The sequence below is a fragment of the Choloepus didactylus genome, chromosome 2, assembly GCF_015220235.1.
Source record: "Choloepus didactylus isolate mChoDid1 chromosome 2, mChoDid1.pri, whole genome shotgun sequence".
Classification (NCBI taxonomy): Eukaryota; Metazoa; Chordata; class Mammalia; order Pilosa; family Megalonychidae; genus Choloepus; species Choloepus didactylus.
In genome coordinates, this window is record NC_051308.1 from 40,938,953 (window position 1) to 41,011,041 (window position 72,089).

The 72,089-nt window shown below is 36.4% G+C and overlaps 1 pseudogene; it reads left to right on the forward strand.

Annotated features, from left to right (window-relative positions):
- Positions 1-9,435: 9,435 nt before the first annotated feature.
- On the forward strand, positions 9,436-48,550 carry LOC119511454 (annotated as a pseudogene).
- Positions 48,551-72,089: the final 23,539 nt, after the last annotated feature.

The following is a 72,089-nucleotide window of genomic DNA, read 5'->3' on the forward strand; positions in this document are numbered from 1 at the left end:
CAGATCAGTCTGATTCTCAGGACCATATTCCTTCTCCTACAATATACCATTCGTGGGGAACCTCTGCTCTGTGGAAAACAAAGTGTGTTTTGAAGAATGGCAAAAAACAAAGCTGAAATTGACTTGTTCTTAGAATTTGCTAAAGGCCTTATATGGTATTTTGTACTATAAGACAAGTGAAAATTACTGAGAATTCTTACACACTTACACAGGGGAATGACACTCTGAAAGTGTTAATTTAGGGAATTTAATCTGAATGGATAGAAAGAGATGAGTTTGAAACAAGGAGATCATTTAGCAGTCACTCTAAGGACCCTGAATTAGGTAAATGCAAATGAGGTAGGAAGGAATAGGAACCAGGGACTGACCCAAATTTAAGAATGGGAGAGTTATGGGGTCATCATAAGGGAAAGTCAAGAGGGACATCGAGACTTAATAGTGCTGGCCATTCTCTTTTGCCACATTTATTAGAGATTTCCAACCCCAAAACAGAAACACACACACACACCCACACAAATAATTGCTGTCTTGTATTTGCTTCTATATATCTGTATTTTGTCATTTTTTTTCCTTCAAAACAAACATGAATTATCATGAGATTAAAAAGAGAAAACTACTGGCCACTTTCTTCAAATGAAATAGTTAAAAGGATTTAAAATACACCAAGAATAGAAACTGAGAGACTTAACTTGTTAAAAAATCCGTGGGATAAAAAGATGAATAAAGAAGAATTTTCTGAGAGTTGTAAAACAATGAATTTGACTGAATAGGGTTATATTATATCTTTTCTGGGAGTAACTGAAATTATAATAGACATACCTCTGTAAATTAGAAATAACAGAAGTACTTGCCTCTTTCCATATCCCTAAAACACTACAAGACTAAGTGGCACACTGCATGTGAAATTGAGTTAGGTGTTTTCAGAGAAAGATTTATTGAAGTGCATTTCAAAAGAAAAGAATATGGTCTAAATGGAATAAAGATAAACCTTATTATTTCCTTATACCTATCATCATGATTTCTCTATATTCGAATACAATTTTCATGGTATTAGAATGAAATACATTCTAATGAAGCTGAACCACCCTGTCTTCTTTCAATTTCTTGCAAAGTGTTTGGGATATAGTAGGTACTCATTAAAGATTTACTGAGTGAATGAGTATGTCCTTGAACATGAATGTGGTTAGGTCTTGGGCACATTGACTCCCTCTATTCTCTTTTGCTCCATGCTCTCTCATCACCCTCCTACGGGTGTGATGTCCCCACTGCCTGGAATGCCATTCCTGCTCTTCTTCAATTGCTTGTCTTTCAGATTCTACTCAAATGTCACTTCTTCTGTGATGACTTCCTGCCTCTTGCCCTCCCCTCAGCCCAGTAATATTCCTTCACCTGTTTATACATCCGACACAATCCTCACCATTCTGTACCATAATTGTGTGTTTTTCTCTCTGTCTTGCCTAGATTACTGTGAATGCCTTGGAGGAGAGGTAGTGTTTATTTTTGCATCCCTGGTGCCTTGTACAATGCCACAAAGCAGGCGCTCAATAAATAAGTGCAATGAATTAACAGATTTTCATAAAGTGATTGATGCAATGGAGTTTTCTTGCTGAAGAATTAATAATATTGAATTATTTTTGGAAGGGCAACCCATTTTGACTTCTTATATACCAGATAGTAAAATATAAATATTCTTGAAAAAGAAAATAAACATTTAAATATCTAAAAGATAATTTCTACCACTGGCTTATTCTGGATTCTCAGAAAATTTGGAAATTTTAGTATGAAAGTTCTCATAGGTCCACAGAGTTCCTTTCTTTCTATCTTCTTTTATAAATCTCCTCCCTCACCATTGATGGATCATAAGAAAAGTAATTTTAAAAATTTGGAAAGGGATATTTTCTGCTAAAAATAATCATTATATTCACAGCAAATGCCCCCAAATATAAGATAATTCAAGCCCATTCTTCCCATGATTATGCTTATATACAAATTCCAGAGGATAAAAAGTCACAATCCAGAAAAAAATCAGCATCAACTAAAACAAAAACAAATAAGCTTCAAGTACGTGAAAATTTCAGGAAAAGTGGTGGATAGTGATGATGTTTTCCCTAAGATCATTTTGAACCATTGATATATTTGAACATGTGGTTCCAGTCGCCATGTTTTCCCATCTAAGCCTAGACCAGCCTAAGAAAGGGCAACACTCTGAAGCGGAAAGAGAACCAACTTTATAGGCAGATATTCCTGGATTTGAATTGATGCTCCACTATTTTAAAGTCATGAGTTCTTGGATAATTCACTTCATTCATCTTTCTGGTTCCCACTTTCCCCATCTGTCCAAATCAGATGATGCCTCCTCTTTGCACCCCTATCCTTAGTAAATACTCATATGCATGCTCTCACTTTCTGACACCTAAATCTCTTTTTAAAATATGCAGAAATCTCCTTGTATCTATTACTTCACATGGAGCCTTTCTTTTTTTAACCTTCCTTTCAGATTTCCAAAGCCTAATGAACACAATTTGCGGTACATATCACTGAGATGCAATAACCTATTACAGTGTTTGCCCACCCTAATAGATTGAAGCTCAAGTTGGCTGCCTCCAACTGGTTATCTGTTGAAACGCTTTATCCTTTTATAAGGGTGAATCCAGAGTGCACTGAGTAATGCATAATAAAATTAATTTGAGGGGAAAGAAACCAAGTTTAAAGAAAAAAAAAAAAAAAAAAGAAAAGAGGACACAGATAAGCAGAGTAAAATAATCTCCAATGACTTCATTGTGAAGTATTGACTTTTACCAAATAACTGCATTGTAGTTTTATCTTTCCAACCAAGATTGTGTTAAAGCTCTAAAATTAAATCTCTTGTGAAAATTATCTGGAATTTCTCAGCAAGTTTTAAAGGGGTTTTATTTTTTCATTGGAGGTCATGCCTCAAGAATTTGAAGGAATTCCGCCTGGAAAGTAATAATCAGTGGAAACTGGCAGTCAAAGCTAATTTATATTACTCTTCCAGATAAAAATTCCTTCCGTCTTAGACCTGCATTTCAAAAAAAAAAGATTATTATCACTCTGGAGAGAATACATCAGTGTAGAAAAAAGAAAGAATGACCTCAAGGATGTCTTTACTGCCTCTGTGCAGTCCCAAGTCTGATACTCTTAAAGACTCCTTTTTTAATCCTCTGTTTTGAAATGTTTTGAGGGTATTTAAAGCAGGAGGATGTCAGAGTCATGCTTACAAAGAACTCTTAAAATGATATGCCCTAATTTTCCTGCTGTGGGAGCCATGACACATCTTGTGTGGTGGGAAGGAGGAGGACAGGAGGAGGAAATATGGGATGGGGGGGAGGTGTTTAGCAACTAGACTAAGAGCAGGAAGATGTTTTTCATAATATAGCAATATATTCTCATTCCATTAGTGACTAGAGGGACTGGTTGCTCCCAAATCAGACCCTTTGCCCCTCCTTTAATTGTGTTTGTATTTTCATATGCATGAGACATTAACAAGGAAGGATGCTTAGTGGAAAAGCTTTGGCTATTTTTAATTATAAGGCAGACCTAAATTTGAACCTCGGGTCCTCCATTTATTAGCTTTTCCATTAAGTTACCTAATCTCTCTGAGTCTCAGTCTCCTTATCCATAAAATAAGCTTGATAATAGCATCTTCATTTAGTTGTTAGGAGGAATCAAACAGATGTTTTATGTAAATCATTCAGCACAGTTTTAGTTAATACCAAATAAAAGTTTATTGAAAAAACAAATGAGTAAATAAATGTTAGCTCCCTTTACCCGCTTCTTCCCATACAGAGAATCTGGGAAATGTCAACTCCAAAATGGATAACTTGGTTCTATTTAAGGATCCAATCAATTATATACAAAAGCACCATATTTGGTGATTCTGAATGTTTTTATGTGATGTTAGATGCTATGAGAGCATCTCTAAAACACTAGATTAATTTAAGCAGCAAAACCTTGTTCTAGGTCTTGGCTTGTGATTCAAATATCAACATATGCATAGCTAAATTTCAAACTGAAGCCACCATTGATTTTTGGATGAAGACCAACTGAAAGTCCACAAGAGAGATATGTCAAAGCAAAACATGAGCAACAAAAGAAAAAACAGATAAATGGCACGTCATCAAAATTTAAAACATCTGTGCATCAAAGGACTTAACTAAGAAAGTAAAAAAAAGCCTACAGAATGGAAGAAAATATTGGAAGCCATATATCTGATAAGGATTTAATATCCAGAATATTTAAAGAACTTCTACAACTTAACAACAAAAAGACAAACAGACCCAATAAAAAAATGGGCAAAAGAACTAGAATAGACATTTCTCCAAAGAAGATATACAAATGGCCAATAAGAACAGGAAAAGATGTTTAACATCATTAGCCATTAGGGAAATGCAAATGAAAACATGAGATACCATCTCACACCCACTGGAATGACTACTATTAAAAAGAAAAGAAAAATAACAAGTGTAGGAGAGGATGTGGAGAAATAGGAACACCTGTTCATTGTTGGTAGGGATGTAAAATAATGCAGCCACTGTGGAGAAAGTGTAGTGATTCCTCAGAAAGTGTAGAATTACCATCACCCAGCAATTCCCCTTCTAGCTATATTCCCAAAAGAATTGAAAACAGACTTGAACAGACATTGCACACTAATGTTCAAGGCAGCATTGTTCAGGTTGCCAAAAGGTGGAAACAATCCAAGTATCCATCAATAGAAGAATGGATAAAAAAATGTGGTATAGACATACAATGGAATATTATTTGGCCATAAAAAAGAATGAAGTTCTGATGCATGCTACAACCTGAATGAACCCTGAAGATATCACGAGGGGTAAAATAAGTCAGACACAAAAGGACAAATATTGTATGATCCCACTTGTAATAAATAAGCAGAATACGCACATTCATAAAGTCAGAAACAAGAATACAGTTTACCATGGGCTGAGTAGGGGAAAGGAACAGGGAGCTAATGTTTAACTGGTATGGAGTTTCTGTTTGGGATGATGGAGAAGTTTTGGTAATAGTTGATGGGGATGGAGGCATAACTTTGTGTACGTAATTAACGCCACTGAATTGTATATTTGAAAATGAGAAAAAGGGAAATTTTAGGTTGCCTATAAGCTATCCCCCCCACAAAAAAAAACCCCCATAAAACTGTACAACACAATGAGTGAACCCTAATGTAAATAGAACATTAAAGTTTATAGCATAATTATAATAACATTGTTTCATGAATCATCACAAAGTACACCACCAATGCAAAGTGTTAATAATAAGGAAAATTGAGTGTAAAAGGGGGTTATGTGGGAACTCTGTGTGTTCTGCATGATGTTTCTGTAAACCTACAATGGCTCTAATAAAAAACAATTTAAAAAAAGAGCTGTTAAATCATGATCCACATTTCTAGAACAAGCATTCAGAAGCACTATCCATTTCTCAAGATATGAGAGTACAATTAGGAGCCTAAAATAACTTTTAAGGGCCATTTTTTATTTGCAGGATTTCAGTCTGAGACTGCCAAAAACATATACCGTATCAACAAAACCAACAGGCCTGACTTTTCTATCATACCAGATACGTGTAATGGGTCAAGCCCTACAAACTTCAGGCATTAAAGGGAACAAAGCTGAACAGAAGGAAGTGTTCTATTTACTAAGAATTCAGTCACTTATTGAAATATTTCAACAGCTGAACTGCCATCTGCTAACATCGTATATGCAATCCCAAAAAGCATACATTTGGGATGAGGCCATTGTTAATTCTAAATGGTTTTCAGTGGATAGGTAATTCTTTAACAGTAGAAACAGAAGACAGAATTGCTTCCAATTGTGAGCTCATTCCTAAGGTCACTACTGAAAGCTGAAAGAGAAACAGGTCCAAGATAAACATCAGTTTGGACTATAAAGCATTTCTCTCTGAGGGTTCCCAGGTTTATATGAAGGAATCCCACCTCAGACAAGAAAAAATCTAACTTATTAGTGGCTATTAGTGGGCACATCTAGTGTCTGCCTGATTCATTCCCAACCTCAAATCCATTTTCCAAAGACCCTGGCTTAAGGACCACGTGAACCCAGAGTTCTCCTGACTCATTGCACTTTAGTTGCTCTAGAGGGGTAAAAAAATAGAATTATAAACTATCTGTAGGAACAGTCACTAACATGGTTGGCCAAAAAAGTGCAGTAGGAGAGCCAAAAAGTTTAATTTGTTGTAACCTATGATTTCTTGGTAAATATTAACTAATGTTGGAAGTATGCATGGATTTACTTCCTTAGGCTGTTTGAACCTTTTAAATCATAATTTTTTAAAACAGAAAAAATTAAACAAGACCTTACAAAAGTGACTTATAAAAGAAGGGTGTTTGTTTTGCTCCCCTCACTTCCTCCAAGCTACCCATCTTCAGAATGATGTTTTCTTTCATGAGCTTGTCCCCTCCACTTATGTGCCTGGTAGATAGACAATTCCATCTGAAGGTGTCTCAAAGACCCTGAGCAAACTTTGGTTAAGTGCCCAGGCAAACTAACCATTGTGCATTGAGGCACTTCCTTTCCTTATCTTTGCCTCAGTCATGCCTGTCAACTGGACATCCAGCCACATCAGGAATGAGGATCTGACCATTTGACCCAGGGAGTCACGGTTGGGATATAAACTAGAATCCTGTTTGTGCTCCAGCCACAAAAGTCATCTTCCTGGTCCAGCCAGCAGAAGCTCAGTTGGTCTGGGAACAGCTGTTTGTAAGGGCTGGACTGGTTCTTTATGATTGGTTCATTTATTTACTCATATATTTCCAGAATGCCAGATTCTACCTCCATTTCCTCCTATGGACCTAGAACTACTTCAGAATTAGAAATTTTCACCATGTATATGTTAATTTATATAATTTTCAGATATTAATTTACAACCAGCTGTGTGCAGATTGGGGAAAAACAAGAGAAAAGGTAATTTTAAATGCAAGAAAGTCTACTTGGTATATGGCAGAAAATGAGTAGTCAATGTGGTTGAAGCTTAGCATTCATTCACTGGGGAAAGATGGTATCAACTGGAGTTGGAGGGTAGGGGAAGACCTGAAAAGACTCATTGCAAAGAGCTTCCCAATGCCATAGTAAGGTTATCCTGTAAGCAAAAGAGAATTAAAGGAAGTACATGATCAGATTTGTGATGTAGATGTAGAATGATTTATAATATAGAGTGATAATGTCAGCTGCAGTTTGGAGAACTAGAACAGAGGACAGATCAGTGGCAAAGATGCCATTAGAGTTGGCCCTGAATTAATGCAGTGGCCAATGAGTTGAAGAGAAGGGAATGTATTAGGGAACTTAAGGGAGATAAAATCAACATTCCTCATACCTCTTTTAGAATAGACATATTTTCTGGTAATGAATGTTGCTTAAATAAAAGGTCTCAAAGCTTGAGACTGGGAATGTCTTTTAAATGCTGAATTTGTAACTATGGCAAGGGGATTTGTCTTGTATCTCTTTTTGGTCATGCATGACTTCAGACTAAACCCAAAACATATCAAATCAAGCAAGTTCACAGTGATGAAAGTTCTGTGTGTGAGGAGGTAGGAGGGCAGTACAAAGATGAAAAAGATAGTCTCTACCTTAGAGACTTTATAGACTAGGTCATTGGTTCTCAACAGTTATGTGTTGTGAACAATTGTGAGGTGAACCATAATTAAATTTAAAAAATGACAATCCAAGACAGACTACGATAATTTCCTAGTAGCAGCCATGATATGTTATACTGATAGTTAATATTCTTTGTGCTCTTTCTTTGAGTCATACTTTGCATGGATTATCCCACTAATCCTCAGGGGGAAAAATAGGTACTATTTTCTCCACACTTACAAAATGAGCCACAGGAGTATAGGCAAGTTAAGAAACTTACCTACAATCACACAGCTATAAGCAGAGGGTCAGTTTGATCTCAGGAGGTCTGTACTGGATGCTGTGGTGCGCTGCCCAGAGGAAGGAAGGCACTCATTGTGGAGTCCGGCTCCTAGCCAAAATCCTATGTGTGATTTTTCAGGCCTGTGAATTGCCATAGGCAATTATAAAAGTTTTATCTGGAAGGCCTAACATGGGAAATCTGCCTCCACACACATACTTGGTATGCAGCCAATGCACTGTAGTCTCTTAAGGCAGTTACTATCAAGGACTCAAGTCCCCCTAGCTAGTCATGCTCTTACCCCATCTACATTCCTAATTGGAGGTCTTCCCCAGGCACCTCTGCAGAGACCTCTTTATCTGGACAAAGAAGGAGAGATCTTGAAGATACTTTTCTCTGCTCTGACTCAGAAGTAAAGTGCTTTTCCACTCCTAGCCTCCCCCCCTCATCTCCAACCCCCACTATCACCCCTCCCCCAATGTCCATAAAACTACAGGATCATTTTGTTCATGGTTCTTTCAGCACTGAGATGGCCCCATGTCTTCACTCATCCATCTGACCCTCATGCGGCAGAAATATTCTGTGGGGGAAAACTGAACAGAGGGAAGCTGGCACTTATTCTCTGGGTTAACCCCTTGCTTAACCATCTCATAAGTGATTAAAGACTTTAGTATTTCCATTTTTACTTTGATTGTTTTAATCAGGAACCTTCCATAACTGGCAGCTCAACTCAGCTCAGCTGAGCTATTTGACACCCTTTCTCCCCAGTGCCCATAAGGAGTAGTCACTGATAATTGTTCCCAGGCTCTTTAGGAATCATTCTTGGCTGAAAGAAGTTGCCTCACCCAAGGTTTAGCTTGGGGCTTTGGGTGGGGTGCAAGTGCCCCAATTGGGAAACTGAAAGGTCACCTTAGCTCTGGAGTACCTCCAAAGCTTCCAAGAGGATTAACTAAGGCCTCTGTGACAACTGCATTGTAATCCAATTTCTCCTTCTGCATAAATTTGCTTCCTTCCATCCCCCAAAGATATTGATCCTAAGAGCACCTTCCAATAAACCTACTGCACACTAATCTCCATCCATAATCTGCACCCCAGAACCTGAGTGTGAGATTTGTCTTAGTAACTAAGCCATTATGTTATAGAAGAGCCAGCTCAAAGAATTTGAACCAGACCTGAAGGAAATGGTAGGCTTTAGGACAAAGATTAGGTGTTTCAGGCATGGAATACTGGAAAGAAAAGAAAGTACATTTGGGGAACAATGACTGGATGAGTCTGGCAAGAGCAGAGGGTTCTTATAGCTTTCAGAGGCAGAGGGTTGTACTCAGGCTGCTTCTTGGATGCCAGCTCTTCATGTTGCCCTCTTCTCACTGAAGAAAATATTGATATGATATAAATAACATTTTAAGAAATTAAGTCAGGCATCTATGAACAGGATCAAATGGATAGGGAAGGGTAGATGTGAGCATTTCATATTAAAAATTCACAAGGATTCTTGACTAATTGAATAAGGGAAGCCAGAGAAAAGTAAGCATCATGGAGATTAAAAAGCTTCAAGTCTGGGTGAATGGGAGAAAGGCAGCTGCCTTTGCAGAGCAGTATTGCCCTGCTTGGGACATCTTCATGGTAGAGAGAAATGACATAGATGGTGTTCCGGTTTGCTAATGCTGCCATTATGCAAAATACCAGAAATGGATTGGCTTTTATAAAGGGGATTTCTTAGGTCACAAATATACAGTTCTAAGGCCATAAAAGTGTCCAAACTGAAGCAGCAACAAGAAAATACCTCCTCTGAAGAAAAGCCAATGGCATATAAAACACTTCTGTTGGCTGGGAAGGCACTTGACTAGCATCTGCTTGTCCATTGGTCCTGGATTCTGGTTTCAAAATGGCTTTCTCCAAAATGTCTCTGGGTTTCTGACTCTCTTTGCTTTTCTCTCTCAGCTCCTGTGCATTCGTTCTTGTTCTCCCAGGGTATGTCTCTCTATGTGTCTGGGGTTCCTCTCTCAGCTTCTCTGGGGCAAACTCTGGGCTTCATCTCTTAGCTTAGCATCTCCAAACATCTTTCTGTCTGCATCTCCAAGCATCTGGGTCTCTGTCAGCTCTTAGCTTCTCCTAGGGGCAAACTCTGGATTACATCTCTTAGCATCTCTCCAAAATGTCTCTCTCAGCTTCTCTGAGCCCATTATTTTCATGAGCTCTCTTAAAGGAATCCAGTGGTCTAACTAAGACCCACCCAAAATGGGCAGAGTCACATCTCCATGGAAATAATTTAATCAAAAGTCTCACCCACAGTTGGGTGAGTCACGTCTCCTTGGAAACACCCAGTCAAAAGGTTCCATCCAAGAAGATTGGATTAAAAGTTTATGGCTCTTTTGGGGTTCATAACAGTTTCAAACTGGCATAGATAGCATAGTTTGAGGATATCTCCCTCCTATCAAATGGTTCATCAAAACTCTCCTCTTTTGTTAAATGTTACCCGAATAGCATTCTCTAATCAATCCTCCCATTTCAATGGTAGTCTTAAGGAGAAGATGATGAGACAATACTGGAGCTACTTTAAGGATAATCAGCAGATTGGGCACTTTTCAGAAATCATTACCATGGAGCTCATAGCTCTGTGCTAGGTATAGGAAGCAAGAAGGCAAACTAGGCTTACAGACAAGGCAGAGAAGGCATGCCTCTTGCAATACCAGCTGAGTTTTCATCTTCTGAATGTCTTTTCTCTACTTTAAACCTTAGATTCTTAATAACCTCAGATTCTACATTTGGAATTCAAGCTGCTTCTGTAGATATTCACTTTATTCTGGATATATTGTGCATCAAAATACCTAAGCTATTAGTTTCTATATATGCACATGTTTAGTGGCCTGGTCATAATCAGTTACTAATCACTTGGTGAAATCAAGTAGGAAAGACATTATACAACAACACTCTTTTGTGTTTTGTAATCGGCCTTCAAAAGACAATTTCTTTCTGGCTTTCAGCCATAGGAAACAAGATGTTTTATTTCAATGCGAATTTCCTGATTCCATATTTAAATAAATAACATAAAATGTGACAGATGAGAAAAACAATGACTCCTATGAAATGATTGCACTAAATGGCCAAATTGGGGGATGGGAGAGAGTAGAAGAAAGAGAGGCTATATTTTCAACTGTGAGCCAGAGGTGCAATAATTTAAATTATAAGTTCATTTAACTGGATTCTTTTTTTCTGGTCTCTTTTATATTATCTTATAATAGACCCATTGTTTGAAAAGAATGCCCTAGACTTCTATTTTTTCTTTCTCCCTTGCCCTCTTTTTCTTGTTCTTCTTTTTCTTTAATTTTCAGCTTTTGTGTAGTTTGCTGAGACCAGAAATGTCAAAATTCTGTGGAGAACAGCTGTTCTCATTTCTGGCTCATCTGCTGAGGAAGAGGTCAGATCTCTTAAAGGAGCTGTGTCCTGTAATCTGCTCCACCCCAGATGTAAACTAGGAGACTTACTGTGTAGTAAGAGAATGAAATGGTCAGAAGCAATGGACCTGAACTTCTCTCATCACTAATTCTTCCATGTAGAAATTATTTTGGACCCACAAGCTCCAAGGTGGCAGAGCTCTCAAGAGGTTCTCATATGGTAGGCCCACTGTTTCAGTTAGCTAGAGCTGCCATTATGCAAAATAGCAGAAATGGATTGACTTTTATAAAGGGGTTTATTTGTTAACAAATTCACAGTCCTGAGGTCATAAAAGTGTCCAAACTAAGGCATCAGCAAGATGATACCTTCACTGAAGGAAGGACAATGGCATCCAGAACACCTCTGCTAAATGGCAAGGCACAAGGCTGGCATCTGCTGGTTCTTTGTTCCTGGGATGTGTTTCAAAATGTCTCTGGGCTTGTCTCTCTTAGCTTCTTCAGCTCCTGTGCATCTAAGTGTCTGGGTTCCTCTCTTAGCTTCACCAGAGCAAACTCTGGGGTTCATCTCTTAGCTTAGCATCTCCTAGTGTCCTTTTGTTGGCATCTCCAAGCATCTCTAAGCATCAGCATGTGTCTGGGTTGGCTACTAGCATCTGTCGGCTCCCCAGTGTCTCTTAAAGGACTCCAGTAATCTAATTAAGACACACCCAGAATGGGCAGGGCCACACATCCATGGAAGTAATTTGATCAGAGTTATAACCCACAGTTGATTGAGTCACATCTCCATGGAAACACTCAACCAGAAGTTCCAACCTAATCAAGACAAATACATTGGACCCCACAGATTGCATTAAAGAATATGCCTTTTGGGGGGGACATAATATATCAAAACTGGCACAACCACTAAAATATTAACATATCATTAACAATCCAGGCCTTTTTGTTGGTGTCAGAAATCATTACTATCATAGCTATTATTTACAAGGAGATTGGTAGTCTCTCACTCCAGGAAGCCTTCTCTGAAACCTCAGCTACCCAGTTAGGTCAATAGTCCTTCTTTTGATGGCCAGGAACCATTGTCTCCCCCTTTCCCCCAAAACACAAACTATAAAACAGATAGTTTTATAATAAACACCTTTTGGGGATTGAATCATGTACCCTACAAAAGATATACGCAAATCTTATTCTACATTTTGGTGGGTGTGAACCCATTTGTAAATTGGACCTATTGAAGTTGCTAATATAGCCAAGGTGTGACCAAATTGAATCTTAGTGGTTCTTAATCTATATGACTGGATGACTGAGAAAGAGAGAAAATCCAGACCCGTCAGTAATAAGAAGTCAGTAGAAGCTAGAAGTCAGAAAAAGCCAGAGAGGACAGAGAGATTGCCATCACCAGAACACTACAACCAGGGGACAAAGCATGGTCTAGCCAATATCTTGACTTTGGACATCTAGCCTTCAAAACCTTGAAACATTAAATGCTTGTTGTTTAAAGCCAACCCATTGTGTGGTATTTGTCATAGCAGCCCTGACAAACCAAGAGTTTTTGGTACCAGAAACTCAGGTACTACTATTGCAAATACCTAAAAATGTGGAAGTGGCTTTGGGTAATAAGTAGAGGCTGGAAAAATTTTTGAAGTTTTGACAGAAAAAGCCTAAACTTCCTTGAAGATACTGCTGATAGAGATATGAACATTTAGTGGTGATCATGGTGAGGGCTTAGAAATAAGTGATAACTGTAAAGAAAGTTCCTATGATCGTACAGAATATATATATATCATCATGAACAGAAGGTTGGTAGAAACATGGATGTTAAAGGTGTTTCTGGTGATGGCTTAGAATGAAATGATGAATGTGTTATTGAAAACTGGAGGAAAGGCCATCCTTGTTATAAAGTGGCAGAGAACTTTGCAAATTGTATTCTGATGTTGGATGGAAGATAAACTTGTAAGTAATGAATTTAGATATTTATCTGAAGAGATTCCCAAGCTAAATTTGGAAAGTGTGGCCTGGTTTCTGCTTTCTGCTTATAGTAAAATGAGAGAAGAAAGGGATAAACTGAGTTCTGAACTGCTAAGCACAAAGGAACCGACAATTTAGGAAATTCTCACCCAATCCAGAATGCATGCTTTGAGACAAGGGCCAGAAGCAGCTCTATTGGCCTCACTGAGCTTCGGGAAGTAGGGACCTAGATAATGATGCCAGGCTCTGAGAGGGTGTAGTGGAACCACTTTTGCTAGGAAGATTAGGTGTGAGGCTCAAGGACCCAGTTAGTCATCTAAGAAGTCAGGATTGTCAGTACATCTATATAGGAAGGATCTGGATTGTTTTATCTGGTTCCTTGAACCCCCTTGAACTGCATGTAAAACCTACAAGGTTTTTGAGAATTTTTTATGAGCTGAAACACTGCCAGACTGAACTAAGGGGACAGAGACAGGATGGAATGGAGGAAAAATGACTTCAGGAGCATAACCATGGAAGCTGAGGTCTGAGCAGAAAAGATCTCCTCAGGCCAAGAGAGAAGGGCTTGAATCCTTTTCTTTGGATAGGGTAGGGTTTCTGTACCATACTTGGAGGGGGCAGGCCTCCCACCCAGTACTTAGAGGGTGTGGACCTTCTTCCCTGATAGGGGAGAGTATGGCTGTCACTGCAGTGCTTGAAGAGGGTAAAGCCTATGTTCCAGTGTTCAGAGAGAGCATGGCTGCTTCCCCAGTGCTCACAGGGGGTGGGACTGTCACTTCAGCAGGCTCAGAAAGCAAAGCATTGATCCACAGATGACTGTCAGACCTTGGAATCTAGTGAAGTTTGCCCTGTTGGGTTTCAGACTTGCATGGGACCTGTGACCCTGTTTTCCTTCCAATTTCTCCCTTCTCCAGTGGAAATGTCTATCCTGTACCTGTCTCACCATTGTGTTTTGGAAACCAAAACTTGTTTTCTAGATTTCACAGGTCCACAGATGAAAGGAAATTTTTCCCCAGGAATGACAACCTTCATAACGGATTCTGATGAAACTTTGGACTTATAGTTATTACTGAACTAACTTAAGGCTTTTGGGATGTTGGGATGGATGAATGTATTTACCAGGTGGGAAGAGCATGTCGTTTTGGAATCCGGATAGGAGACTTTTGTGGATTGAGTCATGTATAGCAGCCCTGGCAAACCCCTAAAAAGATCCCCTGCCCAGTAAATTAGGAGCAAAGGATGCATCTTATTCTACTTTGTAGCCACAGCAACTGGCACAGCATGCAGCACATCTAAAGTACGAAAGTGTTCAGTGAGTATCCTAAGGATGAAATCAGTTTTTAAATCTAGCTAGGTACAGCTAGAAGAGAGTAGAAGAGGCGTGAAAGGCAGGATGGGCTGGGGAAATGAAGAAGGCAAAGGCATTTCAGTCCCAGATTGAGAAATAGACTCTGAGAGAACAGTGCCCTGCAGGCTTCAGGTGCGTCAGCAGGGGAGGGTAGCGTCAGTGCCAAAAGATTGCTCAGGCAGGTACAGAGGTTGCTTGCACTTAGCTTTTCCTAACCCCCCTTGCTTCCCAGGTAGTGTTGGCAGGACTCAACAATTTCTATCTGTTCCCAACAGGGCACATGAGAGTTGCTGAGAATCTGAGATTACCATAAGGGTAACAGTTGGTGCAAAAGTGCCCTGTCATCAAAAACTTCAGGGCAGACTATCTGGGCAGGGAACCAACTTAAAGTCACACCCAGACTTGAGATTCCCACTCCCATGAGAGGTGTAGAAAGTTCAGCAGTGAGGACCAGCAGATTCTAATTAGTCCCAGACTTCAGGCAGAGAGCAGAGCACAAGGTGGTGTCAGGAGAGACAAGGATGTGATGCAGTATGAGAGGAGCAATAGGACATACAAGAGTCTGTGTGTGGATCACAGCGGCCGCCTGCCCTACACTCACCCTGGTACCTTCTTATAATGGTGCAAGGATAATGGAAAGAAATTTAATCATGAGTGCCTGAGATATTTAAAAGGAATATTTCAATTATTGCATTCAACTCTAACAAGTTCTGGGGGGAAACCTTTTTCTCCTTTATTTCCCACCTTTGCTACTAGTAGTTAGAACATTTTGATAAGAATGGAAGCATTTGGGGGCAAAATAGAGAAGCTGTATTTTCTTTGCACATCAGAGTGTTGTATGAGGAAATTTGTGAGGCTGTGACAGGTCATTTTAATTTATAAACTAGGTATACAGATAAAAAATACTTGACTTAACTTGGAACCTAAATATAGAGTTAAGGGGCTGGAGAATAATTCTTATCTTTGGGAGGAAGTGAGATGAATTAATGACTTATGACTGTAATCACTGCCACCTCCAACCCCCAAAGGGCCAGGAGACATGGCAAAACCTGGATATTGGGGATGAGATGGCTTTAATGGTTAACCCATGGAAGCATAGTAAGTATGCTTTACTTTTGTTGTATGCTTTACTTTACTATTGTTGTTGTTGTTGTTATTACTGTTGGAGAAGAATCATGAGGGAAGCCAAATGATAGATTTTTCCAGGTGAACAAGGAATAGTAGAAGATTCTGATAATTTATTATAAATATGCAAAGATTATTTGGTATTTTCCTTTTTCTTGTTTATTGTTTTATTCTAACACCAAACACCACTGTATTAATTATATAGTAGTTCAGTTACTTAGTACTTCCTAGATGCCAAGTACTATTTTAAGCTATGGTTAGCTCATCTTTTGGGACCAGCTGTAGGTGGGGGTGGTGTGAGTGGTCACCTCAGATGTGGGTTTGGGCTCTGGGGAAGTTTATATCCCAGGTCTGGAAAGCTGTTCAGTAACTAGGCCAAAGGTCAGTGTTGAGGCAAGTGGCTCAGCTGAAGTCAGATAGATGCCAAAGCAGCACCCAGAAATTTTGATAGTTATGACATAGGCTATATTAATTCCCCAAATTATCAATAAGAAATCTGAGAGAGAAAGACATTAAGCAACTTGATTGAGGTTTTATAGCCAGAAAGTAGTGGATGTGTGATTTGATCCCAGATTTTCTGCTACCAGGGACTATGTGCTTAACTCCCATGCCATTCTGTCCTGAGAATAGAGCAAATTCAACAAAACTTTGTGAGTGCCTACTACATGCAAGGTGCAATGGGAATACAAAGAAAACACCTGTAGAGATGGGTCACAGGTAGGATGTAAGCGCTAGAAGCACACGCTCTTGAAGGAGAAACAAAATGCACCTATGAATGACCCTGCACATTAGAGACAAAGTCATGTCCTGTTATGTTATTGTATTTTTTGGAGCATGAGAACAAAGACATTACACCTGAGCATTCTGATGAGCAAGAGTGCCAAGGTGACTTGTTATTTCTCCTAGACCAGCATCTCTCAATCATTTGACATTAGAAAGGCAGAATCAACCCTCCGGACCTTCCTGCTCACTTGTAACTCTCTCTGAGCCAGAGGAGTTGTCTGTGCATAGAGGATTTTGGATCAGTAGGATTGACCGCAAGATGTTACTTCTCATTCAGTTAAAGAATAGACAATAAATAGACATATTCCTCTGTTAAAAAAGAAAGTAGGGTGGCCTCATGGCTTTAGTATCAGAGACTTGCTTGGGTTTATATTGAAGTTTGCCCATTTAATTTTGTCATCTTAGTGATGTTTATTTAACTTATTTGAACATCAGTTTATTCATCTGTAAAATGAGGATGATATTAAGCATCTTACATGGGTTAATGAGGGGATTAACTGAAACAATGCACTTGAAAGTGCTTTGTAATCAACAGAATGTGGGAAGCAGAACTAAAAAGTGATTCTTTACCTGAACCTAAGATTCTCCACTCTATAAAATATTACTTTTTGACTGCTCCTTTTTCTATGGCCTATTAACTTCTATGATTTTTTTGTGTGTGTTTTATAGTATTTTCTTGAATTAGCCCTCTCACCTTATTTTTACCGCTGATAATCTGCAAGCATAAGGACTGCGAATCCTATTTCTCTTGAATTCTTTCCATAGTGCCTAATAAAAACTCTCCACAGAGCCTGCATTGTGTAATAAGTATACAAATAAACTAGCGTATCTATATATGGCAACTTTTCAACTTACAAAATATTTTCACATGCATCACATCATTTGATCCTGGCTGCATCTCTCATGGGCTTTCTAGGTTATCAGATAGCCGTGACTAGGCGACAGAGAGACTAAGTAGTGATCAGGTTTCAGCATTAAGCATGCCCTGATGATACTTACCGAATTTTTCTTTGCCACTTCCTTCTCTCTAACCTTGTGCCCACAGAAATTTACCTCAATTACACACCCTCAGGCCTTGTATCTCCAAAAGAGGGTTCAAGCAGTCAAAGAAAACCAAGAGATAACAAAAATGCCAAGAGAGTCTTACACTCCATCCCTCGAAGGAAAACAGCCTTAGTTTGTCATCCAGATCCTTTAAGACATTAACATTTTTCGGCCCAATTCAAATAAATCTATTTAAATGAGAAAATGCCTAATAACATTTAAGACAAATTCAATATTTTAGAAGCATAAGTTTATTTCGCAGCTCAATTCTACTAAAATTCTCACAAATAAAAGTGATTGATTTTTAAAAAATTCTATTTGGGAACCAACTGCACTGGCATATGGGTAACATGGGGTAGAAGTGGAAATAATTCTGAAAATATTTTTAGTAGATTCATTCATTCTCTGTTAAATATGTTGTTAAATTATTTACCTATGGAAGGGATGAGGAGGTCTGAGAAGCAAGCCCTTAGCATTCTTCTTCATCTCAGTCCCTGCATTTATAAGAAAGAGAGGGTCCCACAGGCACAAAAGGTGAGGCTCATATCATCTTTATAGTGATTCCAAGTTAAGAAACCCAGTCTCATACCTGAGATAGTAAAATGATGAAGGAGCCTAGCAGAGCACACGTATGTGTTAGATGTGTCACTGTTGTTTCTGTCCACCATTCAACTGGAAAGTCAACAGCGTGTTTTTCTCTCATTTTGTGTCCTCCTTCCTCATCATCCCCTGTCCTTAATTCCATTGCACATTTGTTCAATAAATAAGAAAGAAGGTGGGTGGGAAAAAGTGGAAGAAAACCACTATTGGAGAGTGTGAAAAAGCAGAAGTGTGGGGTCATGAAATTCTAGGTGAGTAGCCAGAACTGTCACCAAATGAGGACAGGCAAGTCTTTATGGAGCTGAGAGTTGGCCAAGCAGAGAAACTAAAGTGTGTTTTTCAGCCTTTGCGGTGGAGCTCTACTTCTTGATCGGAGTGCCCTGTGATTGTTTTGACCAATAGGATGCAGCAGAAGTGACGCTGTCCCCACTCTCAGCCTAGACCTTAAGAGGGCCTGGCACCTTCTTTTGGGAACCCAGAGACACCAAGTAAGAAGTCCAACTACCCTGCTGGTGAGACACCATATGTAAAGGGGGTCCCGCGTGGATAACAGACCAAAAAGAAAGGGCCCATCTGTTCTAGCAACCCCAGCTGAAGTGCCAGACACATATGGGAAGCTGCTACAAATTGTCAGGCACAGCCTAACTGTCCCAGCCAACAACACAAGAAACAAGGCCATTACCACCAAAGTACAAAGTAAAAAGCTATAAGCGAATAAATAGTTATTTTTGTTCTGGTTGTTTGTTATGCAGCAATAGATAACTGGTTTATTCTCTATTTAAATCATCCTCTGTCAGTTTATACATGGCACCTGGTTGAGGGAGATGCTCAGCAAAATAAGCCCTGCCCTCATGGAGTTTACAATTAAACATTATGTACCAACATCTGGGAGAAGTAGAATACAGAAGTTAAGATTAAGAACTTTAATCCAACCTCTTAGATTTTTATTCTGTCCTTGTTAACTTATCAGCTGTGTGGTTTTTGCCACATTATTTAATCTCTCAACTATAAAGTGGGGTGATACATATGACAACCTACTATAGGTTGGTTAAAAGGGATTGTGTCAGTTTGAAGTTGTTATGGACCCTAGAAGAGCCATGATCTTTTAATCCAATCTTGTGGGGTGGTACCTTTTGATTGACTATTTCCATGGAGATGTGACTCCCTCATCTGTGGGTGAGACCTTTGATTAAATTATTTCCATGGAGGTGCGGCCCTGCCCATCCAGGGTGGGTCTTGATTAGTTTACTGGAGTCTTTAAGAGAGCTCATGGAGAGAAGGAGCTCAGAGAAGCTGAGAGAAACATTTGGAGAGAAGCTAAAATATGTAATCCAGAGTTTGCCCCTAAGAGAAGCTAAGAGCCAACAAAGACCCAGATGCTTGGACATGCTGGGAGATGCAGACAGAAGGATGTTTGGAGATTCTAAGCTAAGAGATGAAGCCCAGAGTTTGCCCCAGAGAAGCTAAGAGAGGACCCCCAGACACATAGAGAGAAATGCCCTGGGAGAACAAGCAAGGATGCACAGGAGCTGAGAGAGAGAAGCTAGGAGAGACAGAAGCCCCAAGACATTTTGGAGAAAGCCACTGAAACCAGAACCCAGGAGGAAAGGACCAGCAGACGCCAGCCATGTACCTTCCCAGCTGACAGAGGTGTTCTGGATGCCATCAGCCATCCTTCAGTGAAGGTATCCTCCTGTTGGTGCCTTAGCTTGGACACTTTCATGGCCTTAGAACCATAAATTTGTAACCTAATAAATCACCTTTATAAAAGCCAGTCCATTTCTGGTATTTTTTGTAATGGAAGCTTTAGCTAACTAGAAGAGGTACTTAAAAGTGGAAATAAAAGTGAAACTCTTAGAACACCCCATCCTACAGCAAATGATCCACAGTTTTAACTAATGTTATTATTTGCTGTGGTTGCTGTTTAGTAAAGTCCCGAGAAAAAACATAAGCATTTTAATGATGACAGTTCTGTCACACTCCTGAGCTTCACAAGGCAGCAAGTTAGGAGATGCTGATGGGCACAGTGGGAGCCAGCGAGGGAGGGGAGAGGGGTCTTGCAGGGCGAGAGTGCTCTCAGGACCACCAGGATCCCTTTGGGATCAAATGCAGAAGAATGGTATTGAATTTCCTAACAGCAACTAGATCCTACAAGACAGTGGAGCCACTGCCGATATCTATGTTTTAGACTCAATGTTTACTTGTATATCTGTGAGGGTATGAAGATACAGTCCTTTTAGCTGTTTCCTGATTCCTGCATTGTCTCTGATTCATGTAGTTCCTTTTTGTCTACTTATTTCACTTTTGCTTGTTTATTTATGCTTGGTCTCTGTGTCCATGTTGGAATTTTTCCTTAAATGTCTGGTTAATTCATGCCTATCAATTAACATTTAAGAGTGAGTTTTTAAAACACTGTTGGAAGCACCAGGTAGATGAACAGAGCATGTTGACTAGTACGGTAATCAGGGGATGATCTACTCTTTCCAATAAAGGGCCCTAAATGTATATCTAGAGGCTTTTTTCTGGGGCCATCTAATTCTTCCCAGGGATGAAGCAAGAGGGTGGGTCTGGAGCCAGTTGCATAGGTTTGACCACTGATAGTCTGAGAGCAGCTGGGGAAACTGGGGCCATAGGAAGACACTTTCTAGTCCGTTGTTTTTCCTGGTGCCCCACATTAAGAATTTTTGCCCTGTTTCTCCAGAGAATAAATCTCTGGTCTCTACCAAGTGGTGTGTGGGGGTGGTCGTGAGGGGTGGGGGTTTTGGGTGGGCAGAGGTCATTGTACCTGGAGTGGGGGCAGAGGCTTGGTTCCACACCTTCCCCTGAGTACCACTTTCTGCTGAACCTGGGTCCTTAAGTTTTGAGCCTTTCTGAGGTTTTGTGTAGTGCATTAGCTCACCTCTTGCCATTTTCCCTCATAATGTGCTTAGATTTTACCTTTTCCCACCATTTTCTCATTTATTGTCAAAATCTTTTATTCACAACTACCTTTTATTCCTGTTCTCTTTGTATTTATAGGCTAATAATTTCGTTCATTTTTTTTTAACAGGCATGTGTGTGTGTGAAGTTAAATGCATGTGTTTATGCCAGTTTAACTGGTTTCAAAAGGCAAAGCTGCTGGATGTGCTCTTTTGGATAGTGACCTATGTATGAGTCAAACTGATGGGCCCATTCTGATCAGACAAACCCAGTGGAATGTCATCTGAAATACCATAAATAGATTGCTAAAATTAATGTTAGTTTTATGCATTTCTTTGCTTCTTGTCATTTTTTTAAATATTAGCATCTATCTGCAGAGTTTTCAAAATGGTTGACTGATGTTTTGTCAAGTTGGCAAGAGATCAGTGGGATATGAGAATGGTTTGTGTTCAGTAATTATTGGTGGTTTGATGATTTTAGAAATCAACTTGTATATTTTTCCTAGACTAAACATGCTTATTTGTTGCGAGTGTATAATGTAGTAATAAGCAACTTGTTAATGTGATTCCAGTAAGTTTGAAAAAAATAAAATAGTCTTCTTAACTTCATCCTTCCTCCTTCCTCCATCTGAATATATCTCAGTAAAATAGATAAATTTGTAGTTTGACAGGAAGAATAAAATTGGGCTCCAAATCCTGTTAAAACAGGTATCCACTTGTCTAAACAAGGTGTCATAAAGATACCAAGGCTAGTAATATTATAATAATAGCTTCTATTTATTGAGCAACTCTAGCTCAAGTATTATGCTAAATTTTTAAAACATTGTTTTAAGCAACAAAACAGCCTTATACAATAGATATGTACATGTTTATAAGTGGAAACAAGGCCCAGGGAAGTTATGAGTCTCAGAGAAGGTCCAGGGAATGTATGATAAGGAAGGGATCTGGGGCCAAGTCTGAACAACTCTAAAGCTGACTTCCTACATAATGCGCTAGGGAGTGATGAAAACGTCACTAGTTTATAAACTTAAAAAAAAAACTGTGGTGACTTATCTTGGGATTCATCTGTCTCCATAGTGTTCATTCCATTCTGCCATCTCACCCCAGGGAAAGAAGTTAACATGTTTGAGAAATCTGTAAACAGATTATCCTATCTTGAGCTTGATTTTAAAGGTGAGATCCCATCTGTAATTTCTTCTCCCTATTTTTTTTAATTCTGATGTGATTTGTACAAATACCTATGGAGATTTGGGGGTCCTTTTTTACATCACTGCTGAAGATCTGACTTAGAAAGTCTTCATTTGAAGGAAGTTTGAATCTCACTATGAAAAATTCTTTTGACTTTGGTTTTCTCCATGCAGTTGAAAGTACCATATGATAGGATGGCTATGCTACAATTAAACAAACACCTTATAAGAAATTCAGCTTGTCAAAACTGGCTTGTTAAATAATCTTGGAACCATTATCTGAATAACAAACTAGATCTTAACTTGGATTGCAAACCTCAGTTTTATGGGTCTTCAAATGACCTCATTGTTTTAATAAATGAGTACATCAGGTTTCCTTATCCGTCAGGAAAATCCAACACTCTGTGTGTCAGATGAATCAGAAAACACACAAATGTCTCCCATGCTGAAAGATAAGCAGGTTCTGGATTTAGGGATGAAGTTGCTACACGCCAAAGCAACTTCATCCTTAAATCGGCTCTTGACTGAGGGAAGTTGCCTCTTTCGGTTCATCTAAGCACCAGATCATTTACCACTCAGGCAGCTTTATTCCTTTCTTTTCTTTGCAGGAATATGCTAAATGTAAAGGTATGTAGTGATATACACACTATGCAATCCTTTTCCTGTCAGGAATCCCCCACTCATTATCCTCCCCTGACCACAGTCAGAATATTCCATAGATTCAAGGATATCATCCCACTATGCACCTTCACCTGTTTGTCCAGAGAGGAGGCAAAGATAATCAAGCCCTTCATTCCCTTTCTAAAGCTGTATTTGGACAAGGCAGTCAGATTGGAGCTTTTATACTGGATTCCTGGGAAGGCCCTACCAGCCCTAACCCCTTCAAGATTGTACCCCTTTTCCTGCCCTATCCCAGGGGTTCTCAACAGGGAGTGATTTTTCCCCCTAAGGGATATTTGACAAATGTTGGGAGATAGTTTTGATGACCACAGCTTGGGGGTGGAAGCCAGGGATGCTGCTAAACATCTTACAATGCACAAGACAGCCCCCTACAATGAAGAATTATTCACTCTAATAGTGCAAGGTTGAAAATCCAGTTTAGGCCTGGAGGCAAGGAGACAAGTTGAACCAGGTATCATCTTCTCTTATTTCCTAATCCATAAAATATTAAGTGCTTTTTATATATCCAACATTGTGCTCAATATCAAGGGAGAAAAAAAGGAATTTTATTGAACTTCAAGAAGGAATACATTGTGGTGGGTAGGATCACTGACTCAGAAACCAGACAACTTGGGTTCAAATGCCAGCTCTATCACTTAGGAGCTGTGTGAACTTAGTCAAGTTCCATAGCTTCTTTGGGCATCATTGTCTCATCTGCAAAATGCAGCTAACAACAGTACCTACATTATAAGCTTGTTGTGATGGTTTAATGAATTTTTATATGTGAGACACTTGGAACAGGGTTGGTACATAGAACACACTATTTAAATTCTCCCTCCTTTCTCTCTCTCTTTCTTTTTCCCTACCATTTAAGATGCCTGGGACCTATCGTAGGTCCCACAGATGTAAACAGGATTGGTTCCCCACAAAGGAGAGAGACCTGGTGGCAATGAAGATTATGGAAGAGAGCCCACTGTTATGCTTTGTTAGGAGTTCTGATGTTAGGAGCCTTGGACAAATGACTCACTCTGGGCCTCAATTTCCTTATATGTAAAAAGGGCTGCTGGCACGGGCCACATCATAAGGTCTCTGGGACAAGTAAGATAATAAATGTGAAAAGAACTTGAAAAAATACTATCACAGATTGAACTTTCTGGAAAATCTTTCATGTTGTATATTTTATATCTTCCTGCATTCCCATATTTCTTCCAAAACTTAGTGTTTGTGTGTATGTATGTGTGTGTGTGTGTGTGTGTGTTTACATATATATATAATGTACCTCCTTGAAGACAGTGGCACTGGAAAAGCTTAATTTATTCAAAGTCCTCAAATTTGTTTCCGGACTTAGGCAAGGAACTTAATTACTTTTCAAAAATTTTGCTAGGATATTAAAAAAAATCATAATGATGATTTACCAGTTTTAAGAGATGAGGTGGGAGACAGATTAACTATATCCCCTATTTAAGCCAATTTGTTAAACACTTGCAGGTGAGCAGACATCTGGACAGGGGTCCTTTAGTGAGTGGGGGCCAAATCAAATAAGGAATAGCATTAGACACAGCAAGTGTGTAAGGGCCTCGGGTGGACTCTGTCCTTGAGTTTTCTGGCCTCGGCGCCCACAGTGTGGTGCTTCCCCAACATTTCCTGGTTCTGACTGGAATTGCTGTTGGATCTCAGTTTGACAACCTGGCTTAAACTTGCTGTGCTCCTAACCTCGTTTCTTGTTTGTGTCATCTGCAGGGAGCAAGGCCCAGGTTTAGACAAGCAGAATGATTTCTAAGTCCACAGCCTCTCTCTCTTTCTCTCTCTCTCCCCGAGCATATGCTGTTTTCTGTGAACTGTGATCAAGGAAACACTCAGCGCCACACTCCATTTACAATACCAAAATCACTGACCAAAGTCAATGAATATTCTCAGCTCTAGGTGAAAGGAGCTGTCAAAATGCATCATAATGGACACATGTCCACATCATAAAGCTCTCAGCAGAAGTGCCAGAGAAAGAGAGCATGACCCTTTCCAAAATTAATTGTTCCAATTGGGGATTACCGAGTACTAGGTGGGAGTAAGTAAGTCCTCAGCTGTGACTGCTGTGACCACTGTTCTGCCAGGAAAAAAGAGCTCTGAACCAAGGACCAGCGCCCTTCTCAGATGTCAAGTTTATTTTCACAGACCTCTTATTTCTACCCCCAAAGTCCTCCAGTTTGCCAATTTGGTCAACATAGTTCCCCTTTTCTCGGGAACTGGATAGGGATGAAATCAAGGAGTCATTGAGATGATTTCACAAGTCCTCGGTGCAACTTAGTATTGATGTGGATGAAAACCATTCACCACCAACTACACCACTGAGGCAATGACTGGAGTGAGACATCTCAGTTTCAATACCTGAACTCTTGTAATTCTTCATACAAAGGCTTCCATGTCCTGTGTGTGTTCTTTAGGGGATTCTCCCCCATACTTCCCTGCCCCCTCCTCACTTCTTTTGTAAACTGATCTGTGTAGGTATCATGTGAAAGTGGGGTTGATCTGAACTTCCCATCCAATATGTAACATGATCCCCACTCAAAGCAGAATCAATCTTTGTCATTTCCCTCAGAGGACTAGAAGACTGTATCATTACATTTGCACAAATATGGTAATTTACACATGGCCCCACCCCCAGGGGCAAGAAGCTCTGCTACATGATCTAACTCCACAGTGACCTCTCAGAATTTCCATTAAGATACTGGAAGGGTTTTCACTCAATTTATCCTCTGGCTGACTTGATTTATGTCTTAGACAATGGATGCTTTTATAAAGAAAATGTTCTTGGCATGTAAATCTTTATTTTTTTTAAGAGTCCACTGCAAATGTAAAAATTGATTTCCTTTGCTGCTTTTTCTTAATTCCAAATAATACTGTGTGTACTGCTGCTGCCTCAAGGAGCAGGAAGGCCATAATTTACCAGATGTAAGGCTATTAGGCCTTCATTTCCTGAAGCAATGAATTAGCAACTTTTTTTCCCTGTCACAGAAAATTGTCACCAAAATAGTCCAAGACACAATGGCAAGTCCAATTAATGTTTTGTTTCTTCAAGAAGGCACAGCTGAAAGATGAATCAACTGAATGAGAGGTAAATTAGGTAGGAAACTGGGTGTGGAGGGTACTGCAGTAAAAATTATTTTATATATTCCATATCATAAATGTTTCAAAAATTACATAAAGATTACCCCTTTCTGCTAGTCTAGATGAAAGATGGCAGATGGTATCTTTAATTTTGATTGTTCCAATTCTCTGGAAGAAAATGTTTAAAAAGTACATTTCAGGTTTAAAAAGTAGCAAAAATGTAGCAGCAAAAATATAAAGCTCAGAGGTTTGTTATTCTATTTCAGTTGGAGTAGTATCTTGGGGATAAAGAGTAAACCTAGATTCAGGAATTATGAGTCTTAAGAGCAAATCTGTTAATAATTTGAGAAGAAAAGTACAACTTTTTCATTTTTTATTTTTACCTACAGCTCATCTTAATGGATAATACATTCTTGACCTACTTAAGGATTTCAAATAGATTTTTACATGGCTTTCAGAAGAAAATCTTCCTTCAAATTGACTTTATTATTTTCATTTGATACCAGATAGTCTCCTTAAAAGTTGATGAAAAAAATATAGAATTGGGTAAATACAATATCTCATATTTCTGAATATATAGAATATTATGGATATTTTCTCGTTTGTGCATTTAGTCAATACTCAGATTGCAATAAGGATTACAACAGATGTTCATAAGGAGTGGAGGACACATATCTTGCCTATGAGAACAATGGGAAACCAGTGAGGAGACTGGAGGGATGTCCCTGAATAATTAATAGCACACAAGGAAAGCAGAGCCAGTATTGTACAGTTACAGACATTGGAGTCACAGACATTGAAACTGAAGGAAAGCTTGCCATGGGGTGAGATTAATCAGGAAAGTCTTGCATTTCTTTTCCTAAGAAACTTTCCAAAATGAGGAAGAGAAGGAAGGATGGCATCTGGGAAGGATGTTTGTTTCCCAACTACAGGAAGGGAAGGATCGGAGAATAGAGAACATATCCTGAGAACCATTTTTGAAAATCCCATTATTTTCCATTAGATTTATATAAAGGTTTTCATGATACTGGAGAGGCAATAGGAATGACTTGGGGAAAATAACTTATTGATCAGACAATAGTAAAGAAAGAAAAGTTTCCTCTTGAAGAACAGTATATAAAATTCATAATAATATTTATTATTAAAATAATTTTTCCAATCCTATATTAGATGAGGCCATGTGAACTTTTAGAAAGTCATAATGGATCATATCACATGATAGTGTCAAGAAAATCCATCCCTTTTGCCTGCTCTGGGAAACTATGAACCTTTGAAACTGGACAGGAAATAGAATCTACTTCTTAATTCTATGTGCTTATTAACTCCACTTAGATCCTAAAAAATACAAAACTAAGTCTTTCATGCTTCACATTTTGCTCAAGTAAATCATGAGGGTCAAGTTCTTTCTCTTGTATAATTTCTTGTCTCCTGCACCCACTCTCACTTTCTGATGAATAGCCAGTCCGTCTGTCCCCTCTGCTTTTCCTTTCCTTATGAATTTAGGCATGCTGCTTTCAGTGCCTGAGATTAATGACTCTACCATTGCTTTTTTGCCCAAAATCCTTCTCATTCTTCAAGGTATGGCTCAAAGTCTAGTCCCAAGTCCTCTGCATCCCTTTGCAACTAGTCAGTCAGCAATACTTGTGAAACACAGACAGAAGCACTGTAGGATATAGAGAAAGGGAAGCACATAAAAGCGTGGCTTTTTCTCACAGAGAAACAAAGTTCTTGTGGGTAAGAGCATATAAAGGGAAGAATACTTTGGAACAAATGTTCAGTGGCACATCATGAGCCCAAAGTTAAGGGCATTAATACAGAAGGAATTCATTTTATTAGTTTAGAATTTAAAATGCCCCACCACCTCAATCATTAGCTATTTATTTTTCATACCAGTCAATTGAATCTTTCTAAACCATCATCATCAGGTGCCTAAGGGAAATGCAAATAAATCAAAGTCAGCAAACTTTGATTTATTTGGCGTCTAGGAAAAAATGATATCATACTGAGATTTTCTGATCATGAATGAAGTATATGGAAAAGTATTACATCACAAAATATGTTTTGGCAATTCCATATGACATCATAGGATAGATACAAGAAGGATTTCATGTTGATATATACTACTATTTTATTGCAGATGTGTCGAATAAGTTAAGCCTATTAAGGACTTTAAGAAATGTTTACCTTTTCCAGGCAATGACTTAACTTTCCAATTATGCAGCAAGTGATAAGGAGAGCAGTGTATGGTAAATAATCTGAATATATGGTATGAAAAATCAGATGACTTTGTTTTTTGTTTGTTTGCTGATTTGTTTGTTAATGCTGAATAAGGGTGTACAGACCTGACCTCAAGCATTTTGTTAACTCCAAAAGCTTCTCTTTTTTCATTTGAAACCAGCTGTACATTTTACTCTCTTAATCCACCCACCCATTTGAGAGCAGGTTTTCAAATGCCAAGGTCATTAAACTCTAGCAACATGTGAAAAGGAGTGTCTAAACTATTCTCACCTATTTAGACCATCCACAATCAATCTTAGTCTGTAATTATTCCTGGGGAGAATGGGATGGCTGTGGTTACCAAGGCATTTTTCCCTGAATTTTATGATAGCTCTTGGAAGAATATTCATAGTGCTACTGTTATTGATCACATTACTTGATCATTGTCAAGTTTGGGTATGGAATCTTTCTCTAATGGATTGCTTGTCATTTAATTCTTTTCAAAGATATCCAAGGATGTAACTAGAGCCTCTATTCAGATATGCATCAAAACATCAGGAGGGAAGCTATGATTCCAAGCCTTCATTTGAATTTAGTGTAAGGTCTAGGAATCTGGGTAAATAGGTTCATAGAGCAAAATCTATTCCAGCATCCTTGATCAGTGATGCATCTGGTAGACATCTAAAGTCCTGACACTAGAATCATTGTTCTCTTGCTGCTTTCAAGAGCTCTTTGTCTTTTAACAGTTTGACTATGGTGTGTCTAGATGAGGATCTCATTCTGTTTATCCTCCTTGGGGTTCATTGAGATTCTTGGATCTATTGATAAAGGTTTTTCATAAAGTTTGGGAAGTTTTTGACCATTAGTTCTTCAAGTATTTGTTCTTTCTCTCCTTTCCTACCGAGTGTTCCCATTATATGTAGATTGGCATGCTTGATGGTGTTCTCCAGGTCTCTGAGGCTTTGTTCATTTATCTTCAATTTCCTTTTTCTCTCTGTTCTTCAGATTGGATAAATTCTATTGATCCACAGGCAAGTTCATGATACCTTCTTCATCCATATCAAATCTTCTTTTGTACTCTTCTAGTGAATTTTTCATTTTGGTTAGTATTTCTCAACTCTAGAATTTCCATTTAGTACTGTTTAATAGATTCCATTTCTTTACTGATATTCCCTATTGTTGAGTCATTATCATCACATTCTCCTTTAGTTATTTAATATGGTATTTTAACACATTAATATTAGCTGCTCTGAAATCTTTGTATTATGACTCCAACTTCTAGGGCCTCAGAGTCAGTTTCCATTTATTGCTTTTATTTTATTCCTGAGTATGGATTACTTTACTATTTTTTATATGTCTCATAATTTTTGTTGAAAACTGGACATTTTAGATAATGAACTATAGCAAATCTGATTCTACTTTTCTTTTTTTCTTTTTTTGTTTTTGTTTTTTTAACTCCTGAGGTTTATGTTGTTGCTGTATTTATTTGTTTGCTTGATTTTGTCTTTTTCTTTTTATTTATTTAATTAATTAGCCTGAACTTAATCAGCAGACACTGTCACCCTCTGCTCAGATCTTTTTAATTCTTCTTTTCTTTCTATTCTTCAGTCTCTCTCTCTCTTCTTTTTTTTTAGCTTGATGTCCTAGAAATCACCCCTACATCTGCATAGATAGCTTGGTGGTCACCCAATGATTGGTAACAGGTTGTGCTTCCTCTGCTAGTGGATTTTTATTTAGTTTGGTGAGTGTACTCAAAGATTTCAAGTCTGCTCCAGTTTTTGCTTCCTGCTAGACCCTCTCAGGTCTCCACTGCATGAGTGCATAGGCTTGCAGACAGCCAGGGATGTGTGGAATGCTTGTCAAGAACCTCAATGTCTCTCTCATTTCCAGATCTCCTTGTCTAGTGCTCTGGTATTCCACTCACCCTTACAGGGACTGCAACCTCTGGCTGGAAGAGCTGCAGGCTTTTCTCATTTGCTCCTGGGCATGGGTTTTCCTCCTTCCACTCTAGCAGCAAACTGATTTTCACAGATGGGCTTTGGTAGATTTCCAGATTCTGGAAATGTCTGTTTTTGTCAAATTTGTCCAGCTTTACAGTTTTTAATAGGGAGAGAAGATTTGTTGATTTCTTCACTCTTTCATAGCTAAAGTTCTACCTTGTTCCTTACACTAGAACTATGTTCTTTTCAGAAGATTTTAAGAGTTTACCTTTGTTTTACCTGTGGTCATGGTCATCATTTCTTGGCAGGCGACCATCCATTGCTACACTGGGAAAAGTGATCAGAGATCAGACCAGTCTGATATGAACATGAGTGTAGAGAGGGAAGAAAGGGGCTAGCAGTTCAGTTTATAGAATATGAAAGACAAACATTACCTAATCAACTCTGTATTCCTAAATGTATGTTCTTTTAATTGGCAGTATTTTCCCAATGCCTTTCAATAGACAGCAGGAAAATGAATAAGAAAAAGACTATAATCCCTTAATCTCATTGAGCTGACTTTCTAGTTAGAAATACAGAAAATGCCTAAGGAAAAATGCCTTCAGAAAAGAAACATTTCAACAAGCATGAATCACTGGACATGAGTTTCACCTCATTCCTGCTGTGGGGATTAGCATAGGTAAGCTCCCAGAGAAAAATTCTCCAGGTCCCACTGTTTTTTGACAAGCCAATAGAATCTTCATAACATATCCTTCAAATTATACCCAATAAGTGAACAAACAGCAGCATCAAGTATATACAAGATAGAATAAGCTTTTTTTTTTTTTTTTTTTTTTTTTCCCTGTTTCTCCTTATTACAGTTCCTGCTCAGCATCTCTGGATGAGTGAAATGAGTGCTTTGGTTTTATGCTGTCTCTCTTCCATCTGGACTCTGCTGGTGACTTCTGGGCCATCGCAATTTAACCTTTACGCCCATTTCCCATCAGTGATATATAAGCTTGAGATGTAGAGAAATTTGGTATTATATTGCAATTGAATTTTGAGCTAAGCATTATTTCCCATCTAAATAAGTAAAAAAAAAAAAAAAATCATATTCACCCTCACCACTTCATGGAGAAAATAGCTTTAGTATCTTTATAATTTCTAGTTGTATTTCTATTTTCCTTCATTCTTGAAAATAAAATGGCAAGGACATATTTGGAAATGAAACTTTGTACATTGGAGAAAATTCTGCTTCTTCAAAGTATGGTATGTTTATAATCATGATTTATGATATTTTGTAGTTAAGATGCCTTGTAAAAAGTACAAATTCAGTTGATGGGTTTAAATCTTCAGGAATAAAAAATTGAATAGGGGATGTAGGGTGTGTTCCAGCCATCCCTTAGGCTGCTCTATTTATGAAACAAAATATCATGCCATAAAGTTAACATAGACTGATTGGCCTGGAGGTAAATGACTAAGAAAAGTCTTTTAAATGTGGCCTCTAAATGTCCTTGTGTTAAAGCATGGTTAAGATATTAATCAGAATTTTGGTCCCTGCCTATTTACCCCTCTTGAGTTAGAAAACTGAGGTGACTATTATTCTGTTATGTTGTGCATTACCACACTATTTCCACTACCTGTGAAGTCTGTAAGCTGAATCATTTAAAAAGAATTAGCCACTATGTTAAGTTTTTTGGCATGTCTCCATTCTATGTCTTGCTATTGCTCTAAAGCATTTTCCTATTCAGTGGTAATACAAATAAGTTAAAAAATATATGGCATAATTTAAAAACAACCAGTTTTGTCTCATACTTTCCTCCTACTCCCTAAAAGTTAGAAACAGCCTCCTTCCCTTTTCCCTCAACCCTACTCTCAAAAAGATAGACAAGAGAAATTTATCAGTCCCTGATTTTCATGCCCTCCAATTTTTGGCACTCTTTCCTCTATGTGAATAATCTTTGGTCTCCCCATTCATATAAACCTGAGCATACAACACCTTTCTCTCCCAATAAACCTTCTGGAGAGATTGCCAGCCATAGCCTGTCACAGCATAGCATTGGTGACCACCTTGTCTGACTTACGTCACCTGCTGGGTGGGGAGGTTAATTACAATGGAAGTAATTAGGTTGGATACAAACAAATACTTGACAGACAAGCTGGACCATGCCTGCTGCTACTGAGGCCTATGAGGACCTTGGGGGACAACTTGCAAATTGCCTATAAAGCCCTCTTTCTTTTGCATAGTGCCTTACACAGGGTAGACTGTGGGTTTAATAAATATTTGTTTCATGAATGATTGATTCAAATGCATGTATGACTGCAGAATAATGAAAGTTCCTTTCATCTGAAATTGATAATAGTTTTACTGAAATAATGTAAAGTAACACCTGCCTGGACATGGGGTCCTGGATTAGATACTTTTCAAAATCTTCAGGCCTTTGTAATGGAATTCTTTATTTATCATTTATAAAATCATATCAATTTTTTGCTCACAACCTAATAATTGTGTCCCATTTCACTCAGGGTAAAAGCAAAAGTACTTACAATAGCCTATAAGACCCTGCATGGACTCACCTGGCTCTTCTGTTCCTTACCTTTCTGACTTCAGCTTAACCCTCCTGATCGACTTACACTTCTCTATATTTTCCCCCTAGCATTTAACACCTCATAATATAAAGCATAATTTACTTATTTATCAAGTTTTGTCTATTTTGTTCACTACCATACCTATAAAATATAGGTGTTTTGGAACAGTTACTGGTAGGAATTGGGAAACTAGTATGGTGTGTTTTGGTTATTCCTACATCTGACTACACATCAAAATTACATGGAACCCTTGTTAAAATAGATTCCTGGGCCTCATCATAGAATATTCCTATTCAATGGTCTAAAGTGGGGTTTAGAAATATATGTGGGGGCCCCAGATGATTCTCATGGAGCCCCTGTTTGAGAACTCTTGAATTGAATAGTGGACAGAACATGAATTTAGAATCATCCCTCTCTAGCTTCAAATTCTTATTCAGCAGTTTATTAGTTAGCTGTGTGATCTTGGACAAATTACTTATCCTCCACGAAACTGTTTCCTCATCTGTAATACGGGAACAAGTATTTAGAGAATAAATGATTGAATGAATGAATGGAACAGAGGTCCTCAAAAAGATATTCTATAAAGGAATATGGTAGTTTGGAGCTGTTGTGTACCCCAGAAAAGAGCATGTTCTTTTAATCCATTCCTGTGGCTGCAGACCTATTGTGGGTAGGAACTTTTGGTTAGTTTATTTCAAATTGAGATGTGACCCACCCCATTCAAGGTGGTTCTTAATCTTTTAATGGAGTCCTTTATGAGGATAAAAGAGAGAAAACAGAGATTGCTCAGAGAGAAATACCCAGAGAAGTTTGGAGAGAGCTTACTGGAACCAGAACTGAAGGCAACAAAACCTGGCAGCAAAGAACCAGCAGACACCAGCCATGTGCCTTGCCACATGACAGAGGTGTCCCAGCTGCCAGCAGCCTTTCTCCAGAGTCCAGGTATCATCCTGTTGATGCCTTAATTTGGTCATTTTTATGGCCTAATGACTGTAAACTGTAAGTTAATAAATACCAATAGTAAAAGCCATTTTGCGCTGTGGCAGCGTTAGCAAACTGAAGCAAGGAACTACCATAAGGCCTGGAATATGAGTCTTTTAAGTGATGTTCATTTCCTGGTACTTCCTCGGTACAGTTACATTTAACACATAAGCAGAAGCCTATCAGGGCTACATTTGCAACTTTCTTGATTTGGCAAAGGCTGAGCTTACTGGGGCTTCATCCAGGATGAAACTATTTCTGTCCTTGGGGTAGACAGGTGTTGACTGAGGCTGGCAGGTTATTTTGTTGTTGTTATTGACTTTGGCCAGAGCTTCCATGTTATTAGCTCTTAGGAAAAATATCCCAAGTTGATGTGATGGGAACATTTAGATATAAATAAGTAGTATGTTGCCAGGGGGATTAATGAGTGCTTGTGTTTGAAATAATCCCATGTTCTCTTGACATATTAATTGTGTCAGTCCAGAAGATTCCTCCTAGGGTTGGGGAAACACAAACTGAATTAATTCACTGCTTAAGAAAAATTTCTGGTTTATGAATGCTCACAGGTAACAACTACAGAAATACAAAAGTTTTCTTGCAACTTTGGAGTTCATTTTCACAAAACAATTTGGGCATTTTTTTTCTAGCATCAAGTAATTTGTCCATAAATTCACTTTGATTCCTCTCTGACACAGCTATTAACAGAGACCACTTCTACAGAATTATTTATCTTCCTACATACTTTCAATTTTATCCTAATACTTGCACATGTTTATTTGACAATCGGGCCAGCTTTGCAAAAATTTTTGTAAACATGTAATAACTACAATGGACTATTGTATATTTCTTATATCATTATTTAATATTTGCTTGTTTATAATTTCTTGATGTACAATTTTCTTTATTTCTTTATGGCTCTCATAAGACCTAGAGCCCTTACTTCAACATAAAAAGAATGCAATAAATTTATTGTTAGAGTGATTGGCTTGCCAGATATAATAATATGCCACTTTTAATCTATGTAATCAAAGAAAGGAGCATTAGCTAAAAAATTTTAGAAAGTGCTATATATACCCTAGGGCCACACCCATGCAGAGCTAACCTCCCAGGCATCCTTTCTCTCCTGCCCAATTTATTGCTATTAACACTGCTCATTTAAGAATAAAAAAAATTGAAATTAGCAAAAGTGAATGGAAACTTTCAATATTAACGTTCAATACAAAGACAACTCTCTACATGAGAAAAAAAATATTGTTTAATATGCCTGCCCAAACCAACAATAAATTTTATATTTTTTAAAAAGCTGTTGGCAAAGTAACATGTGTAAGGCACTGAAATCATAATTGGCACTACTGTTTTGGCTCTGTGACCAGTTTTACATCAGGGACTTATTTTCCAGTTTTATCCTCTAAACTTGTAATCATTTGCTCTAGTAGAATCTAAATTGAATGGCATGCACAATAAATGTGCCCCTGCCTGGAGCTCACACAGGCATTGTAAAATGCAAAGGGAAACAGAGGGAGGCATTGAAGTGGTTCACACATTGACCTTTCAAAATAGCATAAGAGAAAAGGACAACTAAAAGCCCTGGCCAGTCCAGAATCCCACCCACCTTACTCTTGACTGCCCACAGCCAATGCAATCAAACGTTCACCTCCACATGTCACAAGGAGGCCTAGGACAATGGGGAAGCCTGGAGTCCTAGGTTTAAAGCCCTCAGGGGAGGATGGCATTTACTTTGAGAGCCTACATAGATATTTTGTCCAAGTTGATAAACATACTTAATGTCTGGCTTTGCAGTAGAAATCTAGGTCAAGCAGAAAGGGCTAACTTACCAAAAGCTTTTCTAGCTCTTCATCAAGGACTCTATAGGAAAAGTATATTTTCAACTGACCAGAAATTCTATCAGATGTGCCCAGAGAAAAAGATTATATATGTAAATTTTCCCATGTCCACCCACTTGGTGCTCTGAAAATCCAATTGTTCTCCGAAACCGTCAGCAATAGTAAAGATTCAGCTGTTAGAATAGAGCTGAACTTTTTGTCAGTAATTTGTGATGCATGCCTATAGATAGGCTACCTCTTGAAAGAGTTTGGCTTGAGATATCTGTATCTATATATCTATATCTATATATCCATATCTATATCTATATATCCATATCTATATCTATATAACTATCTCTATATCTGTACCTCTCTATCTCTATATTTGTATCTATATCTCTATATCTCTATATCTCTATCTCTATCTCTATCTATATATCTATATCTGTGTATCTATATCTACATCTATATATCTATATAGCAGTGATTTAAAGAAAAGAAAGGTTTGTGAGACAGAATTCTATGAAATAAAGCACTGATACAAATAAATGATCATTTTTCTCTTACAAATGGAATATATGAAAACTATGGCTAAAACAAGTCAGTTAATTAAAATAGTATCTTTATAACTTTTACAGAGTATTTACAATTAAAAGTTAACTCTTATTTGAAGTTCAGAAACAGTTTTGCCACCCAACCCCTACTCTTTTCCTCCCTTAGGTAGTATCGTATACAACTGATCTCCTGGTGCATTCTTCCCAGATCAGGTCTAGGAAGTGAAGCTAACTAACTGTAATGTTCTTTGAATTGCTGCCCCTGTCCTGAAGTTCTAGCTAGCAACAAGACCCAAAATCCTTCCCACCGATACCTAAACCTGAGCAGATAATCACCACCAGGCGGTGCCAAATCACAAACAAGACCATGATGGATTTACATTTTAAAGCTGGACCCCTCATTGCCTAGATGTACAGGCTGTCATGCAAATCATCTCAATAACCAAGTAATAATGTAATTGAATTTTCTTAACCTTACTTATTATGCTATGGTGGGATTTGACTGTAACTAGTGTCTTTATTTTTTATCTTTCTTCCATAATGAAGACATTTAAGGCTATTCCTTTTCTTCTGATTACAGTTTTATTGTACCTCATAGATTCTCTTACAAAACATTCTCTTTCCCATTGCATTATATATAGTCCTTTAGTCCTTTCTAAAATTTTTTCTTTGTAATACAAGCATTCTTGAAGGACATGATTCTTAATTTCCAAGTATTTAAGACTTGGAATCTTAAATACTTTAAGCTGAATCACTTTTTATTTATTTATTTTTAATGATTATGATCAAAGAAAATGGCCAGTAGAATCTAATTTTTAAAAGTTTACAGAGTTTTTTTTTTGTGATCAAGAACAAAGAATTAATTCTGTAAATGTTCTATGGACATTCAGAAAAATGCATTCTCCATTTGAGAATATAAGGTTCCATGTACATGTACATATAAAATCAAGTTGTTTATTGTATTATTAAATTTCTCTGTGTCAGTATCATTTAGGGTTTATTATGTCTATCCAATTCTGAGAAAGATATTTTCCTTTTTTTTATTAGGTTCTTGTATTTCAAATAATTTTGCTTTAGGTATTTAGCTATTGGATTGTTCAGTGCATACAAATTTTAAATATATAATATGTACTATATCTTAAAATATATATATGTATAATGCAATATTTTATAAATATAATAAATATATATATTTATAGACTCACACTTGATTATTTGCTACATTAGCCCGATTAGTCCTTTTAACTCTTCATTCTACTTTTTCTAATATATGTATTGCTACTCTTACTTGCTTTCTGTTTGCATTTGCCTTGTACTTCTTTGGCTATTCCTTTAATGTGAAATTTTTTTCACTTTGTTTTATTCTGTTCCTTCTAACACATAGATCTAGGCCTTTTTTTATTCCAATCTGTCTGACTTTCCTTGTTTATTTATTTTTTTATTAGAGATGTTGTAGGTTTACAGAAAAATCATGCAGAAAATACAGAGACCCCATATACTCCCCATCCACACACGCAGTTTCCTATATTATTAACACTTTGAATTAGTGTGTTACCTTTGTAACATTTGGTGAAACATTATTATAATTGTACTATTCACTATAGTCCGATTTATATTAAGGTTCACTGTGTTGTACAGTCCTATGCTTTTTAAAATTTTTTATTCTAGTAACATATGCAAAACCTGAAATTTTCCCTTATAACAAATTCAGTTATATAATTCAGTGGTGTTAATGACATTCACAGTGTTGTCTGCCATCACTACCATCAATTACCAAGACTTTTCCATCACCCAAACAAAAACTCTGTACCAATTAAGTATTAACTCCCCATCCCCTACTCCGATTCTGGCCCCCGGTAACCTGTATTCTAGTTTCTGATTCTATGAATTTGCTTATTATAATTCTTTCATATGAGTGAGATCATACAATTTTTATACTTTTGTATTTGGCTTATTTCACTCAATGATGTATTCAAAGTTCACCCGTGTTGTCAAATGTTTCAGAACTTGATTTATTTTTATGATTGAATAATATCCCATTGTATGCATATTTTATTCATCCAACTGTTTATGCATTCAGCTGTTGATGAACACTTTGGTTGCTTTCAACATTTAGCAATTGTAAATAATGCTGCTAGGAACATCATTGTGCAAATATCTGTTTGAGTCTTTGCTTTCAATTCTTTTGTGTATTTGACTATAAGTTGGATTGCTGGGTCTTATGGTAACTGCCAAACTATCTTCCAAAGTAGCTGCACCATTTTACATTCCCAGCAATAATTAATGAGTGTTCTTAGTTCTCCACATCCTCTCCAACACTTGTTATTTTCAATCTTGAATAGTAGCCATTTTAATGGCTGTGAAATGGCATTTCATTGTGATATGATTTGCATTTCCCAAATGGCTAATGATATTGAGCATCTTTTCTTGTGCTTTCTGGTCATTTGTTTATTTTCTTTGCAAAGAAATGTCTATTCAAGTCTTTTGCCCAATTTTCAACTGAATTGTTTGTCCTTTTATTGCTGAGTTGAAGGATTTCTTTCTGTATTTTAGATATTAAATACTTATCAGATATGTGGTTTCCAAATATTTTCTCCCATTCTGTAAAATTGTATTTTTACTTTCATGATGAATCGTTTGATGCACAGAAGTTTTTAATTACGATGAAGTCCCATTAATCCAATTTTGTTGTTGTCACTCATGATTTTGGGGTAAAGTCTAAGAAACCACTGTCTAATGGAAGAGCCTGAAGATGCTTCCCTTTGTTTTCTTGTAGGAGTTTTATAGCTTCGGTTCTCATGTTTAGACCTCTGATTCACTTGAATTACTTTTTGTAGATGGTGGGAGGTAGGGTTGAAGCTGTCTTCATTTTTTTGCATACGGATATCCCATTTTCTCAGCACTGTTTATTGAAGACACTAGTATTCTTTCTCCATTGAGTGGACTTAGCACCCTTTTCAAAAAGCAATTGGCCATAGATTGAACATTTATTTCTGAACTCTCAATTTGAATCCAATGATCTATATGTCTTTTCTTGTGCCAGTAACAAGCTGTTTTGATAACTGTACCATTGTAATGAGTTCCAAAATTGCAAAGTATAAGTCCTCCAATTTACTTCTTTTTCAAGATGTTTTTGGCTATTTGAGGCCCCTTACCCTTACATATAAATTTGATTATTGGCTTTTCTGTTTCTGAAAAGAAGGCTGATGGAATTTTCATTGGGATTGTGTTGAAGTTGCTATCACTTTAGGTAGAATTAATATTTTACCAATATTTAGTGTTCCAATACATGAACACAGAATATCCTTCCATTTATTTGGGTTTTCTTTGATTTCTTTTGGTAATGTTTTCTAGTTTTCCATGTACAGGTCCTCTTTATCCTTGGTTAAATTCATTCCTGGATATTTGATTCTTTTAGTAGCTATTGTGAATGGAATATTTTTCTTGAATTCCTCTTGAGATGGTTCATTACTAGTGTATAGAAACACTACTGATTTTGCATGTTGATCTTATACCGTCCCACCTTGCTGACCTTGTTTATCACTGTTTGTAGCTTTGTTGTGGATTTTCAGCATTTTCTATACATAGGATCATGTCATCTGCAAATAAGGTAAGTTTTCTTCCCTTCCAATTTGGATGCCTTTGATTTCTTATTCTTGCCTAATTGCTCTGGGTAGAACTTCCAAAATAATGTTGAATAACAGTGGTGACGGTGGGTGTCCATATCTTGTTCCTGATCTTAGAGGGAAAGCTTTCTGTCTTTTACCTTTGAGTATAAAGTTAGCTGTGGGTTTTTCCTGTATGCTCTTTTATTCCTATTTTTCTAATATTTTTTCTAATCAAGTGTTGTTGGATTTTGCCAAATGCCTTTTCTTTGTCAATTGAGATATCATGTGGTTTTGTCCTTTGTTTTATCAATATAGTGTATTGCATTCACATTGATTTGCTTATGATGAATGACCCTTGCACACCTGGGATAAAATTCAGTTTATCATGGCATATAAGTCCTTTAATATGCTGTTCAGTTCAGTTTGCTAGAATTTTATTGACAAGTTTTGCAAATATATTCATAAGGGAAATTGGTCTGTAATTTTCTTTTCTTGTGATATCTTCATTTGTCTTTTTATTAGGATGATATTGGCCTCACACAATGAGTTAGGAAATGTTCCCTCCTCTCCAGTCTTTTGGAAAAGTTTGAGGAGAATTGATGTCAATTCTTCTCGGAATATTTGGTAAAATTCACAGCTGAAACCATCTGGTCCTGGGCGTTTCTTTGTTGGAAGGTTTTTTGATTGCTGATTCAATCTCTTATTTTCGGTCCACTGAGATTTTCTGTTTCTTCCTGAATCAGTGTAGGTAAACTGTGTGTTTCTAGGAATTAGTCCATTTTATGTAGGTTATCTGATTTGTTGGTGCACAGTTAGTAATATTCCTCCTTTCATGTGTGATTTTAGTTATTTGTATCCCTTTTTTTTTCATTATATATAAAGGTTTGCCAATTTTATTGATCTCTTCTAAGAATCAACTTTTGTTTTTGTTGATTCTGTTTTATTTTCTATTTCAGTTATCTTCACTGTAATCTTTTAATTTTCTTCCTTCTGCTCACTTTGGATTTAGTTTGTTTTCTTCTATTCAAGTTCCTCTAATTATGAAGTTAGGTACCTGATTTGAGATCTTTATTCTTTTTAATGTTAGCATTTAGGGTTATAAATTTCCCTCTCAGGACTGCCTTTGCTGCATCCCATAAGTCTCGAAATCTTGTGTTTTCATTTTTATTTGACTAAAGATATTTCCTAATTTCCCTTGTAATTTCTTCCTTGTTTTAAGAGTGTGTTGTTTAATTGCCACATTTGTGTGAGAGTTTTCCAGTTTTCCCTCTGTTATTCATTTGTAGCTTAATTCTATTGTGGTCAGAGAAGATACACTGTATGATTTCAGTATTTCAAATTTTATTGAGACTTGTTTTATGACCTAACATATGATCTCTCCTGGAAAATTACCCATGTAATTCTTCTTTAGAGAAGAATGTGTTTTCTTCTGCTGTTGGGTGAAGTGTTCTACCTACATCTGTAAAGTCTAGTTGGTTTATAGTATTGTTCAAATCTTCTATTCTCTTACTGATCTTCTATCTAGGTGTTCTATCCATTATTGAAAGTGGTGAATTGAAGTCTCTTACTTCTCCTACAGGTAGTCTTCCTTCATATATGTTAATATTTGCTTCATGTGTTTTGGCTCTGCCATTAGGAATCTATATATTTATAATTGTTTTACACAAACTGTTCCTATAACACCCCATCCCCTCACCTTTTTGTAGTACTGGTTACAAATTATAACTCCATACATTGTGTGTCCAAGATCATGGATTTATCATTATCTTTTTATGCACTTGCATTTTATTACCTTTAAGGAGCAAAATGTGGATTTACATACCAAAAATTACAATATAATGGTACTGGCATTTATAAATGCTCATATGGTTACCTTTACTGGAGGTCTTTATTTTTTATGCTGCTTTTATCAACTGTCTAGTGTCCTTACCTCTCAGTCTGAAGAAGTCCCTTCAACATTGCTTGTAGGGCAAGTCTAGTGGTGATGAACTCCCTAAGCTTTTGTTATCTGGCAACAACTTAATCTCCCCTCGTTTTTGAAAAACAGTCTCACCGGATATAAAATTCTTGACTGGCAACTGTTTTCTTCCAGTAATTTAAATATTTTGTCCCACTGCCTTCTTGCTGCTATGGTTTCTGGTGAGAAATTGCCACTTAATCTTATCGAGACTCCCTTGTACATAACACATCGCTTTTCTCTTGCAGTTTTCAGAACTCTCTCCTTGTACTTGGCATTTGACAGTTTAACAAGTATGGTTCTGGGCATGATTCTCCTTGAGTTTATCCTGTTTGGGGTTTGCTGGGTTTCTTGAATGTGTTCATTCATGTCTTTTGTTAAATTTGGGGTATTTTCTGCCATTATTTCTTTGAATATTCTTTCTGTTCCTTTCTCTCTTTCTTCTCCTTCTAGAGCTCCCATAATGCATCGATCCTTACCCTTGATGCCATCCCATAGGTCTCTTGAATTCTGTTCATTTTTTTTTTCATTCTTTTTTTCTTTCTGCTACTCAGCCAGAATAGTTTCAGTTGTCTTCAAGTTCACTGATTTTTGCTTTGGCCAGCTTTAAACTGCTGTTGAAATCTTTTACAGAGTTTTTCATTTTGGTTATTCTGATCTTCAACTCCAGTATTTCTGTTTAGTTCCTTTAAAAAACTATCTTTTTATTGAGATTTTCATATTATTCATTCTTTGTTTTCTTGATGACCTTTTGTTCTTTCACTGTGTTTTCCTCATCTCCTGGAGGACACTGAAGATCATTTTAAAAAATCTTTGTCCCATATGTCTAAAGTATGGTCTTCTTTGTTGATGATTTCTGAACGTTTATTTTGTTCTTTTGGATGGGCCATCATTCCTTGTTTCTTTCTTTGTCCTGTAATCTTTTGTTGCACATGTATATTTTAGTATTTTAATGTGCTAACCTGGGATTTAGTTTCTGAGCTGTTTGTTCTTTAAGTTTGCATCAAGCTAGTGATATGACAGAGATTTGCTTGAGTGCCAGGAACTAACAAAAACAAACAAACCAATGCATAAAATACCTTTGCCTTTGCAAATTGTCTCTGTGTTGGTTGGTGCTCTCTGTCAATTAGCCCTCCTGTGAAGATCTGCCCAAGTTGAAAAGTGAAGTGCAAAGTTCTCTCCATCTTTTCTGATCTGGCCTTTAATCCTTGGCTTGTGCTGGCTGGTGGCCTTAGGAATTCCCCATTTACAGATATCTGAATTTTCCCTCCACTCCCTATGAGATGGGACTTACTCTACTCCCTTTGGAATAGGACCAAGGACCCACAATGTGAGTACAGGCTGGCTCCACACAGCACTGGAAAAGGGTGGGGAGGGACCAGCAAGGGCACCATTATTAGCATCTCCTACTATTTTTAAAGTGGTATTTTCTTGATTTGGCATTCACCCAGTTACTCAGCCCTTTAACTGTTTTCTGGAGCTTTGAAGAAGATGGCTTTACCAGTTTTTGCTAGTTATTCAAAGGTTCTATGGGGAAATGGCACCCTGAATGTCTCATGCTGCCATCTTGGCCAACCCTCTGACCATTTTGGACTTTTAATGGAAGAAGATAAGCCATTCATATTTAGTAATGGTTGAAATAGATGATGTTATAACTTCTATCTTTATTATTTATTTCTACTTACTTCTGCTTTACCTTTTTTGAAATTTCTGCTGTTTTGAACAAATAAGTATTTGAAAGTTCTAGTATAGCATTTTATTTCAAAAACATTGACATTTCTATCACTAGTTTAATAATAATATGTATATGTTTCAATTCTTTTGAAATATTTTTAAGAATGATACCACTATTCTCTTCCACAGAATATGCTGATAATACTCAACATAAAACTATCTTTCCCTTTACATTTTGTACTCTAAAAAGTTACAAAGGAAATATTTAGGGTGCCTTTACATAATAATCACCCTAACACCTAAATTTATCTAATATAGTTTGGTTCTTTTAGTTAAGTTCTATTATATTATCCTTATAGTAAATCTGTTCTTCCTCAAAAGTCCCTTTTAAGAACACGGATTACACATTTTAATCCATTTAGATGCATCAATCTTTAACACTTGCTTTCATTTCCTCTCCTTTTTATCTCCACCTTATGGTGTCTGTTATGGTTCATTTGTTATTTTTATTAATACAAAACTAATTTTTTGAAATTTTTTTTGGCAGATATATTAGATAGGAGAAATCAAGGGGCCTACCATAATTTATGTTTCCCCCACCATATATAAGAATTGTTACTAGAATGCAGCTGTCTAGGCAGTAACTACACTTCTTCACCCTCCTTACCACTGTGACAGTTTGTCTAGTTCTCAGCAATAACAAGTGGACAGAAATGATGTTTGCTACTTCTGGGCCAGTGCTTTTAAAAAGCAGGTGTTCTGAACCTTTCTTCTTCTACTGGCTGGATGTGGATGGTAAAAATGAGGCTCTAGGGGAGAGTACAAACACAAGACAAAAGGCTCCTGTGTCTGAGTCACTACCTTAGGAAAAACAATATACCTCTCCCTGCCACACAGACTTCATACTGAGCAAGACACCTACTTCCAATTATTACATGAGTGATGAAAAACTTCTGTGTGTGGTACACTACAGCTTTTTTTTAGCTGATTTGTAATAATAGCTGGCAATACACTAACAAACACATCTACTGTCTAAACCTTGCATACCTTCAAATCTCTCTTTGCTTTGAAAGTTATATATATCCTGGCTAAATGTAAGTTTGTAACTCTCATTTTTCTATAGGTGCTAGTTTACCATATTCCATATCAGCTTTCAGATGAGAACTCTATATGCCTTCATAGATGACTTCTTTTACTCACATAACAGTTTTTTGAGATTTAATTCACATACCATGCAAATCAATCCTTTAAAGTATACAGTTGGCTTTAGTATGTTCACAGAAATATGCAACTATTACACAATTTTAGAACATTTTCAAACCCCATACCCATTGTCAATACTCCTCATTTCCCCCAAACCTACATAGTCCTAGACAACTACTAATATATTTTCTGTCTCTAAAATTTGTTTATTCTAGAATTTAATGTAAGTGAATCATACACTATGTGGTCCTTTGTGACTGGTTTCTTTTACTTAGCATAATGTTATAAGGTTCATCCATGTTGAACATTGCCCAGTATAATTTCTCAGTAATATTCCATTGTTTAGATAAACCATATTTTATTTATAGATTCATCCTTTGATGGGAATTTTTGTTTCCACATTTTGCCTATTGTGAATAGTGCTTCTATGAACTTCATGTATAACTTTTTATGTGGATGTAAGTTTTCATTTCTCTTGAGTATATATCCAGGAGTAGATTTTCTGGATCATATGTTAACTCTATGGTTAACTTTTTGAGGAACTGACAAACTGTTTTCCAAAGTGGCTGCACCATTTTACATTCACACCATCAGTGTATGAGGGTTCCAATTTCTCCACATCCTCTCCAACACTTGTTATTTTCTGTTTTCTTTTCTAAAAAATACATCCTAGAGGGTGTGAAGTGGTACCTCATTGAGGTTTTGATTTGCATTTCCATGAAGATTGGTAAGCTCCTTTTGCTTGGCAGCTTGGAAATTTTTTCTTAATTTCTTTGAGTTCAGAATTTTTTCAGGATATGACAAGGTCTGTCCTAAAACAGATTGAACACTTTCAAGTTTTAGTCTCAGATCTTTCTTAAATATAAAGAAATTCATTTTTCTTTGATGAATTTTATGTTTGGTTTTCCATGTTAAATTTCTGCTCTTCCATAGATTTCTTTTTCTTACTCTGAAACTCTTCTATTCTCATATTAGGACTCCTGGATCTATTCTCAAACTGTCTCATATTTTACCTCATAATATCATTCATTTTAATACTTTTCTCTGTGCTTCAAAGTATTTATTTATTCATTTATTTTTTCATTCATATTTAAAATTCAGTAATAACTTCAGAGTAGCTTATAGCAGAACAACCCATCCATTTGAGAACTAGAAGAACTGGACAACTTTAAAACATCAATTTAAAAGCATCAGAGAACTACCAAGGCAGCATGGACTCAAGGGAATAAGATAAATGAAGGGGAAAAGAGCAGAAAGATGGGTGTAGTATTCATGCCCATTTTTATCCTCAAGACATTTGCTAGTTTTCACACCATGAGTGAAGACGTATCGAGGTTGAACAAGGCTTGTTTCAGTATTACTGAGTTGGGAAACAAAAAATTTAGGTCACAAACTACCAATGATGTGGAGCTCTGTTAAACACATAAAACTTCCAGCTGGATGCTTGACAAGTTCCACACTAGTGTTAGAAATTAACAAAGGCTCACAAAGACTGAGAATTAATTGAGTCAGCTTCATATATAATTGCAATATGATAATCTTGCCTAGGCTGACTGCCTAGCAGAAGCAAAAGTTAATCCTCTGTAAAAGATAGTATTACCCAAAGCATCAAATTGTTTCTAGAGTTTTTATATATAATATCTAGTCTTCCCATAGACAAGACAAAACCAATGAAAAGAAAAAGAAAAAATAGGCAATAGAAACGGATGCACAAAAGAGATGAGAAATTGGAGTTAGCACATACGGATGTTAAAATTGTTGCAATTACAAGATCAAAAACTTTAGCAGAGAACTGAAATCTATACAAAAGGGCTAAGAAATAAATAACCAAAATTATCAACAGAATAGAGGGGGCTAATATCAGATTGTATGCAGCTAAAGAGTGATTGGTAAACTGGTAGATAGTAGAAAATATCCACACTGAAGCACAAAGGAAAAAAGAAAAACCACAGAAAACATGGATAAAGATGCAGGGAACACAGTGAAAATGATTAACCTGTGTAAAAATAGAGTCCTAGAAGGAATGGAATGAGAATAAGGAACAGAAATATACTTGAATAAGATAAGAGTTGAGGATTTTTAAGAACTGAGGAAAATATCAATCCACAAAAATCACCAAGAAAGATGAAAGAAAAAGTTACAGTGAGCCATATCATATTAATACTGCTGAAAATCAAATATAAAACAAAAAATTTTAACAGAAGCCAAAGAGAAAAAAAGGCTCCTTACTTTTAAGGGGAACAACAAGACTGATGACTGACTTCTCAATAGAAATAGCAGAACATAAAAGTCACGCAATAACTTCTTCAAAGTGCTATGTGTGTGTGTGTGTGTGTGTGTGTGTGTGTGTGTGTATAGTAAATATCCTTAAAGATGAAGTAAAATAAAAACACTTTCAGACCTTCCACCCCTACTCCCAAATAAGAAACTGAAAGAAATTGCCACCAGTTGACTAATGTGATAAGAAATACTGATTAAATTTCCATGATCCCTAGGAGGGAAGGTTGGGTTCCATGATCTCCAGAAGAAGAATGAAACTGAATCTACTATAAAGACAGGAGAAAATTTTCAGATTGGAGAAATGCAGAAGCCTGAGAGCAGGTGCAGAGGGGCATATGCTTCTATGAAAAATGAACAATTATATTCCTGACCTGGCATATGCAGATGTCAGCTATGCCACCTAGAAGACTTTTCAAGAGTGGAGTGATGTGACCCCCCCTGAAATTCAGAAAGATTAATGCAGGTGAAGCTGACATTTTGATATCATTTTCATGTGGTGCTCATGGAAACGTCTACTGTTTTGATGGAAAAAGAGGAATTTTAGCCCATGCTTTTGGACCTGGAACTGGTTTTGGAGGAGACACACATTTTGATGAGGATGAATTCTGGATAAAACCTCCAGAGGCATAACTTATTTCTTATTGCTGTTCATGAGATTGGCCATTCCTTGGGTCTTGGCCATTCCAATGATCCAAGGGTCATAATGTTTCCCACCTACAGTTATGTTGACCCCAACACATTTACCCTCACTACTGAGGACATACGTGGCATTCAGTCTCTCTTTGGAGGCCCAGAACAGCCCCATCCCATGCCAGATCCTGATAGTACATAATTGTCTATCTGTGACTCCAATTTTTTAATGCAACTTTATTGAGATATACTCACACACCATATAATCCATCCAAAGTACACAATCAGTGGCTCACAGTATCATCATATAGTTGTGCATTCATCACCACAATCAATTTTCAAACATTTTCTTTACTCCAAATAAAGAAAAAATATTTAAAAAATTTAAAAAGAAATAAAAAAATCATCCCATACCCCGTAACCCCCCCCATTATTTATTTATTTTTGTCATTATTTTATTACTCTTCTGCCTGTACACTGGTTAAAGGGAATGCCAGTCACCAGATTTTCACTATCACACAGTGTGACTCCAATTTGAGGTTCGATGCTGTCACTACAATTGGAAATAAAATCTTTTTCTTTAAAGACAGGTCCTTCTGGTGGAAACATGCTGAGACACCTAAGATCAGTGCTAGTTTAATTTCTAACTTATGGCCAATTTTGCCATCTGGTATTCAAGCTGCTTATGAAATTGGAGCAAGAAATGAAGATTTTCTTTTTAAAGATGACAAGTACGGATTAATCAGCAATTTAAGAACACATTCAAAGTATCTCAAGAGCATATATTCTTTGTGTTTCCCTGACTCTGTGGAAAAAAAAAATGATGCAGCCATTTTTAACCCACTTCTCTACAAGACCTACTTCTTTTTGAGGTATTTGAGGTATGGTGAGAAGAGACCATTCATGGACCCTGATTATCCCAAATTTATTACCAAAAAATTCCCACTAATTGGACTCAAAATCGTCGCAGTCTTCTACTCCAAAAGACACTACTGTTTCTTCTGAGGATCTCACCAACTTGAATATAACTTCCTATCCAATCGAGTCACCAGAAGGTTGAAAAGCAATAGCAGATTGGGTTGTTAAGAATTGGGTTGTAATTAATGGTGTTTGTCAATTCACTTCAGTTTAGTAAGTAATTATTGCATGTAAGTTTTTCAATTTCAAAAACCTTTAGGATATGGTGACTTGTCAGTTTTTACTTGACTCTACTATTGAGTTTGCAAATAGAAACATTCAAAGGCCAAGAGAATACCTTTTGGGGAATGATCTGTAAGGCTGAACTGAGAATTATAATTACCTTTTTGGCTTAGCTAAAATAAATAATTTGTATATTTTAATTAAAAATAAAGCAGAATGTACCTAGAACTTTAAAAATGGCAATTATGTAAATAAACTAATAAGTGGTGATAATGTACATTTATTCTGTTGCCTTAATATTATAAGTATTTTTTCTTAAATAAAATCTTTGAAAGGAAGAAAAGGAAATACTGAAAAGAGTTCTTTAGGTAGAAGAGACTTATCCTGGATAGGAACATGGAAATAAGGAAGACATGAAAAGCAATTAAAAGAGTAAATATGTATATAAAATTAATACTGACAGTATTAAATAATAACAATAATAATACCTTATAGCGTTATTTTTCTAGCAAATAGCAAAAAAGATGTGCTGTAGGAGTAAATAATGTAAAGTGTTCTAAGGTCTTTGCATTTTGTCTGGGAAGTGGTAAAAGTATTAATCCATTTTAAAATTGTGATGAGTTAAGAATGTATGTTGCTGTATCTAGGTAACTAATAAAGAATAGTAAGAGAATCCATAATTAATAAGTGAATAGAAAGGAAATGAAGTTTAAAAATACTTGAAAAGAAAGAAGAGAAAAGGCATATAGAAAAAATGGCACAAATGGAAAACAAGTAGGAAGAGGGCAAGTTTATAAATTAATATATTAGTAATTACCATACATTTCATGATGGTAAGAATGTCAGTCAACTAGGAATATATAATTTCAGATGTGTAGGCATCTATTAAAATAGCCTTAGTGTATGTAAAACAAAAACTAACAAAACTAAATTGAGAAATCGTTAAATCAAAAATTATAGCAGATAGCAGAAGACTTTAAGAAAATTTTTTAAAAGATAAGAAAGAACAAATAGGCCAAAAAATCAGTAAGGATATGAAGCATCTGAACAATACAATTATGAAATTTGACCTAATTGATGTAAATAGAACAATAACAAAATACATGTTTTCAAGTACACAAGGAACATTTACAAAGCTGACAAGATGCTAGGCTAGAAGGCAAGCCTCAATCAGTTTTCAAAGCTTGAAATAGTGGAAGTAAGGTAAAGTTTAATAGTGAAAATAGTAGTCAGAAAGCCCCCAAATGTTTGGAAATTAAGCAGTATATTTCTAAATAACTCATGGATTAAGAAGGAACATAATAGAAATTTTTTAAAAATTGAATTAAGTGGTAATTAAAATACAACATACTACAACTTTTTCAATGTAGCAAAAACCATGCATAGAGGGACATGTCTAAACTTAAATATATACATTAGAAAAAACAAAGGCTGAAATCAGTAATTATCTATCTTAAACAATAGACACATTACTCCCAAAAAAAGAAGAAGGTAGAAAATAATACAGGTTAGACCAACAATTAAGAAAATAGAAAACAAATGTGTAATTGGAAGATCAACAAAGCCTGAAGTTGTTTCTTTCAAAAGACAAAATGGTAAGACTGATAATATTATTCATAAAAAAGAGACAAGACACAAATTAGTTTTGGTAAAAGTGTTTGTTACTGTATTTTCTAAAGATATTGCAAACATAATAAAAGAAAATTATAAATATATGCCAATGAATCTGAAAATTTAGATAAAATGCACACATTTCTTAAGAAACACACCTTACCAACGCTAACACAAGAATAAATAGAAAATAAAAATTGCCCTTTACCTGCTAAGGAATTCAATCAGTTATTAAGTAAACTCCCCACAAAGAAAACTCTAAGCCCAGATGGCTTCACTTGTGAATTCCCCCAAACATTTAAGGAAGCAATAAAACCAATATTATAAAAACTCTTCTAGAGAATAGGAAAAAAAGGAACATTTCCTAACTCATTTTATGAGGCAGTTAAAGTTTGAAAGAAAAACCTGATAAGAATATTGCACAAAGGAAAATTACAGGCAAATTTCTCTTATGAAAATAGATGAAAAACTCCTAAACAAAATATTAGCAACCTAAATCCAGCAATACATTATAGGGATAAAACATAAATACATAAACTAAAAGAAATTTCAAATTCAAAATTCAATCATTGTAATTTATCATATTAAGAGAAAAGGGGAGAAAAAATGCAAGCCTTTTTCTTTCATCTTTATCATCTTCATCAATACAGAAAAACATTTTGATAAAATTCAGCATCTACTCTAGCAATCCAGGAATAGAAGGAAACTTCCTTAATAGATGAAGGATATCTCCAAAACACGTACTTCAGACTTCATGGAGATTTATTAAAATATTTCCCCTTTATATAATAAATTTGTAATGGACACAGAGATGCGCAGTCTTGTCACTTCTATTCAACATTGGACTGAAAGTTCTAGTTAATGCAAAAAAGGTGAGAAAAAGAAATAAAAGGCATAAAGTTTGTAGAAGAAGAAATAAAACTGAAGTTTTTGGAGAAAATTATTTTATACATAGTACACCCAAATTGTATATAACCAAACTATTAGAATTAATAAGAGAATTTAACAAGGTTACTGCATATAGTTCAATAAAAAAATAAATAAGTTGTATTTCAGCAACAAATAGAAAGCAAATTTTAAAAATTTACTTATAACAGCCTCAAAATAAACAGCAAACATCTTTGAATAAATCTAATAAAAGATGTATAAGATCTTTAAATTAAAAACTAAAAGCAAACAAATGAGCAAACCAAAAACATTACTGAGAGAAATTAAAGAAGTCCTAAATAAATGGGAAATGTGTACTATCTTCATTAAAAGGAGACATGATTGTAATAATGTTAGTTCTCCCCAAATTAATCTATAGTTTGAATTCAATTCCAATAAAAGTGTTAACTTGTTAATGAAAATTGACATGCTGATTCTAAAATTTGTATGGAAATACAAAGGGCCTATAGTAGTCAAAACTAACTTTAATAAGTACAAAACCAGAAGACTTAGGCTACTAGGTTTCGAGAGCCATTCAAAGCTATAGTGATTAATACTTTGAGCCACTGTTGCAAGACTAGACCAACAGAATAGAAAGAAACAGACTCATACATACACAGTCAACAGATTATGATAAAGGTAACAGGACAATGTGGGAGGGAAAGATAGACATTTCAGTAAATGGTGCTATGTAAGCTGAATATCCATATCAAAAAAAGTGAATCTTAATTCCTGCCACACCATACCCCAAAATCAATTTTAAACAATGTAAATCTAAATATAATGTGCAATTCAGCTAAGCTTTTGGAAACAAACATAGGAGAATATCATGACTTTGGAATAGCTAAAAATATTTCTTCAATGCAATCAGTGCTAATAGAGAAAGTGTACCCGCAAAGGGAAAAATTAAACTAAATTGAACTAAATTTAAATTAGGAGCTTTGATACATCAAAAGACACCAATTAATAAAGTGAAATATTAGGCCAGAAAATAGAACAAAATATTTGCCATCAACTTATTCAAGAATGAACTCAGAATATGTTTTTTAAAAATCCTATGATTAAATAAACAAAAGGTAAAGAGCCAGTAGAAAATGGGCAAAAGAGATGAGCAGAAACTTCATAAAAGAAAATATTCAATGCATAATAAATATATGAAAAGGTGCTGAGCTTACTAGTTCTAAGGGAAATGTTAATTAAAGCTCAGTTACATATCACTACCCTCCCACAAGAATAGCTAAAATGAAAAAGATAGAAAATATCCAGGGAGAGCCAGAATGTGGAGCAACTAGTAGTTTCATGCACTTTGGGTGGATTGCAAATTGGTACAATTCACTTCGGAAAATAATTTTGACATTATATTATATAGCTAAACATTTGCATAATCTATGACCCAGCATTTTCATTTTTACTCAGATATTCTTGCACCTGTGTCAGCAGACATGCACAAGAATATTTATGTCACTTTTGTTCATAAGAGCAACACACACTCACAATGTCTGACAACCAAATGCCTATTGATAGCAGGTGGATTAATAGTGGTATTTTAACATTATGAATATTACACAGGAGTGAATTATCCTCAACAATATGGATGAATCTTAAATTCATAATGTTGAGTGAAAAGAAAGAAGGCTACAAACAAAACGATCCTGCTTTTCTAAAGTCCAAATACCAGAGAAAGTAATCCACATATTGCGTATGTGTGCACATGTGTACATATGTGTCTGTGTGTGTGTGTTTGATTTAGTTTCTTGGTGCTAAAACAAATAGCATACAATGGGTTGGCTTAACAACAGGAATTCATTGGCTCACGGTTTTGAGTCTAGGAGAAGTCCAAAATCAAGGTGTTAGCAAGACAGTGATTCCTCCCTGAAGACAGTGGCGTTCTGGGGTTGGCCACCAGGGATCCTTGCTATTTGGCTTTTCTGTCAGATGGCAGTGCACATGGTGGCATCTTCTCCTTTCTTTTCTGGATTCCTCTGATTGTAGCTTCTGGTTGTTCCCTGTGGCTTCTCCTTTCATGTCTTCCTTTGCTTATGAGGACTTCAGCCATATTTGATGAAGGCTAATCCTCATTCAGTTTGGGCACACCTTAATTAATAATATCTTCAAAAGTCCTATATACACCCACAGGACCAGAAATTGGGATCCAAACATGCCTTTTGTGGGGGACATGATTCAATCCCCAACTGTAGATAGAAAGATAGGTTGATAGATAGATAGAAAGATTTAAATATAGATACAGATAGATAAATATGAAAAATCTATTTTTCTAAAAGGAGAATGATAGAAACCTCAGGATAGTGGTTGTCATGTAAATGTAGTCATAACAAACAAAGCAGATTGAAATTGAAAGTAAACTTAACCATTTGAAAGTGGGGTCCATGCACTACAGTTTGAATGCTCAATGCAATTAATTTGCTTGCTTAATTGCAGCTCTCAATATGACCAATACACAATAACCAGGTCAAGGCACATAAGAAATTTAAAGGTGGAGGATATGAGTCTTAAAGTCCCTCAGGACAGAGCTGCTGGACTACAGACAAGTACCTGTTAATGAGCAAAATCAGGAGGCTCGTCTAATATGACATCAATGGAGGAGCTAAAGCTTCTGGCTGGAGGTACTGGTCTGAGCGCAGGATGTCTGCAAGGGCAGCAGCAATCTTGCAGCAAGGTCATTAGAGCCGGGAGTCAGAGACCTGGGATTGAGCTGCCTCACCCTGACGCTTGTGTGAGCAGCATTTTCACTGAGTTTTTATAAGACGTGCCAATCTGACTGGCACTAAACCAGTCCGTATCATTTCTTTGCACAAATGTCTAAGTTATCGCTCATTAAAAAACATTGTTTCTCAATTTATTTACATTGTATTTGAGATCACCAGGTTTGCAATATTTCAGTGTTTTTCACACTATGTTTACATTCTATTTTGTGGTCACCATATGTGCTGGTTTGTATATTTATGTCCCCCAGAAAAAGCCATATTCTTTAATGCAATCTTGTGGGGACAGACTGCATTAGTGTTCATTAGGTTGCAACCTTCTGATTGAGTGTTTCCGTAGAGATGTGACCCACCCAACTGTGAGTGACACCTTTGATTAGGGTGTGACCTCCTGATTGAATGTTTCCATGGAAATGTGGCTCCGCCCATTCAGGGTGGGTCTTCATTAGTTCACTGGAATCCTATAAAAAGAGCTCACAAATAGAGGGACTTCAGAATAACTAAGAGCGACATTTTGGAAGAGGAGCTGCAGCTAAGAGAGGACAAAATGCCCAAGAACAACATTTTGGAGAACGCCATTTTGAAATGCAACCTGGGAGAAAGCGGATGCCAGCCATGTGCCTTCCCAGCTAACAGAGGTTTTCCGGACACCAATGGCCATCCTTCAGTGAAGGTACCTGTTGTTGATGCCTTACCTTGGACACTTTATGGCCTTAAGACTGTAACTTTATAACCAAATAAACCCTCTTTATAAAAGCCAATCCATTGCTGGTGTTTTGCAAAATGGCAGCATTAGCAAACTGGAACACCATACTTACAAGCTTTGGGAATTCAAGATCATTCATATCATTTCAGTACACAACAGTGGTTTCCTTTGGTGTGAGGGAAAGGAAATGAAATAGGTGAGAAACCTGAGGGTATCTGTAAGTCATTAGTGATAGCCTAGTTCTTTGGCTGGTGATGTTTCATTTTGTGATACACACATAATGGAATGTTACATAACCATCAAAATGAATATATGTATATGTACATAAATACAGTCACACACAGAGAGAAAGAGGGAGACAGAAAGACAGAGACTAATGTTCCTGACATTATGTGAAAAAAGCACTAACTTGAATAATATGTCAGGGTTCACGCTATTTTTTTTTAAAAGACATGCTATGTATATTTATGTTTATGACTTTTTGTGTGCAAGGGAAATAACATATATCAAAATGGTTATCTTTAGATGGTAGAATTTATTTTCTTTGTGCTTGTCTGAGTGTCTAATGGTTCTAAAGTGAACATACAATACAACACAAATTTCTTAAAGAAGTATGTTACCTTTTAGGTATCTAATTCATCATCATAATACTTCTCAGTTTTGAGCAAGACATCTATTTTACTGTAGCCTTGATGCCCTGAAGCAATTACAAAATAGACCATTTTACATTGAATTCTCTGGCAAATCAGCTGACCATCACAATGTTTGAAATAATTATATTAACAATATAAAAATCTAGTTATTAGTGTCATGATGACATAGCCTTAGCAACTTTCATAATTAATATTTCAACAGCTTTAATTCCTTGTACCATTTACAATTTGTTATCTTCTTTTCTAGAAGTGGAGAATAAATACATACTCAGATAGGCCAGGAGAAGTCCTTCTTTTGAGACTCCCTGACTATAAAGAAAATGAAGTTACTTAGGTCAGCACCTAAACCTGTAGCTGTATGTTAACTTAGATTTAAAAATCTGCCACTCTCATCTCACAGAAAGCCAGGTGTGGCAAACATAATCTCTTGCATAAGTCTGTAAAGCAAACCTCATCACTGAGTGTGTCAGAGCCCAGAGATTTATTATAAAGCGGTATATTTTCAAAGAGCAGCACAAAGAGTCTTTTAACACCGAATTTGTCAGAGACCTACTCGACATCAAACAGATGCTTTTTACTTGGAGACTTTGACTCTTAAACTTCAATGTTTCATATGTTAAGTGATTGGAAACTTGGGAACCATGAAGTAATGCTTTTCTCTGATTTGGAAAATTTGACTCTTTAACAATGAAACTTTAGACGCATATTAAGGAATACTTTGAGAAGTGGTATAGTGTTTTCTTTATAGAGAGACTATCATTTGGTCCTGTAATATTATTCTTTCAAGGATAAAAATCCCTAATGTTGATTTCATGTTAGGAAGAGTCATTTTTCTTTTAACTTTCTCTACCCTTTTCCCTTTTACTCACCTGTATTTCTCACTGATTTCTTCTAAAAGTCAAATAAGCACCACATGCCTGAGGCTTTAATAAAAGACCTCTAACATGGGTCATTTGATTTTTTTGCCTTCACAAAGAAATCGCATGCCAGAAAGCTGAATTACTCTCATGCCATATTCTTGAATAAACAAGGTGCCTCTCCTAAGCTGTGGCTGTTGCCAATGTTTATAATTTTGCATACATATTAACCCAGATGCCATGAGCTTGCTATATTGAGCTTTCCTGGTTACCAATCATATTATAAACCACAGAAAGCATGCAAACAGAGAAGCAAAGCCTAGCTCTGGCTTATGGCCTTACTCAGCTTTTGGTCCAGCTGACTCTAACTACATCTTGTGCTGAATCTTAAGAGAAGGAGGTATTGCTTTTGGATTTAAGAAGTATGCAGTGCCCAACATTCCTAATGCCCAAGAGGAACAGCTGGGCCACCCAACATGATCTTAAAGCTGTACCATAAATAAAGAACAAACTAGAATTTTCCAAGGAAAAAAACTTATGAATCTCACTTGACAGATGTTCCTTTATACAATTTTTACATTGCACTTTTTAATTTAAAAAATAAAGCAAAATTCTTTAGTTTGGATTCTTCAGGGGCAAAGAGTGGATTCAAAGTACATTATTGCTGTAATGTACTAGAAACAGCAGCACATTATCTCGAAGTTTGCTTTTGCCTAACAAGTCATTATTAATTCTAAAAAAATAATCTATTGCTGAACATCTACTCTACTGGGAAAAGTATTGGGGGCTTTGTTTATGTAAGTCTAATTTAATATTCAAATAGTCCTGGCAGAGAACTAGTATCCTTATTTTTCAAATGAGAAAACAAGTTCAGAGAAGATAGTATATGCTCACATTCACATCAACAGTAAGGAATGAACCCAGAGTTCTAATTCAGGTCTGCCTCACTTTAATTTTCTGGTTCTTCAACTGTATAGTTTTCCTTTATTTCTTAGAAAATGTAAAGTAGTGTTAAGTCTACTTGTAAGTGAGGCACTTCTCTGTCATAAAGGTCAGTAAATCCATGCTGGAGGGAAAACACAGGACCCATAAGGAAGAGTGTTGATGTTCAGGGAAGTAGTAAATAATATCCCTTTCTTCCCCTCTCACATTCAGAAATATTTCAGAAATCAGACCCAGATGGAGATGAAAATGTCAGCTTTATTGCTGAGAAAGCCAATTGGATAATATGACTTTAGATCTGTTGACAAAAAAGCCTTGCTGCTCCGTTTCAAATCTAGACCTTGGGCCAGTTTGCATACATGAACTAGAGAGTAGGTTTTCTGCCTCTCATTGATGTGGAGCTTGCAGCCATTTAGTGGATCAGTTCTACTCAATTGAAAAGCATGGACCATGGATGTCATCTACCAATCAGATAACTCATTCCTCCTTTGTGGAACAAGTAAGAGGTGGGCAAGAAGCCAGGATTGCTATGCTAGCAGAAGTTTTTCAGAGAACCAGGAGGCAGAGGGAATGAAGGTTGCCTCCTAACATTTTCCAGCATTTTCGTTTCTTAACCGTTAAACCTAAACTAAGCCAGGGGTGTGGCTACACACACCTTCCCTCCACACAAACAGGAGATTCCCTCATGATAGTCTAGCTCTTATATTCATGAACCCCTAACCCTGTTTTGTTTATCCACCTGGGACAAGTTTAGAGTTTGTCACCAGAAGGCACTGAAATGGGTCAAATTTTATACTAGTCAAATTAACCCCAAGCTCAGTTCTTCCCAAGACTGAAAATTCTCTCCTTACTCTATTTCCTATTTGAATTTAGGTTTAGCTGTGTAGTTCAATATAGCTTAACAGAGATAAAGTATAAAACAAAATGACACAATACAGATCCCTCAGTTATAGTGAGTCAACACAGAGATCTCAAGTTTGTTTATAAAATCCCATTCATTATCAAATCTGCAGGGAATAAAGTCAGAATTCCCTTGTTCAAATAAGTTAAAACGAAACATAATGTAAGTTCACAATCATTAAATTCTGAAAATCATACTCCTCAATTTGTCATGCTCACTCCAATGTCTAGGTGGCACTGGGATTCCTTCCGCAGCTGCAGCTGAGAGTGAATGACGTCCCTTGAGGACTCCAGTATTTGAGCAGACCACAACTCCTGAGGTGCTTGTCTTCCCTGATGTTCAGATACTTCCAACTTGTAATTTGATTTCTCCTTTTTAATCTGTATTTCTAAAATGGCAATGTTATACTGAGATGAGCTCTATCTAAAGATTTAAGATAAAAATAAAAACAAATCTATGAAAATACGCCTCTTGAGACCTCTTCATGGTTGCAGATTTGGCTACTGGCTATCGAATTTTAAGCAAAATGAAATCCAACTCTTAGGTTCATTTTATCGTTCCCCACATGTGTCTCAGTTAGAGAATCCCCCTCATACACATTCCTCATTTAAAGAGCTGTTGGTCCTTCTGAGGCCTGCGTCTCCTGTTAGAACCTGTTCCTCTAACATATGCTTTACTGGGCAGAATCCCTCCTCTACGTTGGAAATTTCCAGGTCTTAAATGACTTGTGATATCTCAGTGGCAGGAGAAATATTTTTTCTGTCATACCCTTTATATAGTAGTGGCCTAGTGTTCTCCGGTTCTATTTCCCAGTTTTCTCCCTACTCCTTTCAAGTAAACATGTTTCATTGTCTACCTCACTTATGGATAGCTTTGTTTTCTGAATTCAGTTTCCTTCTATCTTTTCTTTCCCTCTGCCTTCTAACCAAGGTGTTTGTTTCTCTAATTTCTTTCTCTAAATATTGCCTTGATGTATCCATCATATTGAGAAATAAGAAATTAATAAATCCTGGGACTGCTTAAAGATCTATTATATGTGATTTCTATTAACTTCCCTGAGTTTGGTAATTCTAGCCAGGAGGCGTTCTCCCATCAGACCAATATTTAACCCAGCCCTGCTCTGTCAATCATTGCCCTTCCTGGCTTTCCTTGCATGTTTTCAACTTCCTTGTGCCATCTTTTATAATTCTACCGGGCAAGTTCCTTCAAGACATAGGCAATAACTGTATTGCCACCTATTATAACTGTGTCACCACAGAGTTCACTTAATAGTGCTCAGTCTTCAAGGGATAGTTTTCCAATTACACTATGGACTATACTAAGAATTTTTAAAGGACCAATAAGGCTCCTCTGGGGGATTCTTTTCAGTATTCTCTCTTAGATCATTTTCCCTTTCCCAAACTCTAGCCTATCTTTTCAGATCTCATTTTCTCCAACAGATCTGTTTAGCCTGCCTAAAATCCCATCATTTCTCCTAAGGAAATCTCTTTCTTCTTTCATCTTCACCAACCTTATTCTTATTTTGCTTTCATTCTTCTTATTCCTTTTCCTCCTTTCTGTTAGTAAGATAAAAGCATATTCTTCAAAGCACTCAAATTTCTCCTATATTTTCAGATCAAAATTGATTCCTGGAGACAGTGTTCCAGAAATAGGACTTTTAAATTTTCTTCTTTGCCTCTGGGTTTGCAGAAGTTTCTTTGTGTTGTTTCTTTCCTTCAATCCTTAAAATAATAATAATAATAATAATAATGTTTGCATGTATTTCAATTTGTTTGTAAGTAAAATCCTTCAGCCCTCTGTGGGCAAAGTCAGTGTCTGACTGTCTGAAATCTGAAGCCATAATTGGAATTAAGATAATTGATAAGCTAGAGTCATCTTGAGATCACATGGACATGGAGTACAAAACCTGTGGAAAAACTACATGAATCTAATATCATCTGATATTTTAGTTCTGGAATTACACTATTTTGTTTTCATAAATACATTTATTTAGTTTAAATAATAAATTCTTATTAGTTTATTTGTTTGCCATTTTTATTTGTATTCCTCTTCTTGGATTTTTGTTTTTTCTGGAGTACAATCTCTAAAAAGTCTTACAACACCAAGACTCACTAGGAGTCATTTTTTAGGGGTACTACATGCCCTCAACAAATACACAGTGATGGAGGAAGGACCGGATAAACTGTAATTAAAATTTCCCATGAAAGGAAAGAATTGAAGTTACACAGCAGATGATGATCCATAGCAGTGATGAAATCCAGCAGGGAAGGCACTGTGAGGGTCCCTACTGAGGGAGGATAGAAGTTCTCAGTAGGCCCTGATTCTGCTGCCTAGGAGGGAACACTGATCATGACAACTCTGCTTCTGTAACTATGCTTTGAAAGCTAGTCAGTCAACAAGTCTTACTCACTTTACAGCTCAAGATCAATCTCTAACTTCTGTTTCTGAAACTGACTATTCCTGAACTTCATGCTTCTGCAAACCCTCTATAAGGTCAGGTTTCTGTCTTGTTCATGGAATCTGTATCTCACAAGCACAGCTCATCCCTTCTTAGTAAGCAATAAATTCAGCTTTGTATTAGTTTATTTCAGATGAGTGGTGGTCCCTTCCTTTGTTAAACTGGGAAGTTTTACTGGACCAGTGTTGCTCAGAAGTCCCATTTCTTTTCCTTTGGGGCTTAGATATAATTGAATTTTACAATTCAACAAGGTTTGGAATTTCTAGTTATATATAGATCCTGCATTGTCTCTGTAAAGCCCACACCCAACTGCTGGATCAATGTCACTTAACTTAGGTTTGTTTCACCATCAATCCCAGCTACTACAGGTTTTCCTGAATATGTTAGGGTAACTAAAACTAGCTATAAAAAAGCATCTCTCAAGTCTCGATGGCTTAAGACAATAAAATCTTCTCACATATATCATGGTCGTTGGTAGGTTGGATGGCTTCTTCTTGGGTGGTTCTCCTCCAAGCAATTCACTACTAGTGGCTTCACTATCATGAATATCTTCACTTTTAGCCATGTTGATAGGAGAAAGATCATGGAAAATCCCATGAAATATTTTAAGGAACAGACCTAAAAGTGGTGTATATCATTTCTGCCCACATTACATTTGAAGGGTGAGCAATGTAGTCTTCTTGTATGCACAGGAAAAGAGAACAGATTTAGAAACATCTAGGCAATCACTACCAAGAAAGACTATCCAGTTTCCTGTGTTCTTGGAGGTCAACTCACATTTTCTATATGTACAAAATAAATATTAGTTGAACTAATGGAAAACAGTGTCATTGAAAAACCATGAAACTTAGAAGAACTTACCTCTGAAATACTGCTTGGGAAATTTAGCCTTCATAATTTAAAATCATACAGGGGAAAAGTTATTTCCACTCTCTTTTCCCCTTAATATTGTAGCTCTGTTTACATTTTAATAATGTTTTCAAATAACCCTAAATGGAGAGGGATAATTAGCCTGTATGTAAGTAGACCTATGAATCTGCAAATGTCCCAATGTAAGTATGTGGGTCATAGTTTTGCCACTATATAATGCAATTTTACTTCAATACGTTTTACAAAAAATCTTTTAAAACTCCATAAAACTCTAAGTCCATCACTATGTCATGAACAGTTTCATTTAAAAGATATATCCTTAACAATTCTAAGGGTTTTCCCATGTTTGTTTAAAAAATATGTATTTTCAATATACACATATTTAAAAATTATATTTCCTCTAGGCTGTTTTCAAGGCAAAATTTACCAATTTACTCACATGCCATTCTTAGGTCCAAAAAGATATACAAGGGAATTAGTGTTATCAAAATCTTCCAGTAGTAATTCTTTCCCAACTACATTATGGAACTCATAACTGTAGTGTAGTACGCTATGAAATCATGAATACATTTTTTTTCCATGTCTTCTAAACAGGGCCTTAAAATTTCAGACTGCATCATATTGTTTTTTCCCACTTGGAGTCATGTTTGACAAATGTTTCATGACAGAGGAAATATTGTTAAAATTTTTCATGTTAATGAATCTTTTGCAAATCCATTGATTACCATCTGGTGAGGAGTGAAAAGTCCAATGATCACATAAAAATTAACAACTGAACAGTTGCTGTAATTCAGTTATAATTATTGGATTGAAAGCCTGTAGGGATATGCTATAATTTAAATTTATTCTAGGTCTAAATGTGGAGAGAGTTAAAATATTACAATGTATTCTAGCAGCAAATTGAGGATCTGCAAAGATTTCCATTATACTTCTTACTTGTCAGGAGTTTATATTCTGTCACATTTAGTTTGACTATAAATTGGAATACAATTCCTAAATCTCAGTTTTAAGTTTAGACCTGATCAATTTTAGATAATTATGGGTGCTAAAATGAGAACACTACACACACACACATTTGGATTCCTAAACACACTTCTATGACAAAATCTTTTGTCTATATTCCAAGATTTTGATTCTAACATAATGGAATTTCACTGCCATTTTGACCCACTCCCTGAACTTCTTCATATTTCTGGACTGTCCATCTATTTCTGGAATCCTATTGTTCATCTATTTATTCATCCATTTACTCATTTCTTAATTAAGCAAACATAAACTGAACAATTACTATGTGCCTGAAACTGTGGTGGATGCTGGAAATACAATTAAGAGCAAGCAGGTGGTAGAGGCAGCACACACAGCAACTACATGGTTGGGCTTTGTTCTGATAGCCTTTATTCAAATCCCAGCTCTCTCATTTATTTTGTAATTTCCTAATTTATAAATTAAAAATAATAATACATTTCCTGGCACAGTGCCTGACACTTAGTAAACTCTGAGCAATGTTAGCTATTATTATTTGACAGTCTCTTTAGCCAGGGCAAGGACAGGGGAGGGGATTAAGTCAGACAAATAAAAAGACAATTAAATGCAATTTGTTCTGCACAATTTTCCTGGGACAGACCCTCATCAGTTCATAATCCAAATAATTTTGAACACTTTTACAAGGTCACTCATTCTATGCTCATGATAACACCTGCCATATTCTTTTAAATAGTATCTTTTCTACTCTAAGTTCTGATTTAATTCATATGGATGATGACCAAAACATATTTTACCTAAATAATGGCAATGATATTATATTTCCATCTTCACATTCCAATTGGCCTATTATGCATTCAGTATATTTTTAAAATGGTAATGACAGCTTTAAGAAATGAAATTTATGTTATTTATCAGTGCTGGCATGGCTAAAACAGGGAATCTATTTTATTTAATTTTTACTATTTGATTTTCTGTGATAGTATCAACATTGTAGAGCTGATACTATGTGCAAAGCCTACAACAGTTTAACACCTTCCATAAGCTACACAAATGCTCTGTCTGGATTTTTACCTGCAAATTTGCTTATGAAGGCAACCCCCTCAATATAGCAAACCAAGTTCAGTAGAACATTCCTCAGATAAGTAAAATGATACTGTGAAAGAATGATTATACTGCAGGGTACATCATAAAGCCATACAAATTTATATTTGTAAAGTTTTTAGAAATTCTCTTGTCCACACCTCTCATTTTACACTTGAGGAAACCAGAAAGATGCTCAGTGATTTGTCAAAAGCTGTACAAACATTTAATAGCAGAGCCTAAGAAGCCAGGCTTATAGACTTCCTAGTCACTGATTTATTCATTAATTATTCCATCCATTCAATAAGTTTATATTGGGCAATGTTTTTTGTGCCCAGAATTGTGCTAGGTACTGAGGAAAAAGTGGTAAAAGAGACAGTTCTGTCCTAACTAAGCCTAAAATCAGGGAGTGGAGGCTAGACAGATGGTTAGAACATTAAACAAGGGATTACAATGTTGTATAAGTGTCATGAGAGAGGAAATATAAGGTGCAATGCGAAATCCCAGGAGAAACCTAACTCAGTCTTGGAGTTCCCAGAAAGCTTCCTGGAGGAAAAGAAATCTAAGCTGAGATCTGAAAAAAAGAACAGAAGAAAAACAAGAAAAGGAAAAAAGATGGAGGTAAGAATACTGAAAAGTTCATGTTCAAATTGGACCCAATAACAAGGTAACTAATATAACTCTTTATATAATATGGAAATACCATTACTCTGCTCTGAGATAATGCTATATGTTGTAATTACTGAAACTATTTCATGAGTTCAGTACTAACTATATGTTAAAATGTTTTGATAAAACTTTGGTAATTGTTGAAAACTTCTCCCTACCACTTCTTCCTAGCACACAGTGTACGAGTCTTTGTTAAAGAGTCATAGGTTGGTTATTATGATCTACAAAATAATGTTACTTGAAAAAATAAAAGGATAGATTTCTGTCACACTGAAAATATAAAATATTTTAAAAATTAAATTGGGAGCTTATAATAATCCATATTTTATTCTGCTGGTGAATTTTATTATACAAAATAAATAGCAAAGTAAATAGCAAAGTTATAACAAACAATTTCATGACCTCAAATGTTTAGCAGGGAATTCCCAAGGAGCGTGCAAATTCAGTTGTGCGGACCTGATTTTTTTGTATTGCTTTAAGCATTAATTTCCTAGTATCAAAATACTCAGTTTGAAAAATGTAGTTATAAGCATTACTTTCTATTTATCATTTTCTAAGAACCTGTATGGTTTTAGGTGCCAAAACAAAAGATTAGAAAGTGCTTTCTCTGATATTCAACTGGCATTTCACTGATTTTAAAATTCATAAAGAATTCAAGTTGATTATTCGACTAGTAATTCAATGTATTATTTTATGTACTTAACACTATCACAGAAGACTAGAGAAGGTCTGAGAAATATGAAAAATAATATTTCTAGGATTATATGAATAAATGGAATGCTTTGGTAGCGATAAAGTGACCCTTTTTTGTTTATAGGAGAATGTCTTCTTGGTAGTTAGGTATTCAATAAATGTGAGTGAGTGAATATCTGAAAGCACATATGAATAGGAAATTAACATGAGGTATAACATGGACAATTGAAACCATGCAGATATTTGTAAGAGAACTCTTCACATAAAACGGAAGCATAATTATTTGCTCTGAGATAACAGTGATGTTGTAATTACTGCCTGTGTCATGAAGCTGAGTATCACATTATCCAATAAAATATGATGAATAAAACTGTGGTAACTGTTGAAAATTCTTCCTCACCCTTTCTGCCTCCCCTCCACAGGAAACCATATCTTCTCACATCTAACATCCCAAGACAGCAAGAGTAGTCCTCTGCCTGTCAGAATTTTATGCTCCTAAATGGATGAGATCCAGACACACGTTAGTGGATGAATTCAATCATTCCACATGGGACCCATATAGTGCACGTTTTCCCTTTTTATTTTTAATGTCCGTATGTTTGTTTGGCTGCAAATCAAGTTTCATTACATGCTCCTATTATTCTACTGTATAACAATTTTATTTATAGGCCATTCACTTAAGGACTAATTTCTTTGATAGAAAGACTGCTAATGCTTATTTAAGCTTGCTATAATGAAAACAATATTGTTGGAACTCCAAACAAATGCCGAACCATAGAGCCATGCCTTTTGTCCTTTTCCTGATAATGGAATTTCATAATGTCAACCAATTCTACTGGCTCCCTTACAACCTGCCAAAGGTAGGCAGGAACTTTATTTAATGCTGGGAATTGGTATATAAAGCAAGCATGTTGTACTTAATCTCCATATTGGCACTGAGAAGTCTTCCTGATGCCAAGAATATACTCGAATTCAGAGGCTCACATACCTCATGAATATGTCTTAGAAAACCAAGTAGGAAATAGGCAATTTTATTTTCCCATATACTCTTATATAGGAGAAATGGCAACCTTGATTTCTGTGATTCTCTGTAAAAAAAATTTTGGTCATGTCACACACTGAGGCTGAACTTAAAATAGATTGAAGCAGGATGATGTCAAGTAAGATTCTGGAATATTTTCCCACACTGACCCGTAGGTAATTAGATTATGCTCTGTAAACAAAGGCTTGGCTTGACAACCTCACTTTCTCATTTAGCACGTTCTGGTAGTAATCAAAGATGCCTCAGTATTAACTGAGAAAGTTTATGTTCTCAGTGAAAGAAGTTTTCTGTTCAAGAAGGTCACCTTTATGTTTCAAATGTTTACATTTTTGCTTACAGATGTAGCCAAATGAAAATGCATTGGTTATAGCATGATTTAATGGTGTGATAATTCAGCTTCTGCAACGTGTTTTTCAGCCATCTAAAACCATATGTTCAGCAGTCAAGTCCCAATAGTTTTTTAATTAACATTTTATTTTCTTCAGTACATTTTGGTCAGAGTGAATTATGATGTACACAAATGAGAGCTCTTCTATTATATTATATAAGATATATATAAAAGTCAGTGTGAAAAATTCATACTTTTTTAATCACTTAAAGTGACTCTAATCTTTGTCACATTCTTATATTCATCAAGTACAAGGATAGAGGAATGAGTAACCTTAAAATTTGAAGAAAAGATAAAACTCTTGAGCTAGCTCCAAATTGGAGACTGTACATAGATTATCCATTTTGCTTACAATTATGACTTATTTTAGAGGCCATGTATTGTACACTCAATAAATGTTCCTAAGTGATAGAAATATCAGTTGAGAAATAAAATGTTACATTTTTAAAAGGAGCCAAATAAAAATATCTCAAAACTTAAAAGAATTCTACTGGAAGAGGATCACTGATCGTCAAGGTATTTTATAACACTAGATAGGAAAGAAAGCCCATGGAGTTATCAATTACTAACATAGAAGTGATAGTATTCTTCTACTTTGACTTGCATATTTTCATTATTATTGAATATAACTTTCAAATATAACTTTCTTGCTCTAAAAATGAGTTTTATAACATTTCTGATTCTTTTTAGGTTATCCTTTATGCATAGGTAAATGTGGAGCTTTTTACACTTAGAAGTCTAAGAGTATTAGTTATTTGATTAGAGAAAGAAACTATTATTTAAGGAAGTTATCTGATGGAGGCAGAACTATACTTTTAATGTATTAATTCGATAATGCATATATGAGTTATACCTGTATATTAAGTATAATCTCTGATATATTACTTTATTTTCTAAAGTTCAAGCATTTTTTATTTGAAGAAAAGTACTAATTATAGAAATGACAACAATCAATTACTATTTTCTTTGTTCTTGTTTGTATATTGGCATTTATAAATGCTTCCTCAAAACAACCTTATAGGAGTTACATTATTTCCCCTATTTAACATATGGAGTATCCAGGGATTAAAATGTTAAAGGAACTTGGATCAACATAGCCATATGTATTGTCATTCAAACCTTAGTTTATTTGATCCCAGAGGCCATGCTCTTTCTCGTGTAATCTTTACTGCTTTCCCCACAAACATGCCGTATCACTTCTTCAGAATGCTTATCACCAACTCTTGTCTCCCAATGTATGGTAGTACTTACTCAGAGTTTATCAATCTCTTGAAAAGCATTTCCCCTTTGTTTCACTCTGACATAGGGTTGCATTTTGTTACATTTTTAAATAATGTATATATGTATGTAGGTAGATAAGCAGGTACATATGTATGTATGTATTTATTTTTAAAAGAACTGTAGTAAAGCTGCAGAGCTTGAGAATTACTGTAGAGTTACAAAAGTGCTAAGACATCTGAAATGAAAAGTACTATTTAACTATCCCCAAATAAATCTGTTATAAATATCTCCCCAAAACCTCACAGACTCTAGATGACATAGGTAATACTTGTTTAGTTGAAAGGAAAAGTAACCTTATGACAGCTGCAGTAGATTGAAATATGCACCCCAATAAAGACATGTTCTTAATCTTTATCCATATTCCTTTGGGTGAGAACTCATCTATAAATTAGATCCTTTGAAGATGTATTATCAGTTAAAATGTGGACTCATTTGTGAATAGGATATTCTAACATCCTAGTTAGGTGTGTGTTCTGGTTTGTTAAAATTGCCATTATGCAAAATACCAGAAATGGACTGGCTTTTATACAGGGGATTTATTAGGTAACAAATTTACAGTTCTGAGGCCATGAAAATGTCCAAACTAAGGCATCAACAAGAGGATACCCTCACTAAAAAAAGGCCAATGGTGTCCAGAACACCTCTATCAGCTGGGAAGGCACATAACTGGTGTCTGCTCCTGAGTTCTTGTTTCAAAATGGCTTTCTCCAAAAATGTCTCTGGGCTTCTGTCTCTCTTAGTTTCTCTCTCTCGGCTCCCGGGCATCCGTGCTTGTTCTCCCAGGGCATTTCTCTCTAAGCCTCTAGGGGTCCTCTCTTAGTTCCTCTGGGGCAAACTCTGGGCTTTATCTCTTAGCTTAGCATCCCCAAATGTCTTTCTGTCTGCATCTCCAAGTGTCTGGGTCTGTGTAAGCCCCTGGGCTCTCTTAAGGACTCCAGTAAATCAAGACCCACCTTGAATGGTCAGGGTCACACCTCCATCACAATAATCTAATCAAAACGCAGGAAAGTAACTCAACCAAGTTCCAATTGTGGTATTAATTATCAAATTTGAATTACTGAATACAAGCTGTGAGCACAAATAAACCTGGAACAAGCAGAAAAGGAACCCTGAGGTCTTTCCTGGTAGAGAGGAGGTGGGGCTGGTGGAAAAAAAAAATAAAAACAGAGGCTTTTGGAGATGCCTGAGCTCAGAATACTGGACAATGGTTGTGTCCCAAGAAAAGGGGCACACAGAACTGGGTAGCAACTCTGGTCAATGATGAAACTGGGTGGCTGGGGACTGGCTCTGAAAAGGGGATTACTTTCTTTTTTCTCTTTTTCTCCCATTCTAAGTAGCTCATTAGAGAAAGCCTCTGGCATTTTCAATTGTCAGTGCTGATGCAGGCAAGGGTGGAGTTAAGAGAGTCAGAGAGACAGAGGAGGAAGTCAAGTGTACTAGATAATTCCCTAAAGGGCATATCTCCCCTAAGAAAAGGGGGGGATCAGGTTACAGTCCAAATGTCTGCCCTCCCTCAGAGAATTCATACCCTAGGGTCTGGGGAAAAAAGGAAAAAAAAAAAAAAAAACAGAAACAGCTTAAGCTTGGCTTCAGATTCACCCTTGGCCCCTAGAAGGGACAGGGTCCACTGAGAATTAAAGACACCACACATCTTTTCACTGGTGGGGAGCTGTGGGCTGACAAGCACCACTTGCTGGGCAGAATAGGAAAAGGACAGCATCTAGAGACCTCACAGGGAAATGTGACAATCTGCTAGGGCTCATCCTCAGGAAAACTTGATACTGAATACAACGTCCTCCTGAGACCTGGGCCCATATGGTCTGGGAAAATCTTATTGGGATAATCAAGGAAACCAGATGCCTAGGGAACAAAACATTATTAGTTACACTAGGAAAAATGAAGATATGGCCTGGTCAAAGGAACAAACTTACACTTCAAATGAGATACAGGAGCTGAAACAACTAATTAAAGATATTCAAACAAATCTTCTAAATCAAATCAATGAACTGAAGGAAAATGTGACAAAAGAGATGAAGGATACAAAAAAGACACTTGGTGACCATAAGGAAGAATTCATAAGCTGAAAAAAACAAATGGCAGAACTTATGGGAACGAAAGGCAAAACAGAAGAGATGAAAAACACAATGGAGATATACAGCAGCAGATTTGAAGAGGTAGAAAAAAGGATGCATGAACTGGAGGACAGGACATCAGAAATCCTATTCACAGAAGAATATACAGGGAAGAAAAAATGGAAAAATGTGAGCAGCATCTCATGGAAATGAAGGATAATATGGAGTGCATGAATATAGGTGCCATGGATGTCCCAGAAGGAGAAGAGAAAGGAAAAGGGTCAGAAACAATAATGGAAGATATAATCACTGAAAATTTCCCAACTTTTATGAAAGACATAAAATTTCATATCCAAGAAGCAAAGCATAACTCAACACAATACATCCAAATAGACCTACTACAGGATACTTAATAATCAGATTATCAAATGTTAAAGACAAAGAGAGAATTCTGAAAGCAGCAAGAGAAAAGTGATCCATCACATACAAGGAAATCTTGATAAGACTTTGTGCAAATTTCTCAGTAGAAACCATGGAGGCAAGAAGGAAGTGGTGTGATACATTTAAGATACTGAAAGAGAAAAACAGCCAACTAAGAATTCTATATCTGGCAAAACTGCCCTTCAAAAATGAGGGAGAGTTTAAAATATTTTCAGACCAGCAGACAATGAGAGAGTCTGTGAACAAGATACCTGCTCTATAAGAAATACTAAAGGGAGCACTACAGACAGCTAGGAGAAACAGGAGAGAGAGGTTTGGAGAAGAGTGTAGAAATGAAGACTATCAGTAATGATAAAAAGAGAGAGGGGGAAAAAATAAAAATAAAATAAGATATGACATATGAAATCCAAAAGACAAAATGGCAGACAGTAGAAATTATGTTTGGTGCAATTAGCCAGAAATAGAAGGACAAATACTGTATGGTTGCACTAATATGAACTAACATTAATGAGCGAAACTAGAAAGTTAAAGTTGAGAACACAGGTTATCAGGAGTTAGAAAGAGGGTAGAAACCAGGCACTGGATGCTGAAGGAGTACAGAATGTTCAACTGGATTGAAGGTATACATCCAGAAACAGACAGCACAATACTATGTGATGGTAGCACACAGAGTGTGTAAGTACTCTGAACAAAGACAAGCTGAGTACAGTTGAAAGAGGAAAACTAGGGGCATGTATGATACCAGAAAGAAAGAAAGAGGTTAAGACTGGGATTGTGTAATTTAGTGAAACCTAGAGTGGTCAATGATGGTGATTAAATGTACTAATATAAGAATGTTTTACATGAGGGAGAAGAAATGAATGTCAACATTGCAAGGTGTTGAAACTGGATGGTATAGGAGAAAAATACAATCAATGCCAACTAGAGCCCATAGTTAACAGTAACCCTGTAATATGTTTCCATTAATTGTAACAAAGGCAATATACCAAAGCTAAATGTCTGTAAGAGGGGAATATAAGAGAGTGCAGTGGTATGTGATTCTTCGTGTTGTTGTTGTTATATGACCTCTACATTATATTTTATTTTTTTCTTCTATGTTTTTTATTATTCATTTGTTTTCTTCTCTTCTTTCATTGTGGAAGAAATGGAAATATCCTCATATAGATTGTGGTGGTAAATGCATAACTATGTGATTATACCAGGAATAATAATTTTACTCCAGGGATGCACTAAATGAACTTAACATAACATGGGTTTTGACATCTTCATATTCTTGCAGTGTTTTAGAGTTTAGGGCAGTTATTTCCATTGCTCACAATCACAGTGTTTGATGTTTTCAATGTTCTCCTCTAACATGCTTCAAATGACCCTCTCTTTAGTCTCGTCATCTGGATTTCATCTCCATGCATGCAAGATATTCACTCACTTGGCTCCCCATCTGTACAAAATTGTTAAGGGGTCTTAAGGATGATTTACTTAAAATTCCAAGCATTTCAATATACCAGAAGGAGGGACTAATTTCAAAGTAAAATTATGTATCTATAGAAATGCCCTTTACAAATTAGTTGTCATTGTTAGTGGTTTCATTAGCTATTTTCCAGGATTTATGTAATTTAATTTTGAGAAGTAATTTTTAAAAAGGGCCTCTAAAAATAACTTCTGAATTAGAACAACATCTACTTGGGGGGGCAGGGGCAAGTGAGAGTCTGTGAGTCTAGCAAAAAGATTGGATTGAGATCTGCCCTGGCATGGTTCTACAGAATTCAGCTCTTCTATAAATGCCATTAGTGAAAATAATACCCCACCAGCTCCTAAAAAGCTTCTTAGTATCAGTCTGCGGGGATTCAGACAGAACAAACATGCATTCCAGCTGAGCACTTATATGACACTTAAGGCATTAAGAACCAACTGAAGTCACAGAATAAGGCTGAGGGAGGCACAGATGGAGGCAGATAATTACACTTGAAGTTTGGAGGTTGTCTGCTAAATTTTCACTGCAAGTCTAATTAAAATTTGCAATGGCATGAGATTAACTTCATATATATTTTCCCTGTATTTTGTTTCACACAATATTAAAAATGTAAGTCTAACTAAATTAATTTTCTTTTGACCAATGAGTTGACTTTACTAAATCAATAAAATAGCAGTAAGAAACTGCTATGTGACAGTAATTCAGGTCTTTTACTT